Source organism: Zea mays, chromosome 6 (genome assembly GCF_902167145.1).
Source record: "Zea mays cultivar B73 chromosome 6, Zm-B73-REFERENCE-NAM-5.0, whole genome shotgun sequence".
Classification (NCBI taxonomy): Eukaryota; Viridiplantae; Streptophyta; class Magnoliopsida; order Poales; family Poaceae; genus Zea; species Zea mays.
The window spans coordinates 92,420,836-92,492,924 of NC_050101.1; the positions used below are offsets into that span (position 1 = coordinate 92,420,836).

At 42.1% G+C, this 72,089-nt stretch overlaps 2 protein-coding genes, 4 long non-coding RNA genes and 1 other non-coding gene across 7 annotated transcripts; 2 read left to right on the forward strand and 5 right to left on the reverse strand.

Moving 5' to 3' along the window:
* Positions 1-5,292: 5,292 nt before the first annotated feature.
* On the forward strand, positions 5,293-6,423 carry LOC100280135 (uncharacterized). Its single transcript, NM_001367921.1, has one exon. The coding sequence runs from the start codon at positions 5,307-5,309 to the stop codon at positions 6,339-6,341; it is 1,035 nt and encodes a 344-aa protein (NP_001354850.1). The 5' UTR covers positions 5,293-5,306; the 3' UTR covers positions 6,342-6,423.
* A 6,396-nt stretch (positions 6,424-12,819) lies between these two features.
* Positions 12,820-13,103, reverse strand: LOC103641875 (uncharacterized). Its single transcript, XR_002265682.1, has 2 exons — positions 12,995-13,103; positions 12,820-12,888 (listed from the first exon to the last, which is right to left on the reverse strand). It is a non-coding gene; the product is annotated as an uncharacterized lncRNA (long non-coding RNA).
* A 2,296-nt stretch (positions 13,104-15,399) lies between these two features.
* On the reverse strand, positions 15,400-17,675 carry LOC103629554 (uncharacterized). Its single transcript, XR_002265837.2, has 8 exons — positions 17,547-17,675; positions 17,326-17,456; positions 17,157-17,232; positions 16,790-17,088; positions 16,320-16,695; positions 15,989-16,248; positions 15,843-15,915; positions 15,400-15,748 (listed from the first exon to the last, which is right to left on the reverse strand). It is a non-coding gene; the product is annotated as an uncharacterized protein (transcript).
* Positions 17,676-33,193: 15,518 nt separating this feature from the next.
* On the forward strand, positions 33,194-33,838 carry LOC103629553 (uncharacterized). The gene is made up of 3 exons (XR_002263114.1): positions 33,194-33,299; positions 33,577-33,651; positions 33,759-33,838. It is a non-coding gene; the product is annotated as an uncharacterized lncRNA (long non-coding RNA).
* Positions 33,839-35,505: 1,667 nt separating this feature from the next.
* On the reverse strand, positions 35,506-35,963 carry LOC109940186 (uncharacterized). The gene is made up of 2 exons (XR_002262770.2): positions 35,889-35,963; positions 35,506-35,779 (listed from the first exon to the last, which is right to left on the reverse strand). It is a non-coding gene; the product is annotated as an uncharacterized lncRNA (long non-coding RNA).
* An 89-nt stretch (positions 35,964-36,052) lies between these two features.
* On the reverse strand, positions 36,053-41,184 carry LOC103629552 (uncharacterized). The gene is made up of 9 exons (XR_002263187.2): positions 40,893-41,184; positions 39,650-39,716; positions 39,400-39,473; positions 38,384-38,442; positions 37,017-37,089; positions 36,813-36,939; positions 36,445-36,715; positions 36,259-36,343; positions 36,053-36,172 (listed from the first exon to the last, which is right to left on the reverse strand). It is a non-coding gene; the product is annotated as an uncharacterized lncRNA (long non-coding RNA).
* Positions 41,185-54,070: 12,886 nt separating this feature from the next.
* On the reverse strand, positions 54,071-55,230 carry LOC100274400 (uncharacterized). Its single transcript, NM_001148760.2, has one exon. It carries the CDS (start codon positions 55,183-55,185, stop codon positions 54,400-54,402), a length of 786 nt encoding a protein of 261 aa, NP_001142232.2. The 5' UTR covers positions 55,186-55,230; the 3' UTR covers positions 54,071-54,399.
* Between the last annotated feature and the right edge of the window lie 16,859 nt (positions 55,231-72,089).

Below are 72,089 nucleotides of genomic sequence, written 5' to 3' on the forward strand. Positions count from 1 at the left end.
CTATTTAACACATGTTAAATGGGGTGGACTTATGTTGGTTTGTCATGCATAGTGCATCCATCATTCTTTGCATTGAAGTTTCGTCGCGATCATATGGTCAGACCGTACCGGTACAATAAGCATCGTACGTTGCCCGAGGAGGAGTATGATGCAGCTTCATATCCCTAGAGGTATGAAGGCAGAAGTCATTATTGCATTTGTAGTCATGTGCACTCATGGGGAATATGTGGAACTTGTCATGAATATGTTAATATTGTGGATCTCCTTTTTGTGATTTTGGAACTGGGTGTTTGGTACTTTGTATACTTGCTACACTCTAATATTTAAGAAGGGAGTTGTGAACTCCGTGGTTGGTAAAACACTGTTTGTTTTATGTTGTCCAACTGTTGCTTGATCATTTTACCTGCTGAGATGTGTCATCTCACTCCTACAATGTTTGATGCAAGCACTTAAACCTTGCTTGGGGAAAGGGGGGAAGTAGCAGCACGATCACTAAAACTCTAAACAACTTTACCATTGTTTAGTAATGATTTTAATCAGGGGCTTCAGGTCAAGGATGTTGGTCATTTTTAAATAGTGTGTGCCAGTGGTCTAATATGTTCTAGTCATTATGGTGGTCGTATTTTTGGTTAGCTGAATTAATCTTGTTCTGAATGTTTACTTTTCTCTTGCATCATGATTATACACCGTGGATTACCTTTCTCTTGCGTCATGTTTAAACACTGTGGTTTCCTCGTTATGCAACTTTCAAGGGAGGTGCTGCCGAATTTTTCCTTTCTGCCTTCATCTTTTTATACATAACCATTTGGGGGAAGTGTTTTTGTGACATCCATTGTGTTTGGGTTAATGAGGTGTTACAAGAATGGTATTTTCTCATGGCTTGTTGGTACCTAGTTGATTGCACAATCACCGAGTCTCTTGCTTCTTCAAGCTGCAACATGACATGGCACATTGGTATCTGGAAAAAGGCGCGAACACCAGCAAACCCCAACAATTGTTGTCTAGGACCTTTAAGGCTTGTTCCAACACTACAACATGTATCTACAACTATATCAGCCATAGAGATCGTAATATTGATCATCGTCAGTTCTTATCTATCATTATGTTTCAACATACATTTTTTACCACTAGGGTATATAGAACCCATAGACAACTGTTGTCTATATGCGTATTGAAAAATGCGTACAAACAATATGTAACACCCAAAATCCTATTTTGGATGTACAAAAAACGATTTTTCTAAGGTCTAAATAAAGGTCATGAATAAGGATTTTATTAGCTTGGTAATTATTTCTTGGAAATAAGTAAATGGCAATATTGTATTTTAATTATCAAAGATAGATTTGGGTCTCAAAACTAAAAGTCAAAGTTGAAAATATTTTAATAAACGTAAAGCTTTCTAATTTCGGATGAGTGAATTATTCTCTTCTCCCTCTCATGAATTAAGCATCGATATTATTCAAAATAATAAAATAAATAATAAAATATCATTACATCATGCTGGGATTATTTTGTTTGTCAAAACTCAGAATTGAATTTATTTGAAGATTGAAATTGAAACTTGAAATAAAATGAAATAGGGAAAAGGAAATAGAAAACATAAAATAAAAAAAGGTAAATGAAAAGGGAAATCATCGTTTGGGCCTAAAGCCACGCTCGGCCCAACTACCCCCACTTTCCCCTACAGCCATCGGCCCATTGATTCATCCGCGCTGACGGGTGGACCACCCATGCTAGCCTCACACCGCATGGACGCCACACGCCCGTGTTGCTTGAAGCTGATGACTGGTGGGCCCGCTGTGTCATCCGCTGCTCACCCTCCCCGCCTTCTCAATCACTGCCATGTGGGCCCGGGGTGTCAGTGCTTCCTTCAACCTTCTCGCGCCGAGCTCGCCGCACGGACACCACCCTGCAAATCCGATTAGTTGGGATTATGGGAGGGGTTGTTAGGATTTGGTCATCACCCTAAGTATTAATAACCACCGCTACCCCCCTTCCTCATCCTCTCAAATCGTCACGCCGTGGGCCATCTCATCGTCGTGAGTAGTGAAGGGAGAGCCACCGTGCTAGGGTCGTCCATACCTGCTCTCAACTTTTGGGCGGGGTCCCGGGGAGGCTCGGCCTATCCTGGCGGATGCGCCCGTGGCATCGTTTGGCGGGGAAATCGTCCTGAGCATGGGCAATTTCTCGCCGGTGATGAAGCCACGTCAAGGAACCGCACTGCTCCACGGATGAAGCTTCGGCTGTGCTGTGCACTGGTAAGCCACCCTGTCATGCTCACGAAAGTGTCCGCCCTCTTTTGCTCCCGATAGAATTCGGATATTGCCCTAGAACTTTGGGCGGGTGTTCGCCGGGGCAAAGCCGCCGCGAGGAAATCACTACACCACCGTCGGGATCGGGCGTGGGGGAGACAATCGTGTGGCCGTTGATCCGGTCACGGACGACCACGATTAGAAGTAACATACCTCTTCGGCTAAAAGTGCGGTGGTCGTAGAACCGGGTTTGGACGGTTGGGATTAGAATAGAGTGGATCACGTCGTAGCCGTCCAACTCCGATCGGGCAGGTAAGATTAGATCACATCACTTTAAAATCTAAACCTTCTGATCGTGATCGAACGACAACCTGTGCGTACCGGTTCAGAAATAACTTGATTTAATCTCATGCGTCCAACCCTGATCCAATGGCTCACATGAACCTATAACCCCTTCGGTCGTGCGAAAGATGCAAAAAGGACCCTGTGCTTTTCACAAACTAACTCGCCATCCATTTTTCAGTGTAAAGAAAATAAAAATAAATGAAGACTTTGCTTATGAGTCCCTAGAGTTTATTTTTAGGCACAAAATTAATACAAAAATGCACAAAACCTAGAAAAATCATATCTCCCACATATTAACTCCTTTTTGGTCCATTCCAGTTGCATTAATCTCATAATAATACTGTTTATCATCTATTAAATTTGTATTACCATGAAACCTATGGTTAAAATCTAGTACCTCATTTGTTTTATAGTAGACACTTAAACCTTCAGAAAATCATATCTTGATAACCGTAACTCCGACTTTAGTGGTGCTCGAACCTACGATCTCGTTACATTGTGTAGATCATTATTATGCAATTTCTTCCAATGTTTGGTACAATGTTAATTTTGCCTATACCATGTTTGTTTGTATTGCTACGACTAGCAGCGAGGTTACGAGTCACTTGAAGACCAAGTTGGTGCCTGGGAATCTCGAGTCTAAGGCAAATTCTGCCCTTGATCACTTTTCTTTACCTAATAATGTTCCTATTAATCACTGTGATATGCTCAGGTTAATTTGATAGTACCTAATAGGTTTCCCTAGCATTGTTTATCCCTTACCTTGCAAACAGAAGCACTATTGGGTAGTTTTGCTATTGCTCTACCTGGTTTTGGGAAATTAATGATATATTATGATCATGTTCCAGTTATACTGTTGTTTTAATTATTGTTCATGACAAGATCATTGTGTTAATTGGAACATAGAGCGACCACCCGAGAAAACAGTGTTACCACAAGGGTGGTATGGGACGCCATTGGCTGACTAATTAGGAAAGCTAGTGAAAGACTGCCTTACCCGAAAGGGACAAGGGCGGTAGGGGAGCATGCGTATAGGGAGGTTCTCGGGTCGATTATGCTGCGATGACTTTTCGGATGAGGGATTCCTATATTGCCCTTCTCAGAAACCGTAGCGGGTTTTCGGAAGCTAGTGGAACTTTGTAAAGGCCTCGTAGTGGTACCCTGCCTCGTCTTCTCGGTAGAGATGAATGGAAAGTCACGATCCCTTGGTAAATGGGTAACACGACTTGTGGGTAAAGACGTGCAACCTCTGCAGAGTGTAAAGTTGGTATATCAGCTGTGGTCACGGTCATGAGCAGCTCGAACCCTCACATGATTAATTTATGGAACTAAACTTAATTTGTCATATGCATTGTATTGTGGGTGTTGATATTAATTTGATCTCTTACTTATTTAAATCGGTATCTACTTATACTTAGTAACTGCTAATAAAATTTTGACCAACTTTAAAAGCAATGCTCAGCTTTAACCATCTCCTTTTGTAAGCCTTACACTTCACATAAGCTCCCACCTTTGGTGAGTTTATGGACATTATTCTCCACAACTTGTTGAGCGATGAACGTATGTGAGCTTACCCTTACTGTACTCACATCCCTAGGTCAAGAACAGGTACCGTCAAGATAAGGAGCACGAAGGATGCTGTGATGAGTTCGTGAGTGGTCTAGGCCGTGTCTCCCGGTCAATTATGGATGTTGGATCATTGTCTTCGTATGATTTAGTTATTTAACTATTTTGTATAGAACTCCGTTATATATTAAAGATGTGACATTCGTTTATGTACCATGAGTCATCATATGTGTGAGACTTGGTCCTAGCACACTTGGTGAAGTTCGTGCCCGGGTTTGGTGCCCCTAAAACTCGGATGTGACACAATATAAATAACAAGTCATATAGTTAGTTATTTGTTTACACTGTTTATGAATTTTAATTCATGTGTGGAACACGGACCGAAACAACCATACACATACAATGGTTGTTTTACCGTCTTTTGGCATTGGAACACGGGTCGAAGTTGTCTCCTCATGAAAGGACGACTGATGCCTCTCTTCTCAATTAGTGACGATGTTGGATTGTTCAATTAGTGACGATGTTGGATTGTTATATTTAATTACTGTTTACGTGGTTGTTTAGAGACGACGTATTTAATGTTGTTGTACGTGTCCTTAGTCTAGGATAGTCTCATGTTAGTCGTATTAATTGAGCAACATCTCTCTCCTACCCACCTCATCTCCTCCTTCACACAGGCCTGCCTAACCCTAATCATGTACCAAAACCGACGGTACGGTGCATGGGGCAAGGCAAGCAAAGGTCTGCATGCCTTGCTGTCTCAGTGTCAGCCGATCGATTAGAAATGTTGATATATATTTTTTGGGGGGGACCGAGATGGAGATATTAATTAGAGGATAAGCACCATAATACATCTCCACTGTGCCTCGTGGATCTCATTGCCTACTGTTTGCTCAGTACTCCTATACTAGCCGACGACTATCGACAGGGCCATATGGATCTGCTCAATCCAGTACAGTGATCATATGAACAAGAAACAACCACGTCATCCATGAATGCATTATATTGCATCGCATTGTTAGCTCAAAACATAGATGCATGCATGTAATCGATCTGTCGATCCATGCATCGATCGAGATGTATATATATCCTGGTTCTAGATCCCATAGAGATCATAGAACTAGAGCCAGCTCCTTGTTGCCCATGGCCATGACGAGAGCACTGGCCATGGTGGCCATGTTAGCCACTGCTGCCTTGTTCTTCATGTCCGCTCGCGCACAGCAGTGCGGTACGCAGGCCGGCGGCGCGCTCTGCCCCGACTGCCTCTGCTGCAGCCAGTGGGGCTATTGCGGCTCCACTCCCGACTACTGTACCGACGGCTGCCAGAGCCAGTGCTTCGGCAGCGGCTGCGGCGGCGGCGGCGGTACCCCTGCTACTCCCCCGAGCGGGCCGGTGTCAGAAATCATCTCCGAATCCCTGTTCAACGAGATGCTGCTGCACCGCAACGACGTGGCGTGCCCGGCCATCGGCTTCTACACCTACGACGCGTTCATCGCGGCCGCGAACGCGTTCCCGGGCTTCGGCACCACGGGCGGCGCCGACACGCAGAAGCGCGAGCTGGCGGCGTTCCTGGCGCAGACGTCGCACGAGACCACGGGCGGGTGGGACACGGCGCCCGACGGGCCCTACACCTGGGGCTACTGCTTCAAGGAGGAGGTCGGCGGCGTGTGGGGGCCGGACTACTGCCAGCCCAGCCCCCAGTGGCCGTGCGCCGACGGCCAGAAGTACTACGGCCGCGGGCCCATCCAGCTCTCCTGGAACTACAACTACGGGCCCGCCGGGGAGGCCATCGGCCAGGACCTTCTGGGCAACCCAGGTCTGGTTGCCGCCGACGCCACTGTCTCCTTCGAGACGGCGCTCTGGTACTGGATGACGCCGCAGCCGCCCAAGCCGTCCTGCCACGACGTCATCACGGGCCAGTGGGCGCCCTCGCCCGCCGACGTGGCCGCAGGGAGGCTGCCGGGGTATGGCGTCCTCACCAACATCATCAACGGCGGCCTCGAGTGCGGCCATGGCGCCGACGCTCGTGTTGCCAGCCGGATCGGCTTCTACAAACGCTACTGCGACATGTTTGGTCTCAGCTACGGCGACAACTTGGACTGCTACGACCAGAGCCCCTTCGGAAACACAATCTTAAGCACCACCAATAATACCACCTCATATCACGTTGACGCCTAAGGGCATGTACAGTGGAGAGACACCAAAACGGTTCTCCAAGCACAGGAGACAACTAAGAGACTCTATTGTACAATGGAGTGTCTATAAACGTAGTCTATTAATAAATACAGAATTAAATGTATTTGTATAGCATCAGATCGATAGAACAGACGACAAATTCGTACAGTGGGAAGTGAGGCGTCTGTTGCTACTTGGTTTACGAGCCAGAGACGTCTCTTCACGGAGAGACGGCTCTAAGATTTTTTTGCAAATAACCCCCTTAAACAGCTTAAGAGACTCCACATTAAACACCACTGTACATGCCCTAATAAGTAACAAGAGCTACCTGTTACTACAACTGCAAGACACAGACCTCGTGTAGTGCACATGTGCGTCAAATCTCTAAACTTTGTACGCCCAGCTGAATAAAACTCTGTAATCTGAAACTTCGCACACTACCCAGAATAAAAGTTTTCGATTTCAAACTCTATATATACTTCTTGCTGCAAAACTTTATAATCATGTACGCATGCATCATGGGTAGTCTGGTTTTCTAGATCTCGTCATAACGAACTAACGCAATGGTGCAAACGGAATGTAAAATGGATGCTTCATATAAAAGCTATCATATTTTAAATAGATTAATATTTTTTAAAAAAAATCAATATGGTAATATCTTGCACGAATATTTTAAATAGATGGTCCTTAGGAAGTTGATCTGTTCAAGCACAAGTTCTAGGCTAACGGTTCTTTTTGAAGTGATATAAAGTTTGCTAGATCCTTCGTAACTTCACGCAACGCCCAAATGCGGATTTCATCGTAGTAGCCTTCAGCCCTATTAATTGGCAAGCCAACCACCGTTAAAGTTAATTGTAACGGTGTAGAAACAAGAGACTTGGCACCAATAGGATTAGTTTATTCCAATGTGTGCAGAATAATGAATAATGGAGTGTTGATAAAATATGGAGTGTTGACAAAATATGGTAAAAATGTTTTATGACCTTAATATACGACTAGTATAGTGCCCGTGCGTTGCTACGGCATGTCAATTATTTGATAAAATGTTAGTTCACAACGATTACAATGTTTTGTGACAATATGTTAGGGTGAAAACAGACAATTTACATTGACAATACTTTCTTAAACATGGAGTTGGATAGGTAGAGGGAGACTGGTATTGCAGCCAAGAAGCAAGAAAATAAGAAAAGAGAGGCAAAAGTAGCCACCTACTGTTTGTCCCCCAACAAATACAAGCGTGAAGTATGGAGAAGTCGTTGAATGTAACATAAAGAGCAGAACAAAAACATGCAGAATTATCATCCATCTACCCTTTACCCTTTAAAAGAAGCTGAAGAGAGCCTTAGGACATCGAGCTGGGTCAGCGGGCGGGCGGGCAAGGGTAACCCATCCGTTAGATTGGGCCGGGTATCGGGCTGATTCGATCTGGATAGGGTTTTCACTGGCCTCGGGTCCAGTTCAAGTACCTAACCTGCTATGTGGGCTTTGGCTCATATTAGGCGGGCCTTTTTCACTGTTTCTTGGCTTTTTAGGGCTTGTTTGAGAACTTTATTTCTCAAAACAACAATTTATAATACTATAGTTTTTAATTGATGTTATGATATAACTATGGTATATTTATATCAGTCCAATCCAAGACTTGTTTGGAGAAGAGAAGACTATAGCTACGTGCAAGCAAAAAAAAAAATTTGGCCTGACCCTAAAAAATACCACGACCATAGTATTGTCAAAATCATGATTTAAAATACAAAATTATTGTATATGTTCCCAAACAATTTTTGGTATAAAATACCATGGTATGATCAAATAACATATTATTGTCTTGGAACTAAGAAAATATTGTGTTCCCAAATATACCCTAAGAAAATAACGTGTTCCAATACAGGCTCTTAATTTTTTTCTTGCATTTGCTAATATATTGTAAAGACTTCTAAAAATGCTAATATATTGTAGGGTTAATATATTGTAGGGTTAGGGTGCTCATTAATTATATCGATATATCACGGACGAACCGCATAAATGAAAATATCTAAGTTATGCAGTCACTAAGACACTACTGCTGACAAAAATGGCTTAGGCTCTGTTTCAATTCCACGAGATAAACTTTAGCAGCTTTTTAGCTACTTTTAGTCATTTGATGATCTAAACAGGAGGTCTAATGGTGTTGTGATAAAATTTAGCACCTATTATCACATAAGCTGCTCAATGGGTGCTAAAAGGAGTTAAACGTAGGCCAGAGAACCCTATTTTCCACCACATACCCTCCAACCCCGTTCTCTCTGTCTCCGCATTAGGGGCATGTGTGTCTTTTTATTCTAATATGCTAAACTTTATTAGAGTAGTACAAACACTCCAAAGAGCTAAACTTTAGCAATTGAATTCATATGGCTAAATTGTTCAGTAAAAAACTAAAGTTTATCCCGTGAGATTCAAACACAGATTCAAACAGGGCCGCCTTACTACCTGATAAAGCGAACGAGGCTAAACTGAATATTTGACAATACGGCACGGCAAGAAACACTTCGATAGTTGACACAATGGCAAGAAACACTTTAGTGACTCAGGAGGAACAAAGTTTTTGTGCGCGAAAAGCAACGTTCTGTGCACATTTTATACATACAATGATATAAATGGCACTGCACTCTTCTTAGTGACCTGTTTGATCATGATGTCGTGCTACAAAGCATATTGCCGGTACCAGCTGCCTACAAAATTTCCTCGAGCTGCCTATCAACCGATTATTCCACCCAATCTTTACACACCCCCTTAAATGTACACAAACGAATAACTCAACCAGCCACCAGGAAGCAGCATTTGCCACTTCCGAGTTTGAACAGAACGACCTTGTGTACTGTACACACAAAAAACATGCACAACTCAGATAGTCAGATCAAAGTTCTTTAATTGTGTCACCAACGATTGCATGCTCTCGAGCTTTTCGCTAAGCTGCCTGATGTCCTCGGCACGGTTTTGATCCTCAGTGCTGCTTGCCTGAGAAATCAGTGCCATACAGTTGGCCTTGGATTCGGAAATCTCGCCTTGTAATGAGGAAATAGTTGCTTCCGGTGTGGTTTTCGAACTCATGACGTCTGCAATGGCTTGCATAGTTGGAGTCAGAGGAGTGCCTATGCTACCAAAACTGTTCTGCCTGCTGAGCCTCCTGGGTGAAAAGATATTGTCCATGCCTCCACTTCCTGTAATAGCACAATTCATAACGAAATTTGAATCCTCTAGGAAAGGATAGTTGTTGAGCCTTTTTTTCTCGGTAAAATGTTTCCGGTGTAAGGGGAGCGATAGAATAGAAATAATAAGCATCGATAAAGCTATAGCACTGAGAACAACGAAAAAAAAGTCCTTGACCTTTGCTACGGAAATTCAGTAGAAACCTTTTGATTTGCAGTATGTATGTTCTTTTCAGCATAAAAAACATGTCATGCCAATGTTCTGAAAACATAGATTTTTGACATGCTTGCAAAAACCATACTGAGCATTGTTTTTCTTTTGGTGAGAAGAGTAGAGACCAACATAAAATGCAACAGTGCTACATGCCAAACCTCGAATAAATAGCGAACAACTACAGAGGACAAAACTAAGCTGAAAAGAAAATTCTAAATCCCAGAGAATGTACAATCGTATCATCTAGATTACTTTAGGGGAGCTCCATACCTAGGTTACGTAGTTGTTCTATTGTTTAGATCCACCTCTTTTAAGAGCGATACTGATTGAATTATCCCGTTCATGTTACTGTATATATCTTTGCCATGTCTTTTTATCATACTTCGTTACTATGACTCCTACGATCTAGGCTACTGTGAGAGTAGTAGTACTATTATCATGGGAGGAAGAGAGATAAAATAATAATAATGTTTTAAATAAATATCAATAAAAAGTATATTACTGCACAATGCGTAGTACATGTTTTCTTTTCTCTCCACGTGCCCAGTCTTCTCCCCCTCTCATTTTCTTCACTGCGCTCTTTCGCCACTGGCACCCACCCTCTCGGCTCCCGATGCGTCATTGCCGCTTTCACTCACACCATCCTCGATCACGACTGCTCCTAACCTAAACTTATTCAAAATCTGGACGTGACCGCCTCTGTGTCCAGTCCACCATCTAACCTTCAACCATGCATTACCTCTGCTCGATCTCCACCGCCGCGCATGCTGATTCTGGTGCAGCCAACCTTTTAATTTCTACTGCTCGGCGGATGGCATACCTACAGCTCCTGTCCTCACTCCTCACCATATGAGCATATGAATAGGCCATAGAGGTAATGCTAAACAACAACGTTCAGACAGCAGCTAGGGACATCAGAGTGCAGACACGCATTATCAGTACTATTTTACATCACCATAATCTCGCAAAAATCTACACATCAGGCTACAAGAGATGAAGATAACCCATCAGCAATCAGTTGAGCACATAATTTCACGACTTCATACAGTCAAGGAAGCACCGTTATCGTCCAGTGAAAGGCTTAGTATCATACAGTCAAGGAAATTCTGGTAATCCTTTGTATCTGAAAACATGGAGCAGCAATTTGCTTAAACAACATGGTAGGGTGCAAGCTGTACAACAAGAATACAAACTGAGTAGCATTCTTAGGCATGTTGCACAAAGAACAAGTTAGATGATGCATAGCCTATCCAATCCAGCAACGACTAACCAAACACGAATCTACCAGAACTGAAAATCTGAGAACTTAACAACTATCCCACCCAAATTAATGAGCAAGAAGTAATCTGAACAATTGCATCTAGAAACTCGCCTGCATTTTCTTCATCTTCGTCTCAGCTTTTCTCTTCTCATGGTTCTCCCAGGCCTGTATCTTTACATCTTCACGTTTATACCTAGATCAAGCCAAGACAAGATTTGCACTAAGTAGCAAGCGATGGACGTGGAGAACACATTTGTTATTAGTAGAGATGTTTTTTTTCACTGTTTCAACTCCAAATGGCGTTAATTAGCTAGGAGCTTCACCTATTGTTACTGTGGCTGCTATGCAGCTGGTTGCTTATAGTAATTTGGATAACCAGCATAAGCACCATAACCATACATGTTAGGATCCTGGGGTTGTGCATACTCACTGCCATAAGCCTAAGCCTCATAACCTTGTCCAGAGCCACCATAGTAACCACCAGCACAAGCAGCCACAGGCACGCCCCATTGGATGGATGGATTCCTATTGAGGCCGAGAATTTTTTACATCAGAATATTAGCCACTTCATCTACACCATACAACATGACAGGAAGAAAAAACAATGTGCAAGAGATGACCTGAGTCTCCTTGTTCGACAGGCTTGTACCCCACGAAAGCTGAACATTCTGTGCACCAATCAATGCACCTTGCAGCATTAACAACGTTTGCTCAGTAGACTGTCTAAAATTCATTGCCATAATAACTAATACAACAATACTTTTTACAAATACATGTCAACGATGGACCAATTGAGTAAATAAGGTCAACCTTATAACAAACTGAACAAAACCACATCTCTTTCCAACAGGGATCTTAACACGGACGACTTCGCCATGAGGAGAACAAACTTGTTTTAGGACATATTCAGTTACATTAGGGTCAAGCCCACAAACAAATATATGAAGACAAAAGAATAAAGTTAACAAAAAATGGAAGATGAATGACTGGCATGTAGAAAAAAAGAATTAAGAACGCACAATGGTATTGTTAGGACTTAGGATCATTCTTGAGCTCCTTGAGAATTTTCTACTGAAAATGAAAGCAAAAAAAGTGAAGGCAACATATTGTAAGATTTGATGAATAACAAATTCTATTAAATGAAGCCTGCCATGGAAAAGCCTACCAGATCATATGAGCAGTGTATGATGTCCTATCGTCGACAATACCCAATCGCCAATTTGTGATATAAATAAAACCTCAATCGCGTGCAAACATATCTCACACAGATCGAGCTCGAGCCATCTCAGGGCACTCACAAAATCCAACCCCAGCACCAAATCACATCTCACATCAGTGGCGGACCCAGAAACCTTCAATAGCCTTGGCAAAGATAATACTTATACTGTAAATATATAGCTTTGTCTAATTTTTAGACACCTTTAACTATATTTTACTACTTGCTGCATGTGTATAAATTCATTAGGACTAATAGAGTTGTTAAGTTACCATAGTGTAGGAGCAGATAGCATTCCACATTACATTAGTGACGGGGAAGCATCTGAATGGATTGGCGAGCAACATGATACAGACTACATCCTCGCAACTTTGACTAATTGGATTATGTGTGCATTCGTAAAAGAGCTGCTATATTATACAAAAATAATTATGTAGGTAAATTACCCAACTTGACGAGATTGCCGAGTTGGTCTAAGGCGCCAGATTAAGGTTCTAATTGATTCTGTGTGGTTGAGCACGCTAGTGTGGAGCTCCCCATTAGATGCCTGAGAAGCATCCATCTTGCTCTCAGGTAATGCAGTCGAAACCACTTGGTCAATGAGTTGCCTTCTATATTCATTCTCGGGCTGAAGAACTTTATCCCACAGATCACCATCCATTCTCTCAACCACATACCTGTCATTTTAAATAAATGCAATATGAACATGTAAGTCGTCAGACAATTGATGTGGACATCTTGAAACAGGTGTCACAAGTCACAACAATAAAAATTATTACATACCTAGCTTGCAGCTTGAATAACGAATTCTTGTTAGTGACGTTAATAAGTTCATCGTCACACTGCCCACGTCTATAAGCAACAACAGCAAGTGTAGGATCCTGCTTTTCACAATATTTACCCACAACAGTAGAGAAGAAAAAGTTAACCAAACTACGGGCATCAAACCAAACAGGCTCATAGTCTTACAATTGCACGGGTGATGATCCGTCCTGGGCGTGTGCATTGGAAGTTAGCCCATGAAAAGTAGTTAGGATCCATCGTCTGGTACCATGGGCAAGGAAAACGCTTGAGCAAGATCCTTTGCAAAAACGACCTTTAATAGTAGAGAAGAACAAAATCAGTCCAGTGCCCATGAATATAACATTTGTGGTTCATAATATATGCTTGTGGTACCTCGAATCCTGCATCTTTCATAGCTTGGACACACTGGCGAGTGGTACGGATGTCAGGCAGGCCATCGCCAAGCTCAATCTCAGCCTTGACGGTCAAATGCTTAGCGTTGTTGGGATCAAATCGGTCAGTCAGGCACCATTCATCCAGTGCAATACTGCCCAGGTTTCAGCACACGATAGACCTCACTATAGACGCCTTGCTGCGATAACCTGGGATAAAACAAACACTGAATTTGTGGTATTCTTGTGAAACCTTAACTTTGACTCGGACACAAGTATGATGGGAGACATACTGCCTCTCGTGCGTAACATGTAGCCTGTATTGCATAGGCCGCATCAAAGGTGTTATCAGCTATTGGCATATTCATGAAGTCCCCCTGAAATTACCAAGAGAAGATAAGACACTACTGCTTCTTCTCCACCAACTTGAACTAATGAGTATAATGTAATGAAGAAAACTACGAACACCAATATACCTTCAAGGAGCAGCATTGCTCACTCAAACCTGCTGAAAAGATGTGCTTATTGTTGATAGCTTGGACCTAAATGGTTCCTTTTGTGTAAAGGGCATATGAAGTGAATATCCTTCAAATCTTAAAAATAAGAATGTAGTCATAGTAAAGGGGACTACATTTTGAAGCCTTTCATATTCCTGTTTGGTCCTTTTTGGCATTTTCTAACCACCTCTGGTGGATTACATTTGGTGATTTCAGATTGTTCCATATACTTGAATGCATAAATTGTATTATTTGAAAGTTGAATGCCATGCCATGCAGTGAAATGGTGACGAGACAAGTAGAGAGTTTAGTGAGTGAGGAGACAACAACATCACCTTCTTGATGACCAGCAAATGCTAAAGCAACTGAGATCCTTCTGTCCTTGGACTCCACAACTACAAGAGAGGGTACACGAGCCATATAAATTAATAATTAAGATTTAGTAAGTCCAGATCCAAAAGCAAGAAAGATATAACCCTTTGGTTAGATTAATTGTACTGGTAAGCTCATGTGAACATTCTATTCATGAATGATGAACAAATAGCAACCATATTATCACGTATAAGCAGACAATATGCTCTTGAAGGTAAGAACATCAAGGCCATGAAGGAAGAAAGGTGTACATAAATTATTTTAGCACAACATCAAACTATTCCATGATAGGAAAACAATTTAGCAGAAAAATTGGATTGGTAGCAGATGGACACCGTTCCAATTGCCACCTGGATGGTATAATTGATAAGTCTTGTAGGCTTGTAACAGAGAGCGAGAAGGCAAGGCACTCCCTGCTTAGCTTTAGCTGTTCAACGGTGCCACACAAATTTTCATTCAGAATTACAGATAATCCTATGCAAACAAAAAAGACTTTGTAAGTTGGGTGGCCCTCTTTTCCTATTCGTTAGGATTTAGGAAATTACAAGAATAAGATTATGTGTTGCTTATAGTAAGTTGGGCAATAATATTTGGTGATAGTATTGGTGCTTTGCCGGCAACACTATCTAGTTGTTCCTAACATCATAAATCATAATAAGTGAATGGAGACAGTAGGATACCTGTTCTTATTTTTTTCTTTTCTTTGAAAAATATAGCTATTTGTTTCTCTGACCTCTGCATAATCCCAAAGAGGGCGGCGACCATTGCACATCGGTGTCTTGTAGCGTTATCAGACTATTGCTCGTGTCAGTAAGTCGAGCCCAAGTTACCTGCAAGAAAAGGTGAATGCTCTATGACAAGGAGACTGACAGGATGGTTCTTTGAGTGTATTTCTTCCACTTTGGTGGCACCAGTCTGTGGTTTCACCAGTCGCCAGTTGCCTGCTACCTCGAGTAAGCTAGAAAGATCCCTTTGTGCTCACTACAACCAAGCACCGTTCAGCTTAACACAAAATATAAGAACATAAGCATAGAAAGGAAATAATTATAAAATCATTTGACTCACGAAGCTAGAAGGTGCGATGAGCCCTAACCCTCCATACCTGTAAGTCACTGTACAGTACAATAGTATGGTACTTCGTTTCCAATAAAAAGATGGAAACCCATAGGAGTCTTTTAAGCACAGTATTACAGTAGGATAAGCTGAAGCTTCTAAAACACCAATGCATCTTTGAAAGTACAGAAAACTGAACTGCCTTCATATGTGCAACATATAACTAAAATATATGTTGGCAAATGTTCCTAACGATACTACGAACCTAAAAGGCAATAAAATTAATTAGGATAATAAGTTGAGTATCATTACAAATAAAATCATATCTATCTGATGTGCCTAATAATTTCTTGTATTTCTTCTGGAATGTTGTCTTTGGATTCATTGTCCTTGTACTTCAATAATTCTACTAAGAATTTGGTCCTCAGGTCATTCCCATTCTGCACATTCATTATTACATATCATAGAACACGATTAATAATCAATTATAGAAGAACAATATTGACAAAGTATTAGAACAAATTGGGTACTCACAGTGCAAATGCAGGGTAACCTTATACCATTCCAATCGTGCATAAAGTTGATAACAAGAAAGCCAGATAAATCCCTACAAATTAAAATAATACGTTGTTACATATATGTAGACAAAATTAATAAGTTGTTCGGGTTAAAAAAAATACCAGTTTAATGTTCTTGGAACCCATGTTGGTACTATACGACGCCACATATAAATATCGTCTTTCCATGTAGGATTGACCAATTCCATGGCAGCATTCATATTATTGGCAATATAATGTATATTATGAATATAATGCATGCTAGGATGATCACCCTTAAACCATGATGGTATAGGCATGGAGTCCATTATATAGATGCTTCTAGTGTCCATGTTAAGTACATATAAGGTGAAGTGACCCAAGAAAGAAAAGGGCAATAGAATCTGCAAATTAAAAAAATAGTTCAAGTAAGAGAAAAAACAAGATTACAAAAATGATGAAGAGTATAGCTTACTTGTTTGCAATCTGAAACATCGTACTCCATGTCAGGCCAACATTCTAATAATTTTGCCAACATGTTGATATCTGGCTTTGCACGAAGGCGAGGGTCTCGACCAAATTTAGTTATGGACTACTTTTTGTTAGTAAAATAATTATATAATGAACACACTTATATGAATAAAGACTAATTACTTGAACTTACACAGAACTGTAGATCCATGTAGTGGTATTTGTCTTCCAACAAGAACAAGGAATCATTGCATGCGATCATCCGAACAGCCATGTTAAAACAATCTGTATCCATCGGCTTATTTACATCCAATATATCTTTAAGTTTTTGAAGACTTAAAGAAATTGGATAAGGTTTAGTGCTCTGAATCCAATGTTTCCTATTAAATGAACAATTGTTTTTATAGTTAAATCAAGTACATATGTGTTGAATATTTACCATGCATATACTATATGAAATGAGAATTAACTTACTTTAAATATTTGTCGTTGTCTATCCCCATGATATATGTGCATAATACAAACATCAGTTCTTGCGTGTTTGTTGATGTTACTTTAGCAGGCAGAACATATGGAGATATATATGGTTCAATCTGATGTGATGTATTTGACGATTTAGATAACTCACATGGAGTATCGATTATTTGAACATCACTTGAACTCTCTCCATCTTCATCCACATTGTGGTCAAGATTTTGATGTCCTTTCTTTGTGTTTAATCTCGAGTCCCATAATATTGCAGGTAGCTTAAACCTAAACATTGTTATATCATCCTGCAAGTATATAAATATAAATTAAAACAAAAAAACATTGTTCCTATAAATAAATATACGTCCTCTACCTGAGTTACGTTATCAGATAGGGAGGATCCTGTCCAGTATTCCATATAGTTTATCATCCATAGCCCGCAAGATACCCTAATATGAAATTTAACAGATCAGGTGAGTTTCTATGTATATATGAAAATAAATAAAACCAATTTTGTAGAGTTGTGGTCACATGAATTTTACCCATCGGTTTGCATTTGTGTTGTGATCTTCTCTATAACTGGCCATGATGCAACATCAAGGTTCGACCACTTGCCTTGGTAAAGCTCTTTATGTTTTGCTGCAAGTTTAATCTGTCTTTCTAGACCTTTTAACTATGTGTATATATAAAACATATCAAGATTTATAGATAACAAATAATGTAATGATGAAATAATCATAATATAAAAGAAATGATTACTCACTGTAGTATAAAGGTCTCGGCGATCCGTTATTTGTTGTCCCATAGAATCGAGTACATGTACCTCACTTTTTTTTGCATTCAGAACTGCCAGGTACCAGTGAAAATCTTCTATATTCATTGGAAGGAACACCTTCATAGAACATACATTAACATTAATCTGTAAGTATTGTGCACCAATATATTACATATTACATATATTAAAAATGAGATGAGTTTTAGGTCAACCATGTCAGACTGTAAATAGTTGTCCACCCTTTGTTCAATTGTGTCTTCCTTACAATTTAAGAGCACCTTAGGGTCGCCATCACGCTTAAGCAGACTGGAAATGAATGTGTTCTCCAAGAAGACCTTTCCACCTTCTCTATGAAGTAAATGCTCTTCACCCCTAATACAGTGTATATATGCATTGAGGGCCTGTACACCAAAAGAATACAATTAACAGATCAAATATACATGCTAGCTTTAAATATGTATACCATACTGTATAATATGATAATTATAAATATATATATACTTTATTACTGTATATAATATGAACATACAAATGTACTTACGTTGTCAGACAATTGCATGTCACCATGAAAAAGACATTCCATATCATTTCTATTTAACCATGCGCTGTCGATGTTCACCACAACTTGTTTCCCCGGTAATGTTTTAATGTATTCAATAAGCTGAACATCTTCTGGGGTGCACTTATAATCTATACAATGAAAAATATTATACTTAATAAGCAAATGATATATGCGAAAACCAATAAGATGCAATAAGGCAAGAACAAAAAAATTACCTTCAGAGACAACTCGAGCTACATTCAATTTCTTTGGTTTCTTATGTTGTGATATTCTAATAAGTGTGTCCAAAGCATCTTGTTGGTTCTGCTTTACCATATCCGCATCAGAACTTAGTTGACTTGATTCATTTGGAACATCCAAAGATGTCAGGTGTATCACATCTGTATGAGGAGTGAATGAAACATAAGTATCTTGACAAAAGCATTGTTAGGAGTACTCATAAGACAATATTTACATTTAGGAGTGTAGATAAGAGAGCCTACCCGGTTGTGGCCCAAGATCGGCTTCAGTTGACACTTTTACATGATTGAAAATACAGTCAATGCCTACTCCCACAACATCGTGTGATTGTTTTGCAGCATTACCAACACTGACCTTACTATCCTCGCTCTCTATATATATGGCGCACAAGAGAAGAATTAAGTGTCAAACAAATATTTATTATGCAGACCTTAGTTTTATGTAATTGATAATAGCACTTACCCAATTCATGTTCATCGGTGTCATTAGTTGACAATTGTGCTGAACAACCACTTCTAGCCACAACCTCATACGATGGTTCAGCAGTATTGCCAACATCGACATTTCCTTTCTCCACCACTATATCCATTGTGATTTGGTCTGTACCAACTACCCATCAGATTAAAAGTGTCAAACATAATTTTATTGACAAAAGTATTTTAAGTATATAAAGTACATCGTCAAATAGCACGAAACTAAATAAAAAACGAACTTTAGCTTAAGTTCTTCATTCATATAGATGTGACAAGTGAACTTGTATAAACTTACGGAGGAAAGGGACACAGGCCTGCCACCATCCTAGTTTGATTAAGTATACCCGATGCCATTGATCTTATAGGATGTATATCATGGCATTATTGCAAATATACAACATTGCTCCTTATAAAAATGCTATGAGGGGAGGATGCCAGAAGCAAGGAGGCTGTTCGATCAAATGGCCCAGGTGGGGATCCAAGTAAATACAATCACGTTCAATGTTTGGATTGATGGATATGCAAAGAGTGGACAGATGGATCAGGCCAGTGCAGCCTATAGCGAGATGCAAGCGAGGGGATTAGTGCCAGACTCCTGCACCTTCAACATTATTGTTGCTAGAGCTCACAAGTTCGGGTATGCTGCCCAGTTAGTCCATGACCATGACATGTTTAGTTCACATATGTCGGCTGATGGGTTGGATATGTTGGTCTGTAGGCTTTGTTGGGATCATCGATTGGATGATGCCTGGGAGCTTCTGCTTGGTGCTATTGAGCAGGGTGTTCCATTGCGTGTTACTGGATTTAATGCATTGATCGCTGCTTATAGTAAGGAGGGACTCCACGAAGAAGCTTCTGAACTGTATAGAATTATGAACAAGTTAGGACTGGCACCATCCTCGTCTACTTTTAATTACTTGATAATGGGACTCTGCAATCAAGTAAAACTTGATGAGGCACAGCTTCTTTTAGAGCACATGGTTAGCAAAGGATATTGTCTAAGTACATCATTTACTATCAGCTTGGATGCATACTTCAGAGACGGTAATGCAGTTGGCGCACTGAAATGCTAGGATGATATGGGCAAAATTGGTTTGCAGACTGATTTTATTGCCTTCTCAGCATATATTAATGGCCTAAGCCGATTAGATTACGTGAATGAGGCTTATCAGGCATTTGCTGAGATGACGAGCAGAGGAATTGTACCAAACAATATTACTTACAACTCCATCATATCTACTGTTTGTAAGGCAGGCAATATGACTGAAGCCTTTAAGTTAGAGCAGAATATGAGGCAGAGTGGCATTGCTTGCATAATGAAGTTCACCATAGATTTATTCAGTCTATGCAATCACTTATGTTTCCTTGTTTTCTTTTAAACTAACACATGTAGGTAGCCAAACACTATCGTACTCTTATTTTGCCAACTCATACAATCAGCCAACAGAACTTATCTTTTTACATACAGCTGATGAACATTTATTGTATCACGGCCAGGTCAAATGTATCCAATGGGTTGTTTGGTCGTTTAAGCACTTTGACCAGTATGGGGTCATAATTAGCTTCATTCTATATATGTTCCTTTTTCTCAAACCTTTATTCGAATAAATTGAGACTAAATTTAGCTGACTGTCTGAAGTAGGGCTGCATGTGTTGAATGGTGTTTGGTTGGCTGTATGTGCTAAATTATTTGAGTGGTCGTGTAGATGGATGGACAATAAGCTTTTGAGCCCTGGAAGCCTTCACATTTTATCCCTGGATACATAGGGCTTGAGCTTATAGGATAATCCCAGGAAGTCCCCATTTGATTGGCCTATGTTAAGATTGAACTTCGATACTATTATTAACATTGTTGACACTATAGATTACTCTCCTTCTATTCCAAACTCTAAGACATTTTGCTTTTCTAGATGCATAGTGTTTGCTATGACCCTGTTTGGAACCTCTAGAGCTAATACTGCTAAAATTAGTTGTATAGGTTTCAAACACCCACAACTAATATCCCAATTATTTGTTAGCTAACTCACAGCTAACAATTAGTTCATTAACTGACTCAACTCAGCTAACAATTTGTTAGCTAGCTAACTAATATCTCTAGGGGTTCCAAACAGGAACCTATGTACTTAGGTGTACACTATGTCTGGATATATATAGTTAAGGCGATGTATCTAGAAAACCCAAAAACGTGTCATAATTTGAAATGGAAGGAGTACTTGGCAATTCATGTGGAGTTGTGGATGATACGATGGTGGGTGTGATCCCACTTTTCGTGCGTTTGATTTTTCTACATGATGAATATGCTCTACAAATGAAGTTTTCTAGTGCATGAGTTTTACCTAGTGTGCAAACCATGCTGTTAGATGCAAAACTATGCATCTGTTTTTGGACAATACGAAACAGAAGGAACCATTATATATTTTTTATGCTTCAATGCATATCCTCATGTGTTTTACTTCTGAGCAGCCGCAATCTGATGAGGTTGTTTCTTTTCTGTCAGACAGTAAAGAGTAAATGCTTGTATGGTAAAGCCTAGAACCACTCCTAAGGCTATTACCAACTGATCTCCTATCCCATCCCCTATCTCAAACTCCACTCTACAAACAGTGTCAAACAATATCATCTATAGTTCCACATCTAAATGTGATATCTTTGCTCTGTTTGGGAAAAGCCTTCTCCAGGCACATGGCAGGGGCTCAGAATAGTTGTGCTGTTGTATGAACTGCAGCAGGTAAAATGAATATGTCGTATGCCTGACATACCTGAAGATAGCTGACATGTATCAAACCTCACCAATCACCTTAACATTCTAGTTAGTTACTTCATCGAGTGAACTTATTATTGTTGTAAACTAATAGACACATTTCTGCAAAGCTAGCTTAACTCTTAAGTTACTCTTGTTATGATAATCTGTTAAGGTTCTAAAGCAGCCTCTTTTGGATCGACATTTGATTCTTGGGAACGTGGGAAGTTATTTCGATTCACATCCAATGGACATCAGCTGAGGTGGTGGTTTTCTGTAAAATATATACATTGGATTATTATGTGGGTGTTTTGTTTTGCAAGAAAAAACTACTACGCTTATGTGTTGGATGCGAATTGAATGTCTCTAAATGTCTGGGTGCACAGGTTGATGCACAAGATATGTTGTCTTATAAACCCCACCCCCAACTAACGTGTATAGATTGCATTATCGGGTGTCATTCATGTAAGACAGACATGCGACTGGTAACGGGCCGTCAATATTCTGTGACATTCTGGTAGAAGATGCAGATCTGATTTGGAAAGAAAGTGGGTCATGCTACGGGCGTGGTGAAGCAGCGGTGGTGGATTTGGCCTGGCACACACATCAGCAGGCAGCAGCACCGTAGCTGGGCAGGGCCAGCGACTTCGCGCGCACAATGTAAAACTTGGATGCAGACCCAGGTTTTATATACTCTAAAAATATTACAGTATTAGCAATATTATGGTTTAAGTTACAAAGTTTTTAGATGAGCTATCAAACACCTTTTGACTGAAAAACTACAGTATTCGTAAATACCGTGGTATTTTTTTGGAACTATGAAAAATAGAGCCCTCATGTGGGCTGAGAAGCTCAGAGAAGATTCTTTTGTTTTTGATGGTGCTACAAGAAATATAATTGACTGGGCACGAAGGGAAATGGAGGATGACGCCCAGGCTAACAACGAGGACATAGGAAGATGCATGTTTCTTGAGTTCTTAATGTTCATGACATATGAGGCTATGCTCAACAGCAGATCCTCAAAGGCTACACATATGCTTACAGAAAAAAGTTTTGATCCTGCTAGCAGCAGCATGATTAGAAAGGAGGTGAAAATGGGATTGGCTGTAATTGCTTGTTTATTGCTGAACCAGACCTTCCTGATGAATCCCAAATACCCCTCCTTTTGCCTAATTAACCCCTGTTACGAGCGCCTATAAATGTTCCCGACCGTAACAATAGCTCAAGGTTACACCTGGAAACTGGGGAGAAAAGGAAGATGTAATTCAGTCTGAGTTTTATAATATGTTATTTAGGTGATCATTAAGATAGATGGAAATCACAACTTGCTTGTCAGATCATTTCAAATTCAAATGTGTGTATTCAATAACATCTATTCAATGCTCATCTGCTTTCTTTGTTGTATCAACCAAATGACCACTAAACAATAGGAAGCTAAAAAGGAGCCAAAATAGAGAAATAAAAGGCAAAAATACATCTTCACCTAAAAACCAAAATAATTAAGTGCATTACAAGTTGTTAATTGCCATTCATTCATCAATGTCAGTTACGGCGTAAGGACCTCCTTATAAACGATATTCTTTGTGTATGTTGCGCCATTTATCGCTGAGTTCCTTTCAACCCCCTTCTTCTTCTTCTTCTCATCGTGGACTGGAATAGCAAGTATCTTCACTTTTGATCGAGCGGTGGCCCTTGATAGAGCAACATAAAGTTGACCATGAGAGAACACTGGTTCCGGCAAGTACACACCAACATTAGGAATCGTCTGGCCCTGGGCCTTGTTAACTGTCATAGCAAAACTTAGTCTTATCGGAAACTGCTTCCTTTTAAACTGGAAAGGGAACATCTCATCATCAGAGGGGCACAGGGGTATACGAGGCAAGAAAATTCGCATTCCAGCATGTTGGCCAAGGACAATTTCAGCATCAATACTGTTTTTTTGGAAACCACGAACCACCAACCTCGTGCCATTGCAAAGTCCATTAGCAGGGTCTATATTCCTAAGCAACATGATTGGGCATCCAACTTTGAGCTTCAGAACGTGCGGGGGTAGTCCATTAGGAGTCAGCGTGTTTAGAAACTCCGATGGGTAATAGTTATTAGGATCATCCACCGCGGTGTCAAAACTATGGTACATCATCTGCTCCCCTTGGAAACGATCGATCATCCTCATATTTATCATATCCACCCAGTCATTCCGTGTAGACAATATTGCTCTTGAAGTGATGTAGCTTGTGTTAGACATGTTTGCATTTAGATTGGGGTAAATGTCATCTATCAGTCTATCAAGGTCGCAGTCATTACCAGTATATGGCACACATACCTCATCTGGAAGACGAACATCACCATCGTTGTTCGCTTCCTCAGTTCCACCACCGACGCGCAACAAATATTCTGCAAACCATGGGTCGCTCTGTGCCCTCATGTTTTGAACAAGCTTTAGGTGGCACATGGATTCCCAGAGGTAAGAACTCCGTAGAGAGGCAGCAACTATCTGAGCCCTTGACCCCTTGCGTACAACAGGGAGTACTTGTCTGAAATCACCCCCGAACACAACAGTCCTCCCACCAAAGGGCAGCCCAGGCCGTCCCATTATATCACGCATGCTATTGTCTAGCGCCTCAATTGCTTGTCTCTTAGTCATTGATGCCTCGTCCCAGATAATGAGCGATGCTTTTTGTAGCAACTTTGCTGTCCCGCTTTGTTTCGTGAAGCTACATACAGCACCATCATCAATAGTAAGTGGTATCTTGAAGCGTGAATGGGCAGTCCTCCCCCCAGGCAATATGGAAGCCGCAACACCAGATGTAGCTGTTGCAACTGCAATCTTGTCCTGACTGCGTAGTGCCGCAAGCAATGCCTTATACAGATAGGTCTTTCCAGTCCCACCAGGCCCATCCACAAAGAACACTCCACCGTTATTGGTGTCAACGACAGATAGGATCTTATCATAGGCAAACCTCTGCTCCTCATTTAGGGTTTCTTTCATAGCAACGTCTTCTGCTGTCGGCTCGATACTTTCCTCCTCGTAAATCTCTCTATCAGTACCATGTGAATCGTCATATTTGTCAATGATAGCAGGGAGAGGGAATGTCTTTATGTCTTTACCCATTGACTACAAAATGTTTCTAATGTCAATCAAGACCATCTGTTGCACATGGGTTTTGCTTTGAGTACTACGGTGATAGTCCTCTGACATTGAGTCAAGGTGTCTCTGCCATAATTCTGCCACATCGTTCGGCTCGCAGTATACCAGTATTGTTGCAAACAACCTTCGTAGTGCTGACGGCATTTGGTAAATAGCGGCTTCGTTGAGACACTCATCTATTGTGTCGTCTGCTTCAAGCAGTCCCCTCCTTTGTGCTGCCTCACGAAAAGATGGTAGTGTCTCACCATCTACTGTCCTTAGATCCGCATAGGAGGTAGCACCCGTCACATGGTTTAAGAGAAGTCGAAGATAAAAGCGCTCCCCCTCAGCTGGATGAGCAGAGACTATTCTACCAACCTGTCCACCCGTGTTTCGTTTCCTCCTTTGCCACACTTTGCCTTGCTGCAAAGTGTACCACTCAGGAAAATCACGGTAAAGGATGCCCCGAGCCTCCTCGTGTAGCCTATTTGCCTCAAAATATGCCGTAAGCATTGACCTATCGGCACCTGGACGTTGGACAACATGATTTACTTTAGCACGCTCGTGAAATGACACCATATGCATGTTTTCAAGATGGAGCTGCAGTTGCATCACTGGAGGAGAGTTTTGACTTAGATCAAAGCTGAATATCCTCCAAAGGGCTTCTGGAGGGGTCACCCACCTAGCATCTCTATACTGCTTGATCTCATCAACGTCACCATCAGCCTTGTTTGCGTCTGTCACAGCCACAGACGCACGATCGTGGCCTTTGTATATGTATTTGAACAAGTATTTGACAGCCTTGATGCTCCCGCATGCCTCAACATTGATGTGACAGTTGAAGAGCCGGAGGAGGTAAGGGTTGTAAGGGACGACCCATCTGTTGTCCAATTCACAACCTCGAACCGTTTCCTTACGCCCATCATCACGACGCCTATAAATAGGATATGAATCCTTTCCTTGAGACGTTGCATTGCTAAAAGCTCTAGGATAATGGTTTTTGCATGAAGCACGACCCTTAGTGCATGGGCATTTAGGATTTAGCAACCCGCACGGTCCATGCATCATATGCTTGATAACCATCTTGTATAGTTCAGGGTACTTCTTCTTGTCAGGGATCTCAGCGGAGATAAGGTGATCATACTGATCAGGACAAGTTAGCTTGTACTTTCTCTGCATGATGAGTAGGAAATGGACATGAGGCAAACCTCGCTTCTGGAACTCCACGACATATACATAAGCTCGGATTTTTCCAAGAATATGATGCTTAGTCAATCTCTTCTTCAATTCCTCTAGTTTTGCACGGAATATGCGAACAACAAGGTCCGGACGATCCTGTGGTGACTGCATAGGGAGAAGCTCTCTGGTTATTTCATCCCAATTGGGGTTGCACGTCATAGTGAGGAATATGTCTGGCTTCCCAAACTTCCGCACAAGGGCCATAGCATCCATATACCGACGTCTCATGTCACGAGGACCACCGATAAATGATGTAGACAGCACGGTTCGCTTTCCAATTTTGTCTGCTCTGTTCTCGCCTTCATGCAAGCTATCTACCAAACCCTTGTATAGATCTGCCCTTAATCTGTCTTGGTTTTTACGTATGAAATCCAAACGAGAGCTCTCAATCTTGATGTAGGTGTCAACCCCAAACTGTTGGAAAAGCCGCTTCCCATGAAGTATTGGATTGAATATACTTGGACGAATTTGGAATCTGTAGCAGTAATAGTCACGTACAGACACGCATAGATGGCTAGGTCGTTCTGCAACCGCAAGGTTTATTAATTAGTGTTGCTAAAAACATATTTAACAAAGGATTATATAAGAATCACAAAGAAATAACTAACCTGTATCATCATTGTTTGCATCACTTCTCCTATGTTGATCGCGGTACGCGTCTACTTCATCCATGGAAACATTGGACTTAGGAATATTGGCATGCCATCCAAGTTCACCTTTAGGGAAGAACAATGGATATGATAGTGCATCATAGCATCCATGATATGAACGGATGCCGTGGCTTGACCTATCCTTCCCATGCAGCATAACACTATTACTGAATTGACCTCGACGTTCACTCCCCTCAATCCAAACTGCAGCGACCTCCGAAGTGATGGGTACATTATATAACTTCTGGTTCAGCGTTTGGTCAAGGTTCAAGGCGATATGGTAGTCTTCAATGTTATCAACGTTCCCCATACTCCTAAGGTGCTCAGAGTATGGGTTTCCCTTAAGTATTTCAACCAACTGTTTAATAACTGCCTTGTCTTTCTCAAATTGCTCTTGACGACATTTACGATATCTATGCTCGAGGCTGGGATCATCATCGTAGAAGTAGAGTTCAAGGTGTTTATGTTCCGCCCCAACTTCCCTACCGAACGACCTTACGTTGTGGTACATCATGCCATGTGCACGGAACGTGTAGATACCACAATCCATGTTTGTAGTCATACTATCAAGGCAACAATACAGAGAAGTGAATGAGAAATGGCCGTTAAAAAATCGAATGTTATCACGGAAGTGCCTCGCATCAGCATCTGAACACTCCCACAACCTCCTAAGTTGGGGTGGTGTCTCGAACGGGGCTAGATCAATCTGTCCATTACGACAACAAAATCCAGGTGGTTCATACTGAAACTTCTTCGCTTTGCAGTAACCGCAGTCAGCAACAGTGCTCAGCAAATGTGTTTATTCAGGTATGTTACTATACACCTTGTCGTACAAGTCAGGTACGTCAGGGTTGACAGTAAAGGCATCTTGGGTTTCATCAATCTCGATATCCTCAATAGATTCACCATCTAAATTTGTTTTCGAGGAACAACGGGTAAGACGAATAACTTTAGAAACTTTCAAATCCTATATCCTATATATATATATACTATTACAAACATTATGTAAGTACCTTGCCCAGCGAATAGGTATCCATCTTCTTCGTCATCATCTTCAAAAAGTACATCCTCGTCATGATTCTCTACAAAGAGCACACCTTCATCGGCATCTATTGATTCACATGGTTTTAACCACTAAGAATAATTAGGGAACTAATTGTGGAAGGAGCTTGTAATTACCATTGGTGGTGACATTCGGGGTTATCTGTCGTTGCATCCCAACGTCTGCTCCTTCAGTCATTATGTCACTATGTGGAGCAGTGACTGGACATGGGCTTGTACTTTCTATTGACGGAAAGTTGTGTTAAATCAATTGGCCACTATAAGTTAAGTATCATATCAATTAAGGACAAATTAGTAATTACTGTTGTTTTCGATCTCTGAAGCAATCGCGTGATCAATTTCATTGTGCTCACCGCCTTCCATTCCGTGATCCCTAGTTGCAGTAGCAAAGTTTCTTCTAATGGCAGATTGAAATTTCTGGTTTTGACGAGATATCAGGCTCTGTCTTTCACCAGACGACACATGATGCTCATGCCGCTGTCTTCTAGGAGACTGTGTCATTTTGTCCATGTCAACATCCTTAGTCTGCAATGAAGCATAAACAAAAGGTGTTGCACTCAACTCAGAGATAACCATGTCCTTGGAGCTAGATAGAGACACAGTAGGAGGTTGAGAATCTGCTGAACTCCACACAAGCTCCGGCGTAAACTTCGGATTCTCAATTGCGATCGAGTCTTGAGCTAGCATTGCTTGTTGTCTTCTACTATAGTTTTCCCTTGCACTCTTTTGACATGGTGTAGTATTACGCAATGCCCTTTGTTCCCTTGTTAGAGTTGCAAATCGAATCTGTTCTCGAATTCTCTTACGTTCCCTTGCATCTAAAACTTCTGAACTTGGATTGGAATCATGTTGATGACCCGTCTGAGCTGATGCGCCTTAAAGTTGAAAGTAACAAAGCTCTTAGGTGTATATATTATAGGTTGAATGATGAGAGCTCAACTCACTATTGGGGCACATTTGTTATAATTTTCGTCTTTCAATAACATAACACAGCAACATAATAACCTAGAGTGTCAATGCTTTGATGATTATTATTCTCTTTGTGTGCAGGTATGCTGCAATCTACAAACTAACCCAAGAGCACATAAGAAAAGCATTACTTTAAAGATGAGTGACACACGAGCATAGTTAACATACCTTTTGAACGCTCATGGTGCACAACATTTTCATTTTTGCTTGACTGACGACGCCTCTTCAATTCATTTTTCTTTTCATCACTCATCGTGGCGTATCGTGCTCTTTCTCTTTCCCTCTTACGTTGTCTCGCATCATCACATCCACCTAACCAGTTATATCCTTTTCCATTATTAATCGTTGTTGGTAAATTAACATAACAAAGAAATGTAATTACCTAGAGTGATACCACACGGTATAGTACAATCAATGATGCTTCCGTCGCCTATAGCCACATCTGGACAATCATCTACACAAAGTAACCCGATAACACATAAGAAAAGCATTATTTTAAAGATGCGTGACGCACAAGCAGCCTTAATTTACCTTTTGAATACTCATGGTGAACAACGTTCTCTTTTTTGCGTGACTGACGACGGTTCTTCAATTCGTTTTTTTTTTCAACACTCATCGCCGCATATCGTGCTCTTTCTCTTTCTCTCTTACATTGTCTCGCATCAGTTCGACCTCCTGAACCATCATATATTACCCATCAATAATCTCCATTGTCAATACATGGTAAACAAACATATTCACCTTGAGTGTTATCACACGATTTAGTTAAATCAATTATGCTTCCGTCGCTGACAGGTACCTCTGGACATTCATCTACAAAATATGAACATCGTTATTTTCCTTTTTAAAACCTTGGTGAGAGATCAAATATTGCATTTTATTAGTAGATATACCTTCAAGGGTGTTGCTAGACAATTCTCTTAATGGAGGTCGAACATCGTTATTGTTGAACGGATCCATCTACGTCTTTTAGTCTACCAACAGACCTGTGTAGAAAAATATTAGTCATATTCATACTTAGATTATTGCAATTCGGAACAGGAAACACATCTACTATATCTCTCCCAAGCCCACCTGCTACCCGTGAACAATGTGTAGTAGTAGACCTTTGCATGCAGTTGTATTGTGTTTGAATAGTAGACCTCCCTATCATGCCTAAATTAAGAGAGGTTACATTTGTCTGCTTACCTTCTTTCAGGTACCGCGAACATGTTGTATGAATCAATAGAGACACCAAGTTGAAACTTTTAAGGAAGGGTATCTTAACACATATATATGTGCCCATGGTAATCAGACAACATGGATATGTTTTTCTTGATATTGTGTTCATAAATGTGCCCATGGTCTAGGTAAAGTAAAACATTCTAGGGACAGTCAGGGCTGTGAGAAAACAGAATAAAATATATGTAGCTCACGTAATATCAATTTGTTGAAGTTATATTCCTTGGTACATAACTCGTTTATACTACTATTGTAAAAACTCAAGTTTAACCTACCAGTTGAGTAGTTGTCATTGTCAATAGTTGTCTTTTGTATAACACCTCATTTTTATAACTTCTGAATTTTATCCCTTGTGGTTACGATTTCATAGTTAACTTTGCAGAATTAATGCTTTGAAGGTGACAAGCAGTACACACAATAGTTCCACACGTCCCAGCTAACGTGAGGCATGTCATACCGTATTTGTTGATGCATGGATCTTACTATACTTTGCCAATTTACATTCACTTATGTATTGATTGTTTGCTAAGTGTGTGCACTTTTATGTAGACTGTGGACAATGATCTTGCACTGCAAATATACATAAAGGCTAGGGCACCCCTAAAGTTGTTGCTCCATTTGCTGAAAGGAGGGAGTTTGACAAGATACTGATATACTCAAAGCAGGTTCGTTATTTGGTGTTATTAACTCTGTTTTCAGTTGTTGTAACTCATTTGAGCTTCAAATTTTATTTCTACAACTTGGTTCCAGATGGAAGAGCAGATGGCGTGCTTTCTCTGCATGAGTCATCCACAAAGGATGTACAGCCAGCTCAGGAACATCTTTCATTGGAAGAAGTCTCCACTGAGAGTTCAATAAGGCCATTCTTTGTGGAATTTGATAATAACATTTTCTCGTCTACTCATCGTCGTCGCTCGAGTACTCGAGCTGAAAGGGGAAGACCAAGCTCCCTTTTTGAAGAAAGTCCTCGACAAATGTTTAAGTGTAACATTTTGGAATGAAATAGGTTTATTTCTGTAGGTTTTGGTTGCATTGGAGAGGATTGAACAGCAAGCAGAGCTAACCTACGATGTTAGTTCTTTTTTACCCTTTGCTCCACAAGCCCGTTATCATCTTTCTTTTGCCTGAAACCTTGAATAAACTTTTTTTGCAGCAATTGCTAATGCTGGAGGCTAATCTAGTTTTTGGCGCCTTTGCCTCCTATGATCGGCATAGAGACATGCGGATGGATATTGATGATATGTCCTATGAGGTACTATCTGTTATCGTGTCTCGTCCTGCCTGAATGGTGGAGGGGTTTTATTAGAAGATGCTTTTCTTTCTGGAGGATTCTTCCTTATTCTGTGTTTGAAGCCCTTACTGTGATTCGAGCAGTAACTATGATCCTTTACGAAATACTCTTCGTTCATATTTATCCTCACGGAAGAGGTGCTTGTATCTTCTGAACAGGAATTATTGGCACTGGAGGAGAGAATAGGCTCTGTGAGCACAGCTCTTTCGGAGGAGCAGTTCACAAAATTGTAGATCAGCAGCACACTCAATGACATAATACATCCACAGATAACCCCTTCCAAAAAAATTCACATCGTACTCGCTGAATCAACTTCTTACACAGCTCTTCTGCAATCTGCTGATGTTCAGTTTGATGATATTGTTGTTGCATGTGGCAGGTATACTTCTTATGGGTAATTTTGTGTGTACAGTTCTTGTTGTGTCATGCCTAGATTCTGAAAGTTGCAAGACATCGCTCTATAGTCGGACAATATTTAACTTCATGCAGTGGTGGAACCATTGCTGGCCTTGCTTTAGGATCCAGATTGAGCAGCTTCAAAACAAAAGTATGATCTACCCTTTTCTGTTATATTATCTGACACTGAACTTTCCGAGTAATATCCTCTTACTGGATAGGTTCATGCACTCTCTGTTTGTGATGACCCTGAATACTTCTATGACTATGTCCAAGGCCTGATTGATGGACTTAATTCTGGTTTGGATTCACGTGATATAGTTAGAAGTCAACAAATCAACCGTTGATGACATGAAATGCAGCATCTGTCAGGTAAGCGGTAACCGTACCTAGCCACCTAGGGGATCTGCTATTTCTGTTATTCTGCTGGTATAAAACAAAATGCATATGAGGATTTGACATTGAGCACTTCCTTTCCAATGTGGAACTGACCTGTTGTGTGGGACAGTCGGCGTTAAGTAGTCCAGGTTTTGCCTGTCATTCTCACAGAAGACAGGACTTTTTATGCTGCTATTACCCCACTTCCCAAATGTCTTATTAAAAAATGCTGGGTTGTACTTGCGAGCCCTCCAGGTCAGTACCTTCGCATTGGTGCAGCTGATATCTCCGCTTCGTATTCCTGTTTAACTAACCTTACATTTTGTAATGCAACATTACTCAGAGTTGCCTGATATCAAGCGTGCCATTGTAAATACCCATGTCATTGAACCATAGGTTTGTCGACTTCAGTTATTTTCAGATATCTTTTTTTTTATGTTTTGCCCATTAACAGACACTTGTTGAGTTCTTTGGCACATTGTCGAGAGTGGGCTTTGGAATGCATGAAAGACCTTCTACTGGTTAATCTGAAGGGAAATCTTCAGATTGTTGTGCAGGTATTCCTGTTCAGTTTCTTATGCCCCCTACCCCTCTGTACCAACCCATTGAAGTTTATTTTCTTCCTTCTTGGTTCTAAATTATTGTGAAAGCTTGGGGGACATATGCAGGCCGCGAAAGAACACTCTGAGCAGCTAGGGGTTGATGCTTGCATCAAATTATTTGAGCAATTCAAATCTTATGAGGGCCTTTACTTTTTCTTGGGATCCTATCTGAGCTCCAAGTGATTTCTCTTGCTGACAGTGGAATGCCTTTCTCAAATTTTGCATGTCTATCTCAAAATGCAACACACCTGACTTTTCTTTACATACAACAGCGAGGACCCAGATATCCATTTCAAGTATGGATTTGCTAGGAGTTTTTCCAACTGGCCTTGCAACGTCAACACCTGAGACAAATACATCTCAGTCCCAAGGGAGCAGTGACAGCAGTGGTAATAACAAGAGCAAGAGCCATTCAACAGAGCCAGTAAGTTGTCAATCTCACAGATAAAGCTGCTGCGGAATCGGTGGGAGCTGCAGCTACGCCATCATCGTGGTCGGCCAGGAGCCCCCACCACACGGATCAAGGTACACTCGTTGTGAAGGGATATGCTTGGATCAGAGTAGGGGTGAGTGAGGACTGTCCATTTATCACCTTCAATTGCTTTTATATTTTCTTTGGATTTTGACACTCCTTTCTTTTGCTTGCTTTTATGCAACCCTGTTGATGTGTACTACCACACTGATTTTTGTCTCTCTCAGCTAGGAGAACCAAGGTGATGAGAAGGCAGTCAACCTTTGTTTTTAACAATGCTTCTCATCCATGGAGCAAAAATAAAATACTTATTTGGATGGTAAAATTCCTTTTCTGTTTCTTGATCTTTCTGTGGAACAGATACTAACTATATCATCCTTTGTTATCTGATTAGTGTATCACCATGTAAAGACATAAAAATGCCTTATTTTTCTAGCTCATCCAGACATTTCGAATTCAACCTCAAGTTTACTGATGAAAGAACATCTAAGAGTGTCACCAACCATAAAGTCAAAAGATTCATGTATCTGAAGCCTCAAATAAGTAGTATACATCCATAATCACTTGGATTTAAAGTTTCTTTAATTGCATTGCAGCTTTGCTTTTTGCGTCAATTCAAGGGCTCCATAATAAGGTCAGACTATTTGGCACTGAGGTTGGGCTTTGTCACAGTGAGTACTCTAATTTTTTTTCTAATGTTTTAGCATCCTCGCCCCACCTCCTCCCCCTGCCAAGATGATTCTAATATGCCACTTTGTTCATGTGATTTTCTTGTTAGTATCACAAGCTACCACATTCATATGACTTCCATAAATACATGGTACAGAGCATGGAAGATGATTACAATGGGGCTATTGGTATCAGGTAAAGCAGGATTTACTCTACAGAGTATCCACTTTTCATGTGATCAAATTAAGCATCAAGAAAACTACCTTTGATAGAGTAGATTTCTTGATTCGAATAATGAAGCATTCAAGTATACTGGTCTAGAAATAGTTTCCCATGAGATCCAGTATGGTGGCTGTGTTGAGGAAACTGGACCTGCGGGGGTAAGACCGCCCCCGCGGCATTGCATTTAAGAAGAAGGCCTATGATGGATTGTTCCAATACATATGTTGGTAGCTACATAGTGACCCAAACTTTAGGGACTTCTTTGCTCCTTCCGATTGATAATGCCAGTTAAAGCTATCCAAATATTTAGCCTTCTTCGAACTTGGTTATAGCATATCAAGAGCTATTAAATCTGCTAGAAGACCTTAGAGGGTTTTAACATTGGGATGGATATTTGGGCCCTTACCTTGCTTTAAGTGGATATTCAGTTTTCTATTTTCACTTAATATGACAACTGAAGAGCGAAAGACTTTGCAGGGCACAGAGTCTTCAGCTCCTTCTGTTCCTCCTGATGGAGGAGTCAGCAAGGAACCTCAAAAAGGGGGAGATTGCCCAATGGGTGAATTTCTATCCGCTTATTGGAACCACTCATCAGGTTTTACATTATGCGTATTCCTTCTTAATTCTTATACATGTTTGTTTATCTCTGGCTTCAGGAGGACAACTGGTCCAACACGCCGCTCATCCAAGGGCAACTGGACTGTAGAAGAGGTAAAGTTGGCACTCTGGTTTCCTAAATTCGTTAATAGCACGCATTTTCAGTACAACATTTGAATAATGAAGTAAATAACCTATCTTAGGTAGCTTTGTTGAATGCTATGCTAAACATCCTTCTCAATAAGATAGTCTTTTTTCTCTACATAGCAAAAGATAAATATCATACAGATATATAACTTTTCAGTTTTCACCATACTCTCTTCTACTGTAGTTGATATTATAGTTAAGAGTAGGCAGGGATTGCTGTTCTGATTCTCTTGCTGCATTTATTTTCATTTGCATCAAACATTACATACAGTAACATTGTTCAGTGACATGCCTACATCAGCACCAAAGATTTATTTGATATTTGGATGGCAATGTTCTTTCTATATGCTGGAGAACCAGAGGAGTGGGGAAACAGACCAGAAAGTCAAGGCTGAGGGAATGCCGAGGGAACAAAATGAGCATGTGTTATTTCCTAGATATTCCCTTGTGTGCACTTTTAGGTTCTCTATGCTTACAAAAAGGAAAGGAAAGTAGGATTTCAGACATGCTCTTATAGAGTGACTCGTGCTCAAATCTAGAAATTGATATCACCTCAGGTTTGGGTTTTGAGAGCTCACTTATCTGAATCTGTAGTATAGCAGTTTGATTAAAGTCTTAGTATAAAATGTCTTTCAAATTTCACGCACTAAATAAAGCAGCATCGGGAGGGCCATTTCTTGAATTGTTTGTCTCCACTTTATTCAGGTGAACCAAAATGTTTTCCCAGGTCTTCGAACTGAAATACAGTAGTACTTTAGAACCGCAACACTACAACAAAGTTGCCACTGCATGTAAATTAGACAAACAGAGTGTGCACACAACCACGGAAAGACACATATACAAGCAGACAGAACAAGAAACCAGACAAATAAGAACACTGACAAACAAACTAATGATGATGAACTTATTTATTAGATAATAGAGAGGTCACATAGTTCTATACAAAGCGGTTAACATTAAGATCGAATACACGACCAATAAAAACAGAACACAAATCATTATTAATAAGTTTCATCTGATACATGACTAACAAAGTATTCTACTATAACAAGCTAGAACACATGTCTCAATCCGATGTTACAGTCGCCAAATGTGCTCGTCTGTTCTCTAGAAATTTGTCGATGAAACGACTCCTTGGATTGTCAATCAACGAACGACGAATTGCTGCAATTTAGAACATGATTTGTAAGGACATGATTATTTTAAATTATTGTCATTCTAATTGTATCTATATCTATAATCTATAAATAAATATATTATAAGAACCACTCACTCTTCAAGCGGTATTTAGTGTGATGATCCGGGTTGAAATGAATAGTGCTGTGGTCCGAGGTTTCCAAGCACCCTATTGTTATAAAATAATAGTATATAATTATTAATAAGAGTAAGAATTAAGTATATATTGAAAGATGTTAGGCACAGAAGAAATTACTGTGCTTATGGTTACAACGCAGCAAAGTTCCAATAATTATGTTCTTGTCAACTCTAGCTAACGACCATCGTAGAGCATTTCTTTGCAAGAGGTCAGTCCATACCCCCACGATGATTAGATCCCACCTATTAAAAACCTTAATCGTCTGAATAATACCTAACAAATGCATAATGCTGTTAAAAAATAATGTATATATGAAAATTAGTGCCACCTAGAATCCATTAGTACAGCTTCTCTATACGGTCTTCCACCGATATGCTTTAATGGTTCCAAATGAAGAACTATGCCAATAACATCTGAACAATTCACATATGATTAGTTACCTTTGAATCATTTAGACTTCAGGCGTTAGTAATATATATATATATATAAACTATATGGAAAGAAGGGTTATTACCTACGAATGTCTTATGCGGTTGTTGGTAAACCTCATGAAATGGCATAAGATACTTTGGAAATGGAGGAAATTGGATTGGCTTCGTGAATGGATCCACAATAGTATGTGTTATCAATCCCAACTCTAGCCCATGACCAATATTGCGAAATTGAAGTTCCTCCCGGTTTAGACAAAATGCCACTCTATACAATGTATATGTGCATCCTTGTGTGAGTAAGGCATCGAACCGTTGGACATTATTGCCGTTAGAAATTGCTTCGATTTTGGATCCCTAGATATTTGGGAATACATGTTGTATGAGTCAAAGAATTTAATTATAATAACATGAATATATTGGCTCTATTTCAATGCTTGTTGAAGTGACTCACAGTGATGTCCTGTAGGATGTAGTGTTGACTATTACGACGCCTAGGGAACTTAACAACTACTCTCGCAAAGACACTTTTGACTTGTGGTAAGTTATTGACATCTTGAATATCGTCAAATAGCACGAAACTACATAAAACACGAACTTTAGTTTAAGTTCTTCATACAAATAGATGTAAAAAGTAAATAACCTTATATAAACTTACGGAGGAAAGGGAGACAGGCCTGCCACCGTCCTATTTTGAGTACGTCTACCTAATGCCATTGTTCTTATAGGATCTATCATGACATTATTGCAAAGATACAAAAAACATTAAAACGACTATATGACATATAATCTCTTGTCTATTAAAATGCTAAAATAATATGTACAATATATCGCTGTATTAATAGGACTGAATTTAGAGATATCAGAATTTAGCAACAAACAAAGTCACTCTGTCAATTGGGGACAGGTACAAGTGTATTGTACAAAAAGTCCTCCCATGCAACATACAACACCAGAAATTATATAATGCACCCATAATGAATTATGTCAGTTTCTGCAACACACTGCAGGCTGCAGTTTTCAATCTCTTAGTATTTCGTTTGGATTAGGTTCAGCATTTCAGTATTCATACATTCATTCATGTTTCAGTATTACAGCTTCCAGTGATTATACTGATACAGGTGCTGATCTTATTGTCTCATAATTACAGGTCAATTGTTCAAGTTGCAATTGTTCAACAATTCACAGACATTTTCATCAATATTCATCAGAACTTTACAAGGACAGGTTATTTGAATTCACATCATATTGTTTATTTGGCCTATTTTTTCTGCCTGCAAAATGCCTAGATCAAATCCTCAGCTGACTAATAAATAAACAAGCCCTCTCATACTTCAGAACTTGTTGTCAAATAGAAGATGGACAGTGACGGAACAATAAGTTGAACATCTTTGTGTTGTAATGCTCCTGTGCATCATTGTTGGGCCTATCGCCGGATACTTAATATTTAAGATGTCATGTAACACGCAATGATTTGCACATTACAATGTTTGATAGTGACGTTTTAAGAGGAAGTTGTTGATGTATCGTTCAAAAAGAAGAGGGGAGAGAAAGAATTGTGGGCGGGTGCAAGTGCAACATACAAAAAGCATGCTACCAGCTAAGCCTCCCAACTATAATGTTTTTATCTAAGAATTAGCATCAACCTCTATATACCGGAAGCATGCTATAATTGGTTTATCTAAGAATTAGCATCAACCTCTATATACCGGAAGCATGCTATAAACTTTATATAGCCCAAAGAATACCCCAAATACACACAAGTCTAGTATTTTATTTAATGACCCTAATTATCAACCATTTACTGATTAGTGATAAAAATAATGAACAACCACTAAGATTATGTCAAATCTCTACTACTTATTACAATTTAGAGGACTCAATAGTTAGCAGCTAACAAATACAAAGTGTTATATATTGCAGAATATTAGTGCTAGAACAATATATGTTGCCTAAGTGTCATAACCATAAGATGGTGAGCATTATAGTTTCAGGTAAAGAAGGTGTTGAATTTTCAGTGGTTACCTAAAAATCCAGCAATGTCCAGCAAGCACCACTCAGCAACACAAATCAAGTTCAAACTTCTGTTCAAAGTAATAGAGCAAACATTAATAGTTAGCAACCATGCAACAGGTAGCAACGATTAGAAGGTAGGAAATACAAAAATATCAGCTATGATGTACTCAAGATACTTGCTAGCAGGAAAAACATAATGGACAGGACCCTCTGGTCATACTAACTACGAAGGATAACCTTGAGATACAGAAGCACTACGATAAAAAGCATTACATAAGATAAAACAAAGGTTCTTCTTATGTGTTCTTGCACTCTTGAAAATCAAAGCAGCTTATGCTAATCCAATTGATGGGATTGATGGGAGCATACATATGTATGAGTTTGGACTGCTGAAAATCAAAGCAGCTTATGCTAATCCAACTAATGGGATTGATGGGAGCACAATGCAATAAACAGCAAGGAGAACAACAGCCTAGCTATTAGTGGGATTGATGGGAAGCAAAATTCAGCATATCGTTAGGTCAGTGCAATGAACAAAAAGCAGAACAACAAAAACTGTGTCGTCTGTCCCTTGAGCTTTTAAACAGTCTGAACTAATGCGAACAGGAACCCAAACAATATATTTTGATTGATGTGATCAGCAAGTCAAATGCTATTTGGTACTCCGAATTGGTGTCAACAGCAAGCCAAACACTATATGGTACTCTGAATTGGTGTCAACAGCAAGCCAAACTACTCATCATCTTCGAGATCGTATAGGATATGTTTAAACTGAACAACAGGACAAAGATGTTAACTATGAGTCTATGACTGTAATCCTAAATCACATGACAGAAACATATTGCTACAAAACATATTGCTGCATAACATTCGACACATAGCTATCATGGGCTCTCCAGTACTACAACGCTATCTAATTAGTTATATGTGATTTCACTAAAGAATGAAGATGGCAGCAGCTACATAAACAAATGTGGTAGCTCATGAATGTGTTAAAAAAGAACTTGAGAAGCACATTAACATACATCTGCTGACACCTGCCTCGTATCTAACACATCAGCCTTGTTCCCAGCAAGAGCCACTATTGTATTCGAGTTTCCTGCATTAAAAAGAAAAGGAAAATTAAAACAAACAATTGTAGATCAGCAGCACACTCAATGATATAATACATCCACAGATAACCCCTTCCAATGACAAAATTCACATCGTTCTCAAGTGGGTTTCCTGCTATCTAATTAGTTGTCAACATAAACATAGAACTACAAAGAGTATTACCTCTATGTGATTTCAGTCGTCCTCGTTCTCCGGCACGCGCGCAGTCTTGTTGATACCCACTTGAGAACTACAAAAAAGGAAGGGTTGCAGAACGGTGATATCAAGATTATCACTGAGAACATAGATTAAATGCAATGAAAAGGAAGAAATGGACAATGCAATTATAAACTTCAACATTTGGAACTAAGTTAATCTAACAAATGGGAAATCTTTTCTCTGGGCACACCGTTTGCCCCCTAACAGACGCTGCTTTGCCGACCAATGGTGTACTGTCATTAGCCCTCGAATATGAATTCCCTAGCTCATGTAATTCCTTGAAACAGAACCACTCTTACCCCCCCCCCCCCCGGCCCAATGCAATGCAAGACAGTAAACATACATTAATTCAGTTCATGCAAAGAAAAACAAATACATTGCACCCCACTTCTGCTCAGCATATAAGCTCAGCAAATAACCTCAGCTATCTTACTGTTGGCAAAACTCATTGTGAATTGATATACCACTTCACTTGGGCCCCAAGGGGTTTTCCTCACGTATACTAAAAATAGCAGTCTCTACTCATGTCCACAATGTTGTTTAATCTTAACGCAAAAGCATACTGGCAGATTATACTTGGAATCAAGCAAATGTGGCATCAGATGGCTCATTCATTATGCTAGAACTGACAATATCTGGTCGACTGAACCAGATGCCAAAACTTTGATGGAAAGGCTTGATCACAATGTATGACCATTGCCATTGCTCAATCAACATATGTGCACTTGTTCAACGAAATGTTTTTATACAAATAAACTGCAAACCACTACAATCCTCGTAGCGATAAAACTTGCATTGCCAAAAAATACTGACCGAGAATCCATCTCTTTATTTCAATAGTGTCTTAGAGAACTAACAAGTGAGTGAGTATATAGTTATATTACACAATGCAATAAAACCAAGGCTGAGAGCTTGCCAATTATTTGGATAGGAGGATTGGGACCCAAATTTTTAGGATTTCCTATTATCCTAAAAAATCATCAACCAAGTGCCCCTTATACTACAGCTAGAACAAACTACATAGTTCAGTTAAAACAAAAAAGGTAAGTTATTCAACAGAATAAAAATCCTAATAAGCAAAGAGGGGATAACAAACACAAACTAAGATTCTGACTACAAATCAAGACATAGCGAATTGGATTGCTGAGCTGTAAGCAATGAGAATTTAGCAGTTAGGTCAGGCGGCAGTGGGGTGGACATTGGGTACCTCGTCAATGGCAGAGGAGAGCTCGGAGAGGCGGTCAAAGCAGAGCAGCGCGCTGTACACGTTGGGCAGCACCGGCGTGGCGGCAGCGCTGTTCCGGGCGCCGATGGAGGGAGGGAGTAGGCGAGGTCCTCCGGCTCCCGATGCAGGACAGGAAGCGCGCTGTTGCCGTGGCGGACTGCGTGCGGATTTGGGATGAAAGAGACAGGAACGGACTCGGACGCGGCACCATATAGCGACATCATCCAGCGCCAAGGAAGTGGAGGTCGTGGGGAGGGAGGATGCGAGAGTGGGGCTGAGTGGCTGACCGAGCGGTTGCGCTGAGAGCGGTTGCGCTGAGGAAGAAGACCACTCTCCCGCGGTCAGGACGCGCCCGCGGTCAGGGCGACGGGCGACGGCGACCAGGACGCGCCCGGGGCCGAGGTGCCCGCCCCACTCGCAGCACCCCTCGCAGCAAATGGGCCGTCCGCGCGACACTCCGCAAATGGGCCGCGCGGTTCCATTGATGGGCCGAGGAACCGCTCTTCTGCTGTCTTGCAACAATTTAGCACCATACTGGCTACTAAAGGAGACATGGCGCGGCTTATAAGCGTGGGCGCGGACTTGATAGTAAGAATTCTGTTGGTGGCTGAATTGGTTAAGTTCAGCTCTTGCGCAGGTATGATAAAATTTTTGCTGGAAACCTGTGTGTACGGCTGTGGGGTACGTAGATGGCAGAACCGGTCAGAGGCAGAACGGTCAAAAGGCAGACTACTATTGCTTACTTAATAAGTAGTAGAGATTAGTAGGGGCAAACAATTGGAAGTGGTGTTGTCTGTGATGACATTTCAGAAAGAACATGAGCATTATGTGAACACACAATTGAACAAACTTGGTTCCTAAGTTTACCTTTGGAGTTATATATTACTGGGATTGTGGGGAAAGTTAGCAACATGGTATTTGTTATCCTTTTGCCAAATGATAATGACAGTGGCAGGAAAACATGGTATTTTATTTGGTTCAAAGAGATGTTTACTGGTGCCAATCTTATCAATTATCTGGTTACTCCAGTTGTCAGTTGATCACATATCAATCTAAAATTAAACATGTGTCTGAGTTCTAAATAAAAAATTCAGCCCACACTATGAACTACTAACAGACCTTAAACATAATATTGTTGATTTATTATCCTTGTATTTATCTTGAAACATTGCATTCATGCATCTGCGCCCGCCCGCTGTGGCTTATACGTCACCGTGCTGGTGTCCTGAAGCCCAACAACTGGAGGCAGCGCTCCGCCTGCATCAAGGGATGTGGGCTCTAGGATCTAACCGACAACAAGGGCAAGCAGATCTCACAGTTCTTGGATCTCGGGAGAGTCGCGCGCGACTACGAAGGAGAGCACGAAGTTCTGGATTAGAGGCAATCTGGGAGGGGGAAGGGAGGGCGGGGAGGGGCGCAGATGTGGGGGAGGTGGTGGACAGTGGGGATGTCGCTGTCGAGGGTCTGAGATTGTTTGAGAGCGGCGACAAGCGCGCCCTTGAGGGCCAGTTGCGGCGGCACAGCCAAGGAGAAGCAACATGGAGCCCGCGTACTTGCAGAGCTCTGCATCGGAGGATTGGGCACAAATAGGGGAGGTGATGGTGGCGGCCGGGGGAGGGAATCACGGTGTTGTCTCCGGCGTGCACGGCGGGGACGGGCTGACAATGCGGGGCAGGGCGAGGATCCGACGCGCCATCCAGCAAAGCTCGCTCGACTGCTCTGATCCGGCGCGCCATCCGCCAATCGAAGCCTGTCAGCCACCTCCTCGTCCTCCTATGGCATCAGAGAGGCAAGAACAGTGAATCAATCGACGAGCATGAACCATGTGAGGAACTAAAAAGCATGGGAACATGATGAGAGAGACGAATGCATGCACCCATGGGTTGATGTCGAGGAGGTGGCCCTGGCGACCCTCGGTGAAGTCGTGGCCCTGGTGGTGGAGCGCGACAATGGCGGTTAGGAGATGGCGGTAATCTCGGGGGGGCGAGGGTCACTGAACTCTGGCCAGGGTGTGCGGCAATGTTGGGGGAAGGGTGGGTCGGTGGGCGCTGCGAGCTCGCTCATCTCGTCGCTGAACCGTGCGACGGTGAGGACGGCGTTGTCTCGGTGGCGCGGGGAGGGGCGGGGAGCACGCTGGATGCAGGGGCGGGGGCGGCGTCGAGGTGGGGAAGAGGCAGGCGGGCAGGGCGAGGAAGAGGCCACCAGGTTTACCGTGCGGACGGAGGAAGCGGCGGCCGCGGTATTGATTGGAGGATGAGGGAGCCGCGATTCGCGGCGCGACAGTCGGGACGGGAATGGACGCGTCTGGGTTTGGCAGAACCGTGCGCCATTCTATTGTGGACGTCTACACTATGTACATAATAGTAGTAGAGATATATATATATATATATATATCTCTACTACTAATTAAGTACCTAACGTAGGCGTCCACAGTCGATGGTGCACTGTTCTGCCATCCTGCCCGCACGCATCCGCTTTCTGCCTTTCTGCCCCCGCCTGCCGGCGCGCCGCGCGCTCCCTCCGCGCTACCGCCTTCCCAGGAATCCCTTCCATCCATAGCGTCGTTGCTGCAAGTGCCCCCGCAATCAACTCCATCAACGGCCGCCATCAACGGCCTCCTCCCCCTCCGCTCAAATCCCCCTCCGCGGAATCGCGGCAGCCGGCAGCGACAGGCCGCATTCCCAGCCCCCCAAATCCCATTTCCCTCTCCTCTCTGATCAAATCAAACTCAAACCGACACGGAACAAGTACTATATGTTTTTCCTCCAAAGTAAAAATGTATTGCTACAAATAATTCCATCTTTGGAAGACCAGGCATGTTCGGTCCAAACCGCAATCTGTGATATCTAGAGTGACATACTAAACAACAAGGCATGTGAAAAGGAACATTTCTAAATGCATACTACCATTCATCTCCAACAGAAATGTCCATATGGTATAGAAACATGGATTTATTTAGAACTAAAATATGAATGGGGAAAAGTGCAGACCTTGCAGAAGTTGGAGACAAGATGGGAGACAGAGCAGGGAGAGGGGCCTTCCAGATGTCTTTACCTTTAACACATTGATTGATGGCTACTGCGAGAGATTAAAGCTAGATAGTGCACTTCAGCTTGTTGAAAGGATGTGGATGTATGGCATTGCTCTTGATGTTATCACATACAACTCAAATTTGAATGGGCTCTGCAAAGCTGGCAAAGCCAAGAAAGTCAATGATACATTCGAAGAGATGATACTCGAACTTAGTGATTCGTAGGGGATCAAACCAGCTATTGGAATGAGCCTTGAATGTTCATGATGAGAGCAAGCTGAGACTGAGCAATAAGGCAACAAAGCTGAGGAAGGGAGCAAGTAATGCTTGAGCTTGGGCTTCCTCATTTGCTTCTATTTCACTGGGTGAATTGTCATCTTTGAGACAAGCTTAGCCATCTTAGAGATGTTTGTTAGGGTAGCTGCTCACAAGGTGCAAAACCATTTAATCTTCGCTCCCCACTATTTCTGTGTGGTCAGGAAGGGGGGAAACCTTACAGGCATGTAAATTTTGAAGACATCATGTGCTGTTGTATATTAGGAATACCTTTGCATTTGCTGGTGCGACACCTAATCTTCCTGTCTATTAACAGAGTTATTTGGCCATGTATCATGAACATCATTGTAGGTTTTTTTAGGATTTCTCACTGCTGTTTGTGGCGCTGTATTTGTAGTTTACAAAACTTCTAGAAAGTAGAACTCTGAATATTGACTAAAGCAGCTTGAACTAAATCGAACTGTAGGTTAGATTCTAATTTAAAAAGTATTTTCGTCTCTCTATAATTCCCAGTTTCCACAAGCAAGAATATCACAACCATAGATCCAAGTTCTAGTTATAATTCCCTGTTACTCAGTCTCTGTTGGAGTTCAATGCAGTCTAAGAAACACGACACAAACATGACAGACAATATTCAGTTTCAGATTTTTAGTTTTAGATTTTCATATTTTCAGTTTCAGATTTTAGGTTTCAGTAGTTTTAGGGGCAGACATGACTAAATAACAGAACAAACAAGCTCCTATCTTGTCAGAGCTAATGTTCCAGCCAACACATCTATAAGTATTCTAAGAACATCATTATACCAAGATCAAGTGGGTTATTGGCTTCTGTAAGACTGTAGTGAACCTACTATTTACTCCCACTCAAGTCTCATAAAATGAAGAGAGAATTTTTAGAGAAAGAAACACTCCAAGATGGGTACCCAAAGTACAAGCCTAAATATAAAACTAAAGTTAAGCAAGAAATGGAAGGTATACTATTTTCACTTGTATACTAATCTATATATTTCTTTGTCAGAATTTAGAAATCAAAGCACAAACATGTTTTTTAGCTTTTTGGCTCAGGCTCAACCTCACAGTAACTATTTGATACTTGTATACTAATTTGTTGTGTTTCTTTGAAAGAATTTATAAATTGAAGCACAGACATTTTTTTACTTTTTGGCTCAGGCTCTCGCAATTAACAGATCATTCTGCATATAATACCAAACAAGCCTATGTGACTGTGTCATCATAGAGTAGGGGTTTAGGTAATGGAAGTTTTTGGGGTTTAACCAAAATATGATCAACGGAACAAACAATCTTGTAAAAGCACATATATTGATAGTACAAGTTAACTTACCAAATCCACATAGAATCGACCTGAAAACTGCCTTTTTGAATCTAATTACCCACTTGCCACCATTCTTATTTGCAGGATCCTGGCCAATTGAAAACCATTAGAGAATGCAGACTCTAAATATGCATCAGGGAAACTGCCACCAAATAGGCTACATACATTTCACTGGTACAAAAGAATAAACACATTGCAAGCTGCATCACTAAACCAGTACCTGGTATATGAATACTGTGCCAATGAAACCTTGTCCAGAACCTACTTACTTAGGGAAATCTATATAAATTCAACTTTATCTAATTTGACGTTATCTTCTAATACCTTCATGACTGGCATGCAGTAACTAACCCTGTGCTACCTTGGGAAACAATCTAAGAGACTATGCATTTGTCCTAAGGTTACTTTACAGTTCACACACCCTGACAGATGCACTGTTTAGAGGCATCAACGTGAGAAACAACACCGACCAGAATTTAATCTATAGACAGAACGACAACAACGGGAGGTTGGGAGAGGAAAATACAGTGAAGTCATTAAGGGTATAAATGTTAACAATAATGAGAAATGCATCATTAAGATCCTCAAGCCCGTGAAGGAAAAAAGGCAGACCATGAATCCTATTTTCTGCAATTTGTCATTCTCCGACTATGACAGGCTACTGTTTTCATTTCGCACCTATTTAAATTTCTTAATTTCAGTGATGATTTTCATCTCGATTTTAAGCCACAGCTCTCGTGCTGGTGCAGATCAAAATAGATATTAAAATTCTTTAGAATCATTATGGAGGCCCTAACATTGTGAAGTTGCTTGATATTGTTAGAGGTCAACATTCAAAAACACCCAGCTTGATCTTGGAGTATGGAGTATGCCAACAACACATAGTTCAAAGTGTTGTACCCAACACTAACAGATTATGACATTTGATACTACATCTACGAGTTACTCACGGTAAATTCTCATCTTTTTATTTCTGTGTAAGCAGCTAGAATATATTATCAAAAATTCGAGTCACAAAAGTGAGAAGGTCTAGTTGGTGATATAGATTACAGAGCATTAATTTACATTTTAAACACTTCAATAATGTGACCAGAAATGACATCATGAACCTCTGGCATATACCAGAATGAAATGGTTAAAAATAACAAACAGGAATGAGCCTACAGAAGTTCTTCATTGCTATTTGATATTATACAAATTTCAGCATGTGGACACCATTGTATATGTCTGTATATGCATCTAACCTGGTAATAAATATATGTGTCGATCTTGCGAGATCGGACGAGGCGGAGCGACTGAATTGTCTGGAGGTTGTAGACGTCGGTGGCGCTAGACGTGAAAATGGCTGTCGCTTCAAAAATGAGTCTAGGACAATCAGAATACCCCCCCAACTTCTGCACCTACAGATGTTATAACATTACAATAATAAAAAATAAAGGTCCCTTGGTTCTTTTCATCAAACCAGACTTGACCATGCTGGAAACTAAGAAAATTACAAATTATACTAAATAAATTAATTCAAATTGGTACCTCAGTCTTGAATAGAAAATTGCATACAAGAAAGAAACCATCAAAATTGCATCATGCCTAAAACTTATCTCTAACCTCCAGAGTTCAGCCGAACAACCTAGAGAAATAAACACCAATATTGTAATTTACATTGGTCAGAAATGGGTTACAAATGGACACTAAACTGGCTCGACAATAATGTAGAATGAGTTGGATTATTATTGAGTGACATAACAAATATAACCAGGTTTTGTGTCACTCAGTAATCATGAGTCATTACATGCCTACGTCAGAGTTACTGAATTATAAAAAACAAGTGCAAAATAAGTTCAGATACTAAAGTCTGACATATGCATTCTTTTAACCACGGTAAATAGTAAAATATAACCGTTTTGTGTCACTCAGTAACCATGAGTCATTACATGCCTACGTCAGAGTTACTGAATTATCAAAAACAAGTGCAAAATAAGTTCAGATACTAAAGTCTGACATATGCATTCTTTTAACTACATTAAATAGTAACCAATATTAGGCAAAACTGTAGAGCATACAACAATGTCACTGGTTGATGTAACTATAAATTTGAGTCACAAAAGTGAGAAGGTCTAGTTAGTGATATAGATTACAGAGCATTAATTTACATTTTAAACACTTCAATAATGCGACCAGAAATGACATCATGAACCTCTGGCATATACCAGAATGAAATGGTTAAAAATAAGAAACAGGAATGAGCCTACAAAAGTTCTCCATAATTCTAACTGCAAGTTCACATGGCACTTTGAACATATAACCAAGTGAAGAACTCCCTAAAATGCTCAACGCGCACCAAGCAAAGAGCGGAGGCAGAAATGCAGCTCACCTTCTGGCACGAGGCATGTCGAAGGAGGATACAGAGAGGAGGCCCTTGTTCTCCTCAATGCACGTAATGAGGTAGGGGATGATCTGCTTCACCGGCTCGTATGGCAGGTAGTTGCTAACCTGGAACTCGGTGCTACAGAGGCACAATGATAGCCCATCAGGTTGCGGTCTCCCTAGCTCCTGAGCACACTGCACTGCGACCTGGTATAAAGAAAAATTGGGATAGTTGGCCACATTAAAAAACAATCTACAAAGATATTCCTGAATCTTGTGGCTCGCCTTAAGAACAAATGTGAACATATTTTATTACAATCATAATGCATCCCCAATGTACTAATAACAGAATGATAAAGGGTTCATAATAAAAGAAAAGTTTATCATTTAGTGCTTTGTCCTTGTTAAATGCAAACCAATTAGAATTTGTAAAGAGCAAGCCACTGCAAATAACATATCTATTAGTTAGTTCTTGTTTCAAACGTTAAATGTGCTTACAAAAGGAAGAACAATAGTGAAATCAAGTAGAAAAATAATAAACCTTTCTTGCTCATCTCCAGGGCAAAGGGGGATATTACTAATAAAGAAGTATTCTGATTCTGGTGCTATGAGCTTACACAGAGGCCGTCTGGTTCTGAATTTCTTGCCATGCACAGAAGTACATCATCCACCTCAACTCTAGCGTCAAGGACAATCGCCACTCCAGCATCCACGACATCACCACCGTCAACCTCACCATAACGACATCGGTGGCAACCCCTCGGCCTTGTCGTCCCCTCTGCACAAGTGACATAAATAGGGCAACCCAAAAATTGGAGTTTTGGCATCAAATGACATTCTTGCAAATATCCTGAATAGATTGGTCATATAAAGCTTAAAACTAAAGATGAAGTCGAAACCCTATACTATGAATCTTTATAGGAACCTCAGTTTTAGTAGGCTACGTTTAAATGAATGGACATTTCAGAACAACCAAGAAGACATGTCGTTGCAAATAAGATCCTCAACAACTGATTTAAGTTCACGGATCATGGCAAATTGTCAATGAATTTCTAAACACGATCCTGTATATAACTTCTTAACAGGACAGCCTAAAGTGTGCGACTTTTTAGTTGCAGTGCGTAGTTTCTACAAACAAGTACAGTAATTCAGTCACGACACAAAGGAACATCTATTATGATTGGTTAAATATTCAAAGAGAATAAGGGGAAAAGGGGTAACATTAAGTACAAGGGAGAAGAATAAATTTAGATTTAACATGCCTTATTGACTGCTGACCTTTTTGCGAATTTAAGCACATTTAAATGGTCAGGCACACCTAAACTGAATACAGCTAGATGACCTAAACTGAATACAGCTAGATGCAAGTAAGATAGAATAAAAGAGTGTTGGTAATGTCTTGTAAGAGTATTATTACTATGTTATTTGAAATTATAAGAATCTTTTGCTATGAGTTGCTGAACTAATGATAAAATTCAACTGTATATATTTCTCATTCTATGTCATCAAGGCAGCTAGCAGAATATAAATGTTCCTTAGTGTACAAGGCTCAACATTCTGAATATCAATTACCAAACCTACTACATAACCTATCTTGTTGGCCACTAACCAGGCATTCTGAACACAAGGACTGATAAATGAAACATTGCACTACACTGTAGCATATTATAGAGTACAGTGCATGCACCAAATACAACAAAATGGAATTAGACATTAGCAGAAATGGTGATGGTGTGCAACGCTTTCAGAGAAGAACGCATAAAATAGCAAGGAAATAGTCCACCACCTTGACGATTGATGTGATGTCACGGATGCCAAGGATGGCCGCCTCGCCGGCGGCAGCCCGCGGCATCGACCTTGCTAGGGCGCACAGATGGAGGCGGTGGTCATCGAGTCTAGGTTGTGGTCCACGGACATGAGTCCAGGCGCCGCCGTGGCCCCACGCACGCTGCTGCGGTTGGTGTCGAACGACGCGCGCGACACCATCCACGTCCATCTCCGCTGATCTCGGACGGGGGCATGGTGGCGGCTCGAGCGGGGGGCGCAGTCGTGGATGGAGCGGAGGGGGCACAGGGGGCGCCGATCTCGGACGAGGGTGTGTCAGCGTCTCGAGCGGGGGCGGCGAGTGCAGTCGTGGATGGATCGGAGCGAGGGGGCACAGGGGGCGCCGATCTCGGATGGGGGCATGGCGGCAGCTCGAGCAAGGAAGGGGCGGGCCGGCGAGTGGCCGAGAGCGAGCCGCGTCGAGACCATGGTGGCGGCCCAACGACCGTGTCCGGCGCGATCCGGTGAAGCCGAGCAGGTTGGGGACTGCGAGTGAAGAAGCGAGACGAGAGGGACAGATAGAGAGGGAGGGGGAGAGGGCGGCGGCGTCGGTTCCAGAGGAGAGGTTGCTCGTGGGCGGCTATCGTGGGAGGACGGGAGCGCAGGCGGATGGATCGCGAGCGGCTACCGTGCCACGGACGGTCCAGATCAATTAAAGGCAGAACGGCAGAACAGCAGAACGGCAGACTACTCTTACCTTCTTAATAAGTAGTACTAGATTGCACTAGATTTCCTTACATCTATTTGTTGAAGTCAAAAGATGAGGTGTTGCATTACTTTATAGTCTATAAAGCTAAAGTAGAAAACTAACTTAAAAGAAAGATCAAATGCGTAAGGTCAGAACATGGTGGCGAGTACTTCCAAATATTTTCACTTCATTTTGCAAGGTACATGTTATAATTCATGAGAGGACGTCTCCCTACTCACCTCGGTCAAATGGTGTAGCCAAAAGAAAGAACCACCCTCTAACTGATTTGATTAAAGGCATGTTAGATATATATTAGGACTTTCCAAGGAATAATGGAGTGAGACAATTTTGACTTCATGTCATATCCTAAACCATGTTCCTACAAAGAATAAAGAGGTAATACAATTTAAGGAATGGAAAAAAATAAAAGCCTTATACTTTCTTATTTATGGAGTTGTGGTTGCTTAGCATAAAAGTTAATGTGCCAATAACTAAGAAATGTGAACTGGGATCGAAAACTATGTGTCTTTCTGGTTTATGATATACACAATGTTGGTTATAATTTTTTATTGAAAATTATGAAGTACCTGTCATTCTTGGTATAATTATTGAGTCTATAGATGTTACATTTTTTGAAAACATTTTTCCTTGTAGCGAAGGGCCGCACCGTTTAAGAGGGGGCTCCTTGTAGCTTCGCGAAGGCATCCCTGCTGTCTCTGCTGAACAACGACAGTCTCAGCTATAGGTGTACATTTGGGCCGGGCCTGATGGGCCAGCCCGAAGCACGGAAAAAAGCACGGCCTAGACACGGTACGGCCCGATATATCGGGCCGGGTTTGGGTCGAGGTCGCGGCCCATGGGCGGGCACGAGCAGCCTATATTGGGGCACGAAAAGGCCCATATATTTATTAAAACCACACTTCATTCCACACTTTCATGTACTTGATAAAGAATACAAAGCTAGAGATAATGCTAGTTAGATGTTTTTTGTAGCTTTGAATTAGAGTATGTGATGTAATTTTACTTTTGCTATGAATATTAGATAATGAACTGAACTTACGAACTTTGTATAGAGCTGATTATACTATTTTTCCTTCTAACAAAATGATTTGTAAACAAGTTAGTCATTGCATAGCTCTGGTAACTTAATACAAATATTAAGTTTGCTTTTGGTCAAATTTATTTGTCTTATCTTTTATTTGTTTTATTAAATTTGTTTTGAATTTAGGGCTCTGATGTGAATTTTGGGCCCTGATGTGAATTTCGGGCTAAAAACTGAATTTTGGGCACTAATGTGAATTTCGGGCTTTTAGAATTTCGGGCCGCCCGAAATAAGCCCGGTACGTTTAAGCAATTACGTGCCGGGCCGTGGGCACAGGCCTTTTCGGGCTTGGGCCGGGCCGGGCGGCCCGAATGTACACCTATAGTCTCGGCAAGGTCGAAGACCCCGCTTCATAGGGCAAAGGGTGCCGCGCGTGGGCGAAGGCCACATTCCGCTGTCATTTGGACCCATTTGTAAGCCCCTCCTTAGGGTAGGGTCTGTGGTATGTTTAAATCAGACTGTACTTAATATTGCTGTAGTGACCCCGTAAGGGGGAATATTCCGGAGCTATAGCAGGTAACCTGAGGTATAACAGTACTTAGGAGGGCACACCCATCTACTCGATTACCTATAAATATACCACCGTACTGTACATTGATGGGACACACTTAACAAGACGCTACAATTTCCTACTTAATATTTTGTTGAGCACTTGTGTTGTCCCCTTCTCGAGTGTTTGGGCCCACCTGACCACGTGTCAGTTAACCCCAAAAATCGTTTATATGGGTGCAAACCTGTAGGATGCAAGTGGGTGTTCGAATAATGCTAGGGAGTCAATGATAATTAATCCAACATCAAAAGCTAAAAGGGATATTAACCAACTTATAAGGTATAAGTTGGAATCTATGTATACCATATGTGAAGTTGGAAAAGAATACATATGTGCCACGTGCGCGCATGCGCTTGCCTTGTTGGGTCAGGTCAAGTTAGGCAGAGCAACTGATGACGGCCCACGCAGACATGGGACGAGGAGGAGGTGGTGGGCTTTGCCCATGTCTCCAAAGGAAAATGGAGATAGGTTTGAACCCAAAGGGGTTTCCTAATTCAAAAAATCTTTTCTACTTCCTAGAATTTCTTAGATTTGGAGATGGGTTTGGTTTGGAATTAAGGAGAAGGGTTTCTTGGATATAGAGATAATGGCAGTGGGTAAGATGTCTGATGGGCATACAATGTTATACCCATACACACCATAGAAAAAATAGCCCAATACTTATACCCACTACCTATTATGGGTACAAAATTACCCTATACACATACTCATCATGGGTAACACCCGGTACCCATCGGGTAACCATACCCACCAACACATTCCAGTAGATATGATCAATTTAATCACAAAAGTAAGTGGTAATTACAAAATATTGAAGCCTCATACCTTATCAACAATGAAAGATATTAAAATAGCATATTATCTTTGTGTCCAGCATGACAAATTTATCGAACCAAACATGTTATAGGTTAGCTGATTTTTACACAACTTCGCACAAGGAATTAGGGTTGTGGTTTTGGGATTTTATTTTATATGGAGCACTTATAATAAATTAGACCCACATTCATAGGTTAGTGAGTTTCTGGGCAGCAGGTATAGGGCATGAGAGAATATATCATATCCGTGGACAACAAAATTCGTTATATCCTTGTTCTAATGATATTTTTGTACCCATCCAATATCGGGTATACATTGTCATCTTTACGTGGATAGAGTACCACCGTATGTTCAAAACACATATAAGGAACAACATTCAAAGCAAAGCAGCCCACATGTAGGTTGGTTCTATTATTACGTGAATGCCATGCTAGGATGTGCAGCGTGCGCCACCATCCAATCAAGCTGTCCGCAGTCCGCACTCCGCAGAGGCCTTACATGCAAGCGCCGCCATAGAAGACTACTGGACTTTCCGTTGTGGGTCGCCGCATTACGCGGGGGCAGGGGGCGACGACGATGACCTACTAGAGATGAAAATAGGACGGGTATCCGATATAAGTACGAAAACAGTGTGGATATTGACTGGTTCTGGTTGCCGCGCGCTTTTTCTCAGTGGCGTTGCACGAACGAACTGCATGTTAATACATACATGCATGGCGCGGCGTGCATATCCGATCCAAAATATCTTACTATGTTGTTGAGCTAGGTAGGCATAATATATATGCTGCGATGTTTTACACACATAATTAAGTGTCGAGAGTGTTTGTTTGAGATTATAATCTATATGTAAATTATATAATCTAAATTAATTTTAATTAAATACTAGTTTAAAATAAGTTGGATTATATAATTTAGATAGATTATAATCCTAAACAAAGAGACCCAACTAGATAGCATGCATATATTGTATTATATATATAGAACTGACTTTATCTGTCTCCTCTCCTCATGGAATTTTCATCCTCCTAGCTTGCATATCGATCTAGATTATATAATTCTATGAGATTTCGGTGCCCGTGCGCACCCAGGCCATGCATATCGATCGAGCTCAGAGCTGAGTGGGTGTGGATTGGATATGAGCCAAACCCACTCGATCATGAAATCAATCAACAATGAGTAAACATTAATTTGCTTTATTCTTGATTGCTGGATCTGCGTGTAGTAAAGTAATACATACCCATCATCATATCGATCAGGTCTTATTGTGTTCTCTAATAATAAGGCATGCATGCATGGTGAGGTAGCTAGCTTATTAATCAGCCGTTGAAGGGCGTCTGGTTGGCGCAGTCCAAGTTGTCGCCGTAGCTGACCCCAAGCAAGTCACAGTATCGTTTGTAGAAGCCGATCCGGTCGGCGACGCGGCTGTCAGCGCCATGGCCGCACTCGAGGCCGCCGTTGATGATGTTGGTGACGACGCCGTAGCCCGGCAGCCTGCCGGCGGCCGTGTCAGCCGCGGAGGGCGTCCACTGCCCCGTCATGACGTCGTGGCACGACGGCTTGGGCGACTGCGGCGTCATCCAGAACCAGACGGCGGTCTCGAACGACACGGTGGGGTCGGTGGCCACCAGGTCCGGGTTGGCGAGGATGCCGGCGCCGATGGCCTGGCCGGCGGGCCCGTAGTTGTAGTTGTAGGATATCTGGATGGGCCCGCGGCCGTAGTACTTCTTCCCCGCGGCGCACGGCCACTGGGCGCTGGGCTCGCAGTAGTCCGGCCCCGACGCGCCGCCCTGCTCCTCCTTGAAGCAGTAGCCCCAGGCGTAGGGCCCGTCGGGCGCCGTCGCCCACCCGCCCGTCGTCTCGTGCGACGTCTGCGCCAGGAACGCCGCCAGGCGCCAGCTCGCGCTTCTGCACGTCGGGCGCCCCCGTGGTGCCGAAGCCCGGGAACGCGTTGGCCGCCGCGATGAAGCCCGCGTAGGTGTAGAAGCCGTTGGCGGGGCACGCCGCGTCGTTGCGGTGCAGCAGCATCTGGTTGAAGAGCGACTCGGGGATGATGGACGCCACGCCGCCGCTGCTCGGCGGGTTCGGGGTGCTGCCGCAGCTGCCGCTGCACTGGCTCTGGCAACCGCTGCCGCAGTAGTCGGAGGTGCTGCCGCACCACCCGAACTGGCTGCAGCACAGGCAGTTGGGGCACAGCGCGCCGCCGGCCTGCGACCCGCACTGCTCGGCGCGAGCGGGCACAGCGAAGAATAAGGCGGTGGCCACCATGGCCACCACCGCCAGGGCTCTCATCATCGTGATCGTGAGAGAAGCTGGTGTTGTTTAGTTTGGGTGGTGTGTGCAGGAAGCGGTGTGCAAGCATGTCCTTATATAGGCTTGCCACCATATAGTAGTCTGATATATGTGTGGCGCAAGCGCAATGCAGTGCATGAATCGAGTCTTGGGAGTTGGGTAGAGTACGTACGTGGATGGATCGCTATTGTGGAATACTGATCTCTAGGGTTATAAGTAATAACTCCGTTCTAAAATATAGTTCTTTCTAGTCATCTTTTTCTCTGTCCACATTCAATGAATGATAATAAATATAAACATACATACAAACTACATTAGTAAGTTAATGAATGGATATATTTTTAGTCTAAAATAAATTATATTTTGGAACCAAGGAAGTATTACTTATTATTTATCTTAATTAATGTCCCGTTTAGCTTGAGAGATTAAAGATTTTCGTCTCATTTAGTTTCTAAATAACCAAACGGTTGGACTAAAACATGGACTAAACTACTTTAGTCTCTAATCCCTAAAGAGGTGACTAAAACAAATTAAATCATATTCATTCCATCTTTTGCCCCTCGTTTATTTCAGATGCATTAATGTAATGGTGAGAGAATGTTAATAGATATTTTAGTCTTCTTATGAGTCATTTAATACGTTCTAAATATTTTTAGTTCCTACAACCAAATACGGTAGATATTAAACTTTAGTCTCTCAACTAAACTTTAGTTGCTAAATAAATAGTACCGTAGTACGTGCTAGGTACTGTAGTATTGACCTCGAACACCGCAAATAATACTAGTATACTACTCCAAGATTACGACATCGAATTTTCACATGTAATTAGCAGCCGGAACGTGGAGAGATCGTAGAAGCCCTGGCAGCTGGCAGCCAAGTTAGACTCTGTTGGAGTTGGAGCTGCTCAAATTTGACTTTGTCTTCTACAGTACTGCAGGCGGCTTGCTGCCTGCTGCCAAGGCTGCCAGCTTTTGAGGACGACGGCTGTGGACATGACATGCACATGCATGCAGATCTTAGCTTACCGATCGATCATACCTGACAGTGAACTATATCATCTTGTTGCGCTGCATCTGTGAGGGCTGAGGCAGGTTCCAACCGCTACGGCTGGGCGTCGGTAGCGTCTAGTTTCATTATCATCTGCCGATCCGGATCGTGAAGCCACACACAACAACACAAACAGCTAACGTGCCTCGTGTGTCTACTCTTTGTTCTACGGTTCTACTTTCATCGAAGGTACCTATAGATGTAACTAAACACGAAAGTCTAGCTCGAAGCATGTTTTTTGGCCCAGTAGGAGTCCGGTCCGGCCCGCTTTTATACGGGTCCAGGCCGGCCCGGCCCGACACGAATAAGCGGGCCGGGTCCGGACAGGAAACTAAGTACGTTGTGCTAACCCGGCACGGCCCATTTACCTTTAAGCCCATTTTTTGCACTGAATCGTGCTTACCGGCCCGTTTAGCCCGTGTTTGGCCCGCTTTTCAGTGCTTATCGGGCCGGCCTGGCCCGTTTAGGCCCACATCGGGCCGGGCTCGGACAGGAGAACGAGTCGCAGGCTTAGACGGCCTGGCCCAGTTTTCTAACCGTGTCTAGCGGGCCGGGCGCAAAACAAGTCGGGCTTCACCGGGTCCGGGCCGGGCCGGGCGACCCGTTTGACCATCTCAAAAGGTACCACATGTAGTCTCTTTCTCCAAATATTGGAGAGTTTGGGTGAGCATTATCCCTATTTCACACTTAGAGTCAATGTACTCAACTACAGTCGTTTCTCCCTTCACCAAAAATATGTTGCTACCCTCTACATGCTCACCTACATTAGCGTTACGTTGGTGAGTATATTAAAATAAGAAAAAGCTTGGCCTCTTAGAGTACGTTCAACATTTCTATAGTGGTGTATTTTTATATTTTCGGTGAGGAGTATAGTTGTCGTCCCACTGTTTGACGATCTTAGACATCTTTTAGCTAAGGAAGAGAAGAGCATATTTCCTAGTATGATATGGAGTATAGTTTGCATGCATTTACAAGTGAACTATCTCATTTGGAAAGGGCAATATACTAGAGGAGAACATTGGATCCCCAATCATCATGTTCGAGGTGGTTGACTCGTAGGACTTGTGGATTTGACATACTTTTTAGTGGCTGTAGAGTCAAACAATGGCACCAACATGTTCAACCAATCACCGTTGTTTACTGACATGCTTAAGGAAGAAACACCAAATGTGAACTTTACAGTAAATAGACATGCGTGTAACCAAGGTTACTACCTCACCGATGACATCTACCCTCGTGGTCGGTGTTTATGAAGACCATTCTCCTCGCATAGACTTCGAAGGAACAGATATATATTGCATGCCACGAGGGTGCGCAGAAGAACGTAGAGAGAGCATTTGGGGGTTCTCATGGCTCACTTTCATATTCTTGCAAGCCTAGTTTGTTCTTTTTCTCACCAACTACTCAAGGGTGCACATGAATGTATCATTCTACGTAATATTATGACTAGGGATGAGCGTGGAGGAGTATATATTGTAGACAACTATGAGATAATCGAGTCCTATATTCAATATCAACAGGGCGTATCTGATAGTCGCCTAGAGGGGGGGTGAATAGGGCGAAACTGAAATTTACAAATATAAACACAACTACAAGCCGGGTTAGCGTTAGAAATATAAAAGAGTCCGCGAGAGAGGGCGCAAAACAAATCGCAAGCGAATAATGAAGTGAGACACGTGGATTTGTTTTACCGAGGTTCGGTTCTCTCAAACCTACTCCCCGTTGAGGAGGCCACAAAGGCCGGGTCTCTTTCAACCCTTCCCTCTCTCAAACGGTCCCACGGACCGAGTGAGCTTTCTCTTCTCAAATCAAAGCCGGGAACAAAACTTCCCCGCAAGGGCCACCACACAATTGGTGCCTCTTGCCTTGATTACAATTGAGTGTTGATCACAAGAACAAGTGAGAAAGAAAGAAAGCGATCCAAGCGCAAGAGCTCAAATGAACACGGCAAATCACTCTCACTAGTCACTTAGGCTTTGTATGGAATTGGAGAGGATTTGATCTCTTTGGGTGTGTCTAGAATTGAATGCCTAGCTCTTGTAAGTGGTTGAGAAGTGGAAAACTTGGATGCAATGAATGGTGGGGTGGTTGGGGTATTTATAGCCCCAACCACCAAACTTGACCGTTGGTGGAAGCTGTCTGTTCGATGGCACACCGGACAGTCCGGTGCACACCAGACAGTCCGGTGCCCCCTGCCACGTCATCACTGTCGTTGGATTCTGACCGTTGGAGCTCTGACTTCTGGGCCCCGCTTGATGTCCGGTGGCGCACCGGACATGCACTGTTCACTGTCCGGTGCGCCAGCATGGGCGTGCCTGACCTCTGCGCGCGCTGGCGCGCAATAAATGCGCTGCAGGTAGCCGTTGGCGCCTGAAGTAGCCGTTGCTCCGCAGATGCACCGGACAGTCCGGTGCACACCGGACAGTCCGGTGAATTATAGCGGAGCGGCTGGAGTGAAAACCCGAGGCTGGCGAGTTCCTGAGGACGACCTCCCTTGGAGCACCGGACACTGTCCGGTGTACACCGGACAGTCCGGTGAATTATAGCCGAGTCGCCTCTGGAAATTCCCGAAGGTGGCGAGTTTGAGTCTGAGTCCCCCTGGTGCACCGGACATGTCCGGTGGCACACCGGACAGTCCGGTGCGCCAGACCAGGGGTGCCTTCGGTTGCCCCTTTGCTCCTTGTTGAATCCAAAACTTGGTCTTTTTATTGGCTGAGTGTGAACCTTTTACACCTGTATAATCTATACACTAGAGCAAACTAGTTAGTCCAACGATTTGTGTTGGGCAATTCAACCACCAAAATTATTTAGGAACTAGGTATAAGCCTAATTCCCTTTCAATCTCCCCCTTTTTGGTGATTGATGCCAACACAAACCAAAGCAAATTCAAAAGTGCATAATTGAACTAGTTTGCATAATGTAAGTGCAAGGGTTGCTTGGAATTGAGCCAATATTAATACTTACAAGATATGCATGGATTGTTTCTTTCTTATATAATATTTTGGACCACGCTTGCACCACATGTTTTGTTTTTGCAAAATTATTTTGTAAATTCTTTTCAAAGTTCTTTTTGCAAATAGTCAAAGGTAAATGAATAAGAGTTGCAAAGCATTTTCAAGATTTGAAATTTTCTCCCCCTGTTTCAAATGCTTTTCCTTTGACTAAACAAAACTCCCCCTCAAATAAATTCTCCTCTTAGTGTTCAAGAGGGTTTTAAGATATCAAGTTTTTGAAAATACTACTTGCCCCCCCTTTAGAACACAAAGAGATACCAATTTTGAAATTTTCAACCAATTGAAAATCATATGTTAAAATTAGGGTGGTGGTGCGGTCCTTTTGCTTTGGGCTCATATTTTCTCCCCCTTTGGCATGAATCGCCAAAAACGGAATCATTAGAGCCCTTTTGATGACTATTTTCTCCCCTTTGGCAAATGAAACATAGGAGTGAGGATTGTACCAAAGTTGGAGAGTGATGCGGAGCGACGGCGAAGGATGAATAGTAGAGTGGAGTGGAAGCCTTGACTTCGCCGAAGACTCCAATTCCCTTTCAATATACCTATGACTTGGTTTGAAATACACTTGAAAACACATTAGTCATAGCATATATAAAAGAGATACATGATCAAAGGTATATTTATGAGCAATGTGTGCAAGTTTAGCAAAAGAAATTCCTAGAATCAAGAATATTAAGCTCATGCCTAAGTCTGGTAAAAGTTTGTTCATCAAGTGGCTTGGTAAAGATATCGGCTAATTGATCTTTAGTGTTGATGTATGAAATCTCGATATCCCCCTTTTGTTGGTGATCCCGAAGAAAATGATACCGAATGGCTATGTGTTTAGTGCGGCTGTGCTCGACGGGATTGTCGGCCATTTTGATTGCACTCTCATTATCACATAGCAAAGGGACTTTGGTTAATTTGTAACCGTAGTCCCGCAGGGTTTGCCTCATCCAAAGCAATTGCGCGCAACAATGGCCTGCGGCAATATACTCGGCTTCGGCGGTAGAAAGAGCAACCGAATTTTGCTTCTTTGAAGCCCAAGACACCAAGGATCTTCCCAAGAACTGGCAAGTCCCCGATGTGCTCTTCCTATTAATCTTACACCCTGCCCAATCGGCATCCGAATAACCAATCAAATCAAAAGTGGATCCCCGAGGGTACCAAAGCCCAAACTTAGGAGTATAAGCTAAATATCTCAAGATTCGTTTTACGACCGTAAGGTGTGATTCCTTAGGGTCGGCTTGGAATCTTGCACACATGCAAACGGAAAGCATTATGTCCGGTCGAGATGCACATAAATAAAGCAATGAACCAATCATCGACCGGTATACCTTTTGATCCACGGACTTACCTCCCGTGTCGAGGTCGAGATGCCCATTTGTTCCCATGGGTGTCTTGATGGGCTTGGCATCCTTCATCCCAAACTTGTTTAGAATGTCTTGAGTGTACTTCGTTTGACTAATGAAGGTGCCCTCTTGGAGTTGCTTTACTTGGAATCCTAAGAAATACTTCAACTCCCCCATCATAGACATCTCGAATTTCTGTGTCATGATCCTACTAAACTCTTCACATGTAGACTTGTTAGTAGACCCAAATATAATATCATCAACATAAATTTGACATACAAACAAGTCATTTTCAAGAGTTTTAGTAAAGAGTGTAGGATCGGCTTTGCCGACTTTGAAGCCATTTGCAATGAGGAAATCTCTAAGGCATTCATACCATGCTCTTGGGGCTTGCTTGAGCCCATAAAGCGCCTTAGAGAGCCTATAAACATGATTAGGATACTCACTGTCTTCAAAGCCGGGAGGTTGCTCAACATAGACCTCCTCCTTGATTGGTCCATTGAGGAAGGCACTCTTCACGTCCATTTGATAAAGCTTAAAGCCATGGTAAGTAGCATAGGCCAATAATATGCGAATAGATTCAAGCCTAGCTACGGGTGCATAGGTTTCACCAAAATCCAAACCTTCGACTTGTGAATACCCCTTGGCCACGAGTCGAGCTTTGTTCCTTGTCACCACACCATGCTCGTCTTGCTTGTTGCGGAAGACCCACTTGGTTCCTACAACATTTTGGTTAGGACGTGGAACTAAATGCCATACCTCGTTCCTTGTGAAATTGTTGAGCTCCTCTTGCATCGCCATCACCCAATCCGCATCTTGGAGTGCTTCCTCTACCCTGTGTGGCTCAATAGAGGAAACAAAGGAGTAATGCTCACAAAAATGTGCAACCTGAGATCGAGTAGTTACCCCCTTATGAATGTCGCCGAGGATGGTGTCGACGGGGTGATCTCGTTGGATTGCTTGGTGGACTCTTGGGTGTGGCGGCCTTGGTTGTTCATCCTCCTTGTCTTCATCATTTGCATCTCCCCCTTGATCGTTGCCGTCATTTTGAGGTGGCTCATCTTCTTGATCTTCTTGTTCAACATCTTGAGCCTCGTCCTCATCTTGGGTTGGTGGAGATGCTTGCGTGGAGAAGGATGGTTGATCTTGTGCATGTGGAGGCTCTTTGGATTCCTTAGGACACACATCCCCAATGGACATGTTCCTTAGCGCGATGCACGGAGCCTGTTCTTCACCTATCTCATCAAGATCAACATGCTCTACTTGAGAGCCGTTAGTCTCATCAAACACAACGTCACAAGAAACTTCAACAAGTCCTGAGGACTTGTTAAAGACTCTATATGCCCTTGTGTTTGAGTCATATCCTAGTAAAAAGCCTTCTACAGTTTTAGGTGCAAATTTAGATTTTCTACCTCTTTTAACAAGAATAAAGCATTTGCTACCAAAAACTCTAAAATATGAAACATTGGGCTTTTTACCGGTTAGGAGTTCATAGGATGTCTTCTTGAGGATTCGGTGAAGATATAACCGGTTGATGGCGTAGCAGGCGGTGTTGACCGCCTCGGCCCAAAACCGATCCGGTGTCTTGTACTCATCAAGCATGGTTCTTGCCATGTCCAATAGAGTTCGATTCTTCCTCTCCACTACACCATTTTGTTGTGGAGTGTAGGGAGAAGAGAACTCATGCTTGATGCCCTCCTCCTCAAGAAAGCCTTCAATTTGAGAGTTCTTGAACTCCGTCCCATTGTCGCTTCTAATTTTCTTGATCCTTAAGCCGAACTCATTTTGAGCCCGTCTCAAGAATCCCTTTAAGGTCTCTTGGGTATGAGATTTGTCCTGCAAAAAGAACACCCAAGTGAAGCGAGAATAATCATCCACAATAACTAGACAGTACTTACTCCCGCCGATGCTTATGTAAGCGATCGGGCCGAATAGATCCATGTGAAGGAGCTCCAGTGGCCTGTCACTAGTCATGATGTTCTTGTGTGGATGTGGGGTGCCAACTTGCTTCCCGGCTTGGCATGCGCTACAAATCCTGTCTTTCTCAAAATGAACATTGGTTAGTCCCAAAATGTGTTCTCCCTTTAGAAGCTTATGAAGATTCTTCATTCCAACATGGGCTAGTCGGCGGTGCCAGAGCCAACCCAAGTTAGTCTTAGCAACTAAGCAAGTGTTGAGTTCAGCTCTATCAAAATCTACCAAGTATAGCTGACCCTCTAACACTCCCTTAAATGCTATTGAATCATCACTTCTTCTAAAGACAGTCACACCTACATCAGTAAATAGACAGTTGTAGCCCATTTGACACAATTGGGATACGGAAAGCAAATTGTAATCTAATGAATCAACAAGAAAAACATTTGAAATGGAATGGTCAGGAGATATAGCAATTTTACCCAAACCTTTGACCAAACCTTGATTTCCATCCCCGAATGTGATCGCTCGTTGGGGATCTTGGTTTTTCTCATATGAGGAGAACATCCTTTTCTCCCCTGTCATGTGGTTTGTGCACCCGCTGTCGAGTATCCAACTTGAGCCCCCGGATGCATAAACCTACAAAACAAATTTAGTTCTTGACTTTAGGTACCCAAACTGTTTTGGGTCCTTTGGCATTAGAAACAAGAACTTTGGGTACCCAAACACAAGTTTTTGACCCCTTGTGTTTGCCCCCAACAAACTTGGCAACGACCTTGCCGGATTTGTTAGTCAAAACATAGGATGCATCAAAAGTCTTAAATGAAATGCTATGTTCATTTGATGCATTAGAAATTTTCTTCTTAGGCAACTTAGCACGGGTTGGTTGCCTAGAACTAGATGTCTCACCCTTATACATAAAAGCATAATTAGGGCCAGAGTGAGACTTCCTAGAATGAATTTTCCTAATTTTGCTCTCAGGATAGTCGGCAGGGTATAAAATGTAACCCTCATTATCCTGAGGCATGGGAGCCTTGCCCTTAACAAAGTTAGATAAGTTCTTTGGAGGGGCATTAAGTTTGACATTGTCTCCCCTTTGGAAGCCAATGCCATCCTTGATGCCAGGGCGTCTCCCATTATAAAGCATGCTACGAGCAAATTTAAATTTCTCATTCTCTAGGTTGTGCTCGGCAATTTTAGCATCTAGTTTTGCTATATGATCATTTTGTTGTTTAATTAAAGCCATATGATCATGAATAGCATCAATATCAACAATTCTACATCTAGTGCAAATAGTGACATGCTCAATGGTAGATGTAGATGGTTTGCAAGAATTAAGTTCAACAATCTTAGCACGAAGTATATCATTCTTATCTCTAAGATCGGCAATTGTAACTTTGCAAACCTCAAAATCTTTAGCCTTAGCAATCAAATTTTCATTGTCTAATCTAAGGCTAGCAAGAGAAATGTTTAATTCTTCAATCCTAGCAAGCAAATCATCATTATTATCTCTAGGATTGGGAATTGAAATATTACAAACATGAGAATCAACCTTAGCATTTAAACTAGCATTTTCATTTCTAAGGTTGTCAATCATCTCACGGCAAGTGCTTAGCTCACTAGACAATTTTTCACCTTTTTCAACTTGTAGAGCGTAAGCATTTTTAACCTTAACATGTTTTTTATTTTCCTTGATTAGGAAGTCCTCTTGAGAGTCCAAGAGATCATCCTTCTCATGGATGGCACTAATTAGTTCATTTAATTTCTCCTTTTGTTCCATGTTAAGGTTGGCAAAAAGAGTACGCAAATTATCTTCCTCACCACTAGCATTATCATCACTAGACGATTCATATTTAGTGGAGGAGTTGGATTTAACCTTCTTCCTTTTGCCGTCCTTTGCCATGAGGCACTTGTGGCCGACGTTGGGGAAGAGAAGTCCCTTGGTGACGGCGATGTTGGCGGCGTCCTCGTCGTCGGAGGAGTCGCTTGAGCTTTCGTCGGAGTCCCACTCCCGACAAACATGGGCATCGCCGCCCTTCTTCTTGTAGTACCTCTTCTTCTCCTTTCTTCTCCCCTTCTTGTCGTCGCCCCTGTCACTATCACTTGATAATGGACATTTAGCAATAAAGTGACCGGGCTTACCACACTTGTAGCAAACCTTCTTGGAGCGGGACTTGTAGTCCTTCCCCCTCCTTTGCTTGAGGATTTGGCGGAAGCTCTTGATGACGAGCGCCATTTCCTCATTGTCGAGCTTGGAGGCGTCTATTGGTTGTCGACTTGGTGTAGACTCCTCCTTCTTTTCCTCCGTTGCCTTGAATGCAACGGGTTGAGCTTCGGATGTGGTGGCTTCATCAAGCTCGTTGATCTTCCTCGAGCCTTCGATCATGCATTCAAAACTTACAAAATTCCCGATAACTTCCTCGGTGGTCATTTTAGTATATCTAGGATTACCACGAATTAATTGAACTTGAGTAGGGTTAAGGAAAATAAGAGATCTTAGAATAACCTTAACCACCTCGTGGTCATCCCACTTTACGCTCCCGAGGTTGCGCACTTGGTTCACCAAGGTCTTGAGCCGATTGTACATGTGTTGTGGCTCCTCCCCTTTGCGAAGCCGGAACCGACCGAGCTCCCCCTCAATCGTTTCCCGCTTGGTGATCTTGGTGAGTTCATCACCTTCGTGCGCGGTCTTGAGTAAGTCCCAAATCTCCTTTGCGTTCTTCAACCCTTGAACTTTGTTATACTCCTCTCTACTCAAAGAGGCTAGGAGTATTGTCGTTGCTTGAGAGTTGAAGTGCTCGATTTGGGCCACCTCATCCTCATCATAGCCCTCATCCCCTACGGACGGTACCTGCGCACCAAACTCAACAACATCCCATATACTTTTGTGGAGCGAGGTTAGATGAAATCGCATTAAATCGCTCCACCTAGCGTAATCTTCACCATCAAAAGTTGGTGGTTTGCCTAATGGGACGGAAAGTAAAGGTGTATGTTTGGAAATGCGAGGGTATCGTAGGGGGATCTTACTATACTTCTTGCGCTCTTGGCGCTTAGAAGTGACGGATGCCGCGTCGGAGCCGGAGGTAGATGTCGATGAGGTGTCGGTCTCGTAATAGACGACTTTCCTCATCCTCTTGTGTTTGTCCCCACTCCGTCGTGGCTTGTGAGAAGAAGATTTCTCCCTCCTCTCCTTGTGGTGAGAAGAAGATTTCTTCTCCTTTCCTTTGTTGGAGGAGCTCTTCTTCTTCTCCTTCCCTTTGTTGGAGGAGCTCTTCTTCTTCTCCTTCCTCTTGGTATGGGACTCTTCCGATGAAGTGCTCCCGTGGCTTGTAGTGGGCTTTTCGCCGGTCTCCATCTCCTTCTTGGCGTGATCTCCCGACATCACTTCGAGCGGTTAGGCTCTAATGAAGCACCGGGCTCTGATACCAATTGATAGTCGCCTAGAGGTGGGGTGAATAGGGCGAAACTGAAATTTACAAATATAAACACAACTACAAGCCGGGTTAGCGTTAGAAATATAAAAGAGTCCGCGAGAGAGGGCGCAAAACAAATCGCAAGCGAATAATGAAGTGAGACACGTGGATTTGTTTTACCGAGGTTCGGTTCTCTCAAACCTACTCCCCGTTGAGGAGGCCACAAAGGCCGGGTCTCTTTCAACCCTTCCCTCTCTCAAACGGTCCCACGGACCGAGTGAGCTTTCTCTTCTCAAATCAAAGCCGGGAACAAAACTTCCCCGCAAGGGCCACCACACAATTGGTGCCTCTTGCCTTGATTACAATTGAGTGTTGATCACAAGAACAAGTGAGAAAGAAAGAAAGCGATCCAAGCGCAAGAGCTCAAATGAACACGGCAAATCACTCTCACTAGTCACTTAGGCTTTGTATGGAATTGGAGAGGATTTGATCTCTTTGGGTGTGTCTAGAATTGAATGCCTAGCTCTTGTAAGTGGTTGAGAAGTGGAAAACTTGGATGCAATGAATGGTGGGGTGGTTGGGGTATTTATAGCCCCAACCACCAAACTTGACCGTTGGTGGAAGCTGTCTGTTCGATGGCACACCGGACAGTCCGGTGCACACCGGACAGTCCGGTGCCCCCTGCCACGTCATCACTGCCGTTGGATTCTGACCGTTGGAGCTCTGACTTCTGGGCCCCGCTTGATGTCCGGTGGCGCACCGGACATGCACTGTTCACTGTCCGGTGCGCCAGCATGGGCGTGCCTGACCTCTGCGCGCGCTGGCGCGCAATAAATGCGCTGCAGGTAGCCGTTGGCGCCTGAAGTAGCCGTTGCTCCGCAGATGCACCGGACAGTCCGGTGCACACCGGACAGTCCGGTGAATTATAGCGGAGCGGCTGGAGTGAAAACCCGAGGCTGGCGAGTTCCTGAGGACGACCTCCCTTGGAGCACCGGACACTGTCCGGTGTACACCGGACAGTCCGGTGAATTATAGTCGAGTCGCCTCTGGAAATTCCCGAAGGTGGCGAGTTTGAGTCTGAGTCCCCCTGGTGCACCGGACATGTCCGGTGGCACACCGGACAGTCCGGTGCGCCAGACCAGGGGTGCCTTCGGTTGCCCCTTTGCTCCTTGTTGAATCCAAAACTTGGTCTTTTTATTGGCTGAGTGTGAACCTTTTACACCTGTATAATCTATACACTAGAGCAAACTAATTAGTCCAACGATTTGTGTTGGGCAATTCAACCACCAAAATTATTTAGGAACTAGGTATAAGCCTAATTCCCTTTCAGTATCCAGGGGTGGGCAATGGGGGCCATGGCCCCACCTCAATTTTTATAATCTTTTATACCTAGGTTTAGATATACAATAAAATAATCAAATTTTTATATAGTAAGTTGCCAAATTTAATGAAAACTAGGTTTTGATATAATTTTCCTCGATGCTCCACTGCTCAATCCACTCTCCACCTGAGTCGTTCGATTCCTTCCCCTAGCGCTAGCTCACTCACGGTTCGCTCGCTCCTTCGGTCATCGAATGATCAGTTGGGTGACCTAACTCGCCCGCTACCAGCGCCACCTTACCTCCTTGTCACTTGTCAACTTGTTGCCTCATGCTTTGTCTGGGTACTCTAGTATTCATCCCAATCCACATGTATTGAAGTGGATTGTGGTGTATGTTAAACTAATTTACACCCCAATTCACCTCAATACATGTGGATTGGGATGAATACTAAAGTACCCAAATAAAGCCTCATCAGGATTTTGCACGTAGTGTCGTACCTTGCCTCGTAGTCTGCACCAGTAGATGGGTAGGCTATCGGTGGGATCTTGCCTTAGCACCATGTGCCACTGCATCATTGCCTGCCCTTTCTAACCCTCGCCTGTTGTCACCTCACTATCACTGTTTTGCGTTGGACTCACTAACATGTGACATGCCACACTGACGCGCCGAAGCGACCGCTCTGCCCTAGCACACTGCCACCGCTGGCCTGCCTCTTTGCCCTCTCCAACTCTCATTTAGGATGACCAAAAAGGTTTTTTGATATTCACACTATTTTAGAACACTTATAATATTATCATTTAACCACCATAAATATTATTATTATGAAACTATTTTTATCTAATAGTCTAATCTAGTGATTTGCATATTACTTTATGGCCCCACCTACAATTTTGTCCTATGTCCGACACTGAATATCAACCATCAACCATGAAACACCCACAACCTTTATAATCATCCTTTAATATAAGACCACAATCCATATTAGTCTGGCTCTTGATCAACTCCAAAATAATTTAATAGGGCCACTGCACGACGGTTGATCTTTAGCGACCCTTATTAGGGACCGACGGTTGGTCGCTGAAACTTGTGGACCGATGGTTAGTCGCTAAGGCGCATATAGCCACGATCAGTTGGTCGCTAAAAGTATAGAAATTTAACAACCCACAGTCAGTTGCTATAAAGGTAAGAGAGGCACCGATGGTGGGTCGCTATAGAGGTACATGTTGTAAGTAAAAACAAGTGACACAAACGATTGTTATTTAAATATATCTAAAGTAAAAAAATAAATTACAATTATGAAAAAATAATTAAAACAAATAAATCATTCATTTAAACCTTTAGCGGCGGCACTTACAACGACCATCCATAAATGGGTCGCTAAAAGTCTTTAGCAACCAATTGCAACCGTAGGTCGCTGAAGGCGCTTTTAGCAACCAACCGTAGGTCGCTGTAAATCAACCATCGTATAGTGGGCACATCTAGAATCTGCACCATAGCAATTAGGTTTTATTTATGAATTAATTGTTTTTTAGCTTTATGAACTATATAATTTTTATTTGTATTTTACGAATTATGTAATTTTTATTTGATATCTCGACCTTCAATCTCTGATCCAACGAATGCTCTTCCAACCTCAAAGTTTTATTGGAAAACACCTCCCACCTTCCCGTTCTGTTCCCTGCATCTTTTGCGACACCCCTACGCAGCCCTAAGGCTATCCGCAACCGTTACCCCTAAATTTTTCCCCCTATATCACTTTTTCCCCCTATTTTCCTCCCTATTTTTTCATCTCCCGCAGCGGTTCCCCCTAAATACTCCCTCTATACCCCACTACCACTATAAAATATCATTTTCTATACCAACTATCAATTTTTTATCTACTAACAATTACTCGTGGACCCACAGCACAGTGTTTAGGGTGATGAACAGTGACACACTATATCTGGGGGGAGAGAGAAGGGGACCGACACGTAGGGGGCGCTGTAGGGGGCACCGCTGCGGCCATAGGGTGCCCCCTACGTGCCGCATGCAAGGGGAGGGGGATCGCTAGAGTGTACCGCTGCGCACAGCCTAAGGCTATCCGCACTGACGAACTCCACGCTGAACTCTACCGCCTTGGTGGCATTTTGGAGTTCGAAAACAGCTGCAGCGGTGAACTCTATCCTAATCTGCATCAAGCCCGACGCACCTTCGAACTCTATTCTTAGAGACTTGGCGTTTGGACTCCATCTTCTCTCTCATATCCACGGTGGCAGCGGATCGTTGGTCCCGCTGTGGCTCGGATCGCAGGGCCACTGTAGACGTGAGTTGGTATTTGAAAAGAAATGATATAATATGTGGCAGTTGGTATAGAGTTGAGATATTGAGTAGATATGACTGCGGAGAATTTTAGTATAGAGTAAAGAATTTTGCTGATAAGGACAAAATATTCCTTTTAGGGTAGAAATTTAGAGTTGTATGAGTGCGGATAGCCTAAGCCATCCCTGTTTCCCGCCGCCGCCCCACCTTCGTCCCTGCGTAATTCCAGACACAATCACATTGTCACTTGTCAGTTCACAAGGGGCTCATTTCTACCAATAACACACAAGCAATCTATGTATAAATCTAGCCATTCAGTTACAGATCACACACAAGATCATTGGAATTGAATTTCATTATAATAATATTAATTAAGCATATATCAATTAAACTAATTCAGTTTTATGCAAAATATATCAGTATACTATTATTAGAAAATGTCAGAGATATTTATGTGCTACATTTTTACGATAGATGAGTGAGTATAAGATCATGTTTTAAGTTACAGAGTAAAAAATAAATTCTAGTAATATATAAAATCATTTATTATCCTTCACCCATGAATTTAAGATAAACTTATATCAGAACTTTGTAAAGTGGTGAAATATCAAATTACAAGTTAAATATGTTACTTTATTAAGTGAATTTCAATTTCTCTGAAATGAAGAGATTCAAACGCACCCGTCAGTTTTCTGTCTCTTAGTTACAAATCACACAAACACAATTCCCTCAGGTTTCTTGTCTCTTGCGGTTGCTGTTGCTGACATGGAAGGCTCCTGCAACCATGCATGCGTATAAAAAAGCAATTTCACTTGCACTACAGCCACCGTCCATGTTGACTGTTGCTAGCCATTCAGTTTACAGAATCGAGAAGAGGCGAAGGGGCGAAGGGCATACGGCCGCAGAAACCGTTTGTTCAGTTCCCTCACTTCAGTTCTTCAGAGAGCATCCGTTGGATCAGAAATTGAAGACGGAGAGGTCATATGTGCACCATGTATACCAATGCTCCAATGCTCTCTGTGTACAAAATACTTCGTCATAAAAGAAAATGTGATGTGGTGTCTATAGAATGAGGCTAAATAAAGACTATGCACTAGAGTGATAGGATAAATAAGCACCAATGAGTATGAATAAAATTGATAATACGATCGGTAGCTAATGTAATCGGTACGACAAACTCGAGAGAATCTGATATTTGCCATCATCACGAAATACGTTTATAAAATTACCATTAGACCCATATTTCATAGGTATTGATAGACCCATAATTAATAGACAAAGGGGTAATAATAATAAGCAGTCAACGTTTGAAGCGACAAAATTCATATTATTTCGTACATACTCTATGTATTTGAACCAATCTATGGATGGAACCATCGACGTGTTTGCGTCCTTGTCACGCATGGAATTCCACACTTGTGCCCATATTCTTCTTTCTCTCGTCTGGCCTGGCGATCTCTGATTTCCACACGCTGCAGTAGTCGTACGAGCCAACTAGTGCAACGAACCTCATGCATAACAACATGTTCGACCGGTCGATCCATTTGCATATCAGAGGCGGAACCTATGGCGCAAAATTAGAGGTAGCACACCCACTGTACATATATACCAACTTCACCAATATTAAGGCCCTGTTCGTTTGTTCGGTATTGAAGACATGCGTGTTTTTGTTCGTGGGCCAAATAGGGTGAATCCGGCTGGTTTACTCAAAACGGGTCAGGGATAGATCTGGAAATAAAAACTGATGGTCCACTGAAGGTTGTTCGCTTTGGCCAAGATTGCTGCTACCCAGTTTCGGCCAGGATAGGTGCTGCCCAATTTCGTCCTCCGCCAGCGCTCGCCAAGATTAGATCCGGAGGTCAGAAGACCTGGATTCGTACCGGACCGTGGTAGAAGAAAAAACTCCAAACCGGATCACTCTTGGCTTTGATTCAAGTCGAAACGAACAACTTTTGGACAAACAAACCAATTTCTAACCAGGTCATTTTATTCCGTCCGGAATAAGGGCCGGAATGGGCCAAACCGGCCGAACCGAACGAGGCCTAAGGGAATTTTACATTCGTGACCTTAGTTTCACCACTCTGCTCATTTGTGCCCTTAGTTTTCAGACATGCTCGGACCCTGGAAAACATTTGCATCCTCATTTGTGCCACTCCGTCAGGCTGCAGTTGGTCCGGCCACCGTTACTGACGGGTGGGGCCCACGTAGTGCTGGGCAAAAAATTCGTAACCCGAAACCGGAATACCCGAACCCGAACCCGAAATACCCAAAACCCGAATTTCGTTTGGAAATTTTGGGTAGCAACTTGCAAAACCCGAATTTATTTCGGGTAATTCGGATATCATAATCGGGTACCCGAAATACCCGAACTTTCATATGTCATGTACTCATGTCATTCTTAATTATTAATTTGTACATCTATAATTATGTGTAAGTGTGCATGACTTGTAATTGTATATTGCTTGTGTTTTTATGTCCATGTATATCATTATTCAAACTGTATTTTATAATAATTTAATATGGTGCATGTGTTTTTATGAAGCTCACAACAATTCGGGTAGTTCGGGA

Bases quoted from the DNA above. Each gene is read 5' to 3' on its own strand.
- LOC100274400 (NM_001148760.2), bottom strand. From the start codon at position 55,185: ATGATGAGAGCCCTGGCGGTGGTGGCCATGGTGGCCACCGCCTTATTC.
- LOC100280135 (NM_001367921.1), top strand. From the start codon at position 5,307: ATGGCCATGACGAGAGCACTGGCCATGGTGGCCATGTTAGCCACTGCT.